General features: G+C 32.6%; 5 protein-coding genes and 1 long non-coding RNA gene across 12 annotated transcripts; 3 read left to right on the top strand and 3 right to left on the bottom strand.

Annotated features, from left to right (window-relative positions):
• Nucleotides 1-35,097: 35,097 nt before the first annotated feature.
• LOC107963915 (lactoylglutathione lyase) lies at nucleotides 35,098-41,291 on the top strand. Of its 2 annotated transcripts, none has more exons than XM_016900464.2 (8): nucleotides 35,098-35,346; nucleotides 35,429-35,490; nucleotides 35,771-35,831; nucleotides 35,982-36,061; nucleotides 36,349-36,419; nucleotides 36,696-36,785; nucleotides 36,899-37,009; nucleotides 41,051-41,291. In XM_016900464.2, the coding sequence occupies exons 1-7, from the start codon at nucleotides 35,251-35,253 to the stop codon at nucleotides 36,985-36,987; spliced, it is 549 nt and encodes a 182-aa protein (XP_016755953.1). In that variant the 5' UTR covers nucleotides 35,098-35,250; the 3' UTR covers nucleotides 36,988-37,009; nucleotides 41,051-41,291. The 2 variants fall into 2 exon arrangements, with proteins under 2 accessions (XP_016755953.1, XP_016755952.1); XM_016900463.2 differs by lacking the exon at nucleotides 41,051-41,291 and adding an exon at nucleotides 37,081-37,322.
• LOC107963916 (lactoylglutathione lyase) lies at nucleotides 38,959-41,291 on the top strand. 2 transcript variants are annotated; one of them, XM_016900466.2, is made up of 8 exons: nucleotides 38,959-39,267; nucleotides 39,350-39,411; nucleotides 39,648-39,708; nucleotides 39,860-39,939; nucleotides 40,388-40,458; nucleotides 40,660-40,749; nucleotides 40,863-40,973; nucleotides 41,051-41,291. In XM_016900466.2, the coding sequence occupies exons 1-7, from the start codon at nucleotides 39,172-39,174 to the stop codon at nucleotides 40,949-40,951; spliced, it is 549 nt and encodes a 182-aa protein (XP_016755955.1). In that variant the 5' UTR covers nucleotides 38,959-39,171; the 3' UTR covers nucleotides 40,952-40,973; nucleotides 41,051-41,291. The 2 variants fall into 2 exon arrangements, with proteins under 2 accessions (XP_016755955.1, XP_016755956.1); XM_016900467.2 differs by having other exon boundaries at nucleotides 39,007-39,267; nucleotides 40,863-40,951.
• Nucleotides 41,292-42,279: 988 nt separating this feature from the next.
• On the top strand, nucleotides 42,280-45,521 carry LOC107963919 (uncharacterized). 4 transcript variants are annotated; one of them, XR_001702075.2, is made up of 4 exons: nucleotides 42,280-43,783; nucleotides 43,866-43,988; nucleotides 44,646-44,715; nucleotides 44,813-45,113. It is a non-coding gene; the product is annotated as an uncharacterized lncRNA (long non-coding RNA). The 4 variants fall into 4 exon arrangements; XR_005921613.1 differs by adding an exon at nucleotides 45,207-45,521 and having other exon boundaries at nucleotides 42,282-43,988; nucleotides 44,813-45,098; XR_005921614.1 differs by adding an exon at nucleotides 45,207-45,517 and having other exon boundaries at nucleotides 42,283-43,988; nucleotides 44,813-45,067.
• A 46-nt stretch (nucleotides 45,522-45,567) lies between these two features.
• On the bottom strand, nucleotides 45,568-48,087 carry LOC107963918 (serine carboxypeptidase-like). The gene is made up of 8 exons (XM_016900470.2): nucleotides 47,713-48,087; nucleotides 47,245-47,413; nucleotides 46,887-47,150; nucleotides 46,657-46,807; nucleotides 46,486-46,574; nucleotides 46,137-46,395; nucleotides 45,919-46,052; nucleotides 45,568-45,831 (listed from the first exon to the last, which is right to left on the bottom strand). Exons 1-8 carry the CDS (start codon nucleotides 48,036-48,038, stop codon nucleotides 45,709-45,711), a joined length of 1,515 nt encoding a protein of 504 aa, XP_016755959.1. The 5' UTR covers nucleotides 48,039-48,087; the 3' UTR covers nucleotides 45,568-45,708.
• Nucleotides 48,088-50,377: 2,290 nt separating this feature from the next.
• Nucleotides 50,378-52,794, bottom strand: LOC107963920 (vacuolar protein sorting-associated protein 24 homolog 1). 2 transcript variants are annotated; one of them, XM_041106642.1, is made up of 6 exons: nucleotides 52,532-52,794; nucleotides 52,362-52,438; nucleotides 51,672-51,774; nucleotides 51,343-51,464; nucleotides 50,839-51,042; nucleotides 50,378-50,750 (listed from the first exon to the last, which is right to left on the bottom strand). In XM_041106642.1, the coding sequence occupies exons 1-6, from the start codon at nucleotides 52,641-52,643 to the stop codon at nucleotides 50,670-50,672; spliced, it is 699 nt and encodes a 232-aa protein (XP_040962576.1). In that variant the 5' UTR covers nucleotides 52,644-52,794; the 3' UTR covers nucleotides 50,378-50,669. The 2 variants fall into 2 exon arrangements, with proteins under 2 accessions (XP_040962576.1, XP_040962577.1); XM_041106643.1 differs by having other exon boundaries at nucleotides 50,854-51,042; nucleotides 52,532-52,793.
• A 2,766-nt stretch (nucleotides 52,795-55,560) lies between these two features.
• On the bottom strand, nucleotides 55,561-57,518 carry LOC107963921 (uncharacterized). The gene is made up of 2 exons (XM_016900474.2): nucleotides 57,138-57,518; nucleotides 55,561-55,825 (listed from the first exon to the last, which is right to left on the bottom strand). The coding sequence occupies exons 1-2, from the start codon at nucleotides 57,303-57,305 to the stop codon at nucleotides 55,778-55,780; spliced, it is 216 nt and encodes a 71-aa protein (XP_016755963.1). The 5' UTR covers nucleotides 57,306-57,518; the 3' UTR covers nucleotides 55,561-55,777.
• Nucleotides 57,519-72,089: the final 14,571 nt, after the last annotated feature.

The raw sequence follows: 72,089 nt of genomic DNA, 5'->3' as shown, positions 1-72,089 counted from the left end.
TCTTTAAAGCCCTAACTACCGCCACGCCACCGCCGTTCAAGCTTCGCCGCCGACTCCGATTCAGGTAAGTTTCGCCCTTTCCTTTTTGCCTTTTCTTTTGCACCAAAAACCAGAGAAGCAAAGAAAAAAAAATAAATAAAACACAAAGAAAATTACCTTCAAAAATTGTTTTTGATTCTTTGTTTGTATTTCAGTAATTTTCCAATACAAGATTTTTTTTAGTACCCCCTGGTGTAGTGAGATTTTCGGTTTTTATAACCGAATTATTTTTCCTTTTTTACATTATTTTTCTTTGTTGTTGCGCCTGCTTCTTGGCTTTGCAGGTGACCGTGGCCGACAGTGGTGGGGATGTCAGACGGTATGGGCGTCGTGGAGGCTGGCGCAGAGCAGAGGCGTGCGAGGGGTTGGGCAGAGGCTGGAGCGGCGCGCCCTAGGCATGCTGCGTTTGGATTTTGGGCTTCCGAGTTTCGGGCCCCGGGCAGATTTTGGGCTTTACAGCTGCCCCTCTTTGCTCGTTGTCGTGTAACGAAAACAGAGCAAAGACCAAGAAAGACCAAATTTGCCCGGGCTTGCCGAGCCTTGGCTTCTTTTGGTGCTTTTCTTCTTCAAGTAGCCTCGTTCTGTTCTGCTGTGTCTCGTTGCTTCAATCCACTTCACTGCGCTCCAGAGAAACAATGACTTAAATCTATTTTGCTGCAACTCCATGGGGATGAGATTTGTTGTTTTCTTCGTCTGCTCCACTACTGCTTAGGGATATAAGACTGAATGTGATCTGCTCCATTACTGCTTAGGGAGATACGATTTGTGCTCTTCACTCTATTCCACTGTTGAATGCAGGGAGATAGAGTTATTGGCTTCAATGTACTCCACTGTAGTCAGGGAGGTAAAATCCGCCATCGTCGATCTGCTTTCTTCGATCTACTTCACCACCAGTATGGGAAGACAAGATCTGTATCTTGGATCCACTTCCTATCAATATAGGAAGATAGGACCTGCTATCTTCGATCTACTTCACGCCAATACATGAAGACAAGATCTGCTTTCTGCGATCTACTTCGCCACCAATATGGGAAGACAAGATCTGCATCGTCGATCCACTTCCTACCAATATAGGAAGACCGGACCTGCTATCTTCGATCTACTTCACGCCAATACATGAAGACAAGATCTGCTTTCTGCGATCTACTTCGCCACCAATATGGGAAGATAAGATCTGCATCGTCGATCCACTTCCTACCAATATAGGAAGACCGGACCTACTATCTTCGATCTACTTCACGCCAATACATGAAGACAAGATCTGCTTTCTGTGATCTACTTCGCCACCAAATGGGAAGACAAGATCTGCATCTTCGATCCACTTCCTACCAATATAGGAAGATAGGATCTGCTACCTTCGATCTACTTCACGCCAATACATGAAGATAAGATCTGCTTTCTGCGATCTACTTCGCCACCAATATGGGAAGACAAGATCTGCAATCTTCAATCTATTTCACTGCCAAATACAGGGAGATAGAGTTATCGGCTTCAATCTACTCTACTGTAGTCACAGAGAGGTAAAATCTGCCATCTTCGATCTGCTTCGCTGCCAAATACAGGAAGGCAAGATCTGCAATCTTCAATCTATTCCACTGCCAGATACAGGGAGATAGAGTTATCGGCTTCAATGTACTCCACTGTAGTCACAGGGAGGTAAAATCTGCCATCTTCGATCTGCTTCGCTGCCAAATACAGGAAGGCAAGATCTGCAATCTTCAATCTATTCCACTGCCAGATACAGGGAGATAGAGTTATCGGCTTCAATGTACTCCACTATTGTCAGGGAGGTAAAATCTGCCATCTTTGATCTGCTTCACTGCCAAATACAGGAAGGCAAGATCTGCAATCTTCAATCTATTCCACTGCCAGATACAGGGAGATAGAGTTATCGGCTTCAATGTACTCCACTATTGTCAGGGAGGTAAAATCTGCCATCTTTGATCTGCTTCACTGCCAAATACAAGAAGGCAAGATCTGCAATATTCAACCAGCTCTGCTACAAACGAGAGAGGCAAGGTTTGTCTTTGATTTTTACTGATCTGTTCTCTAGGGAACATGACCTGTATAATGAACCTAATTATGCCTAATGATTAGGATGGCATGATCAGAATGGATCAAATGTTCCTAACTAGATGTGCGTGAATGACATTTGAATGAATGCAGAATGTCATGAAAATGATTCCTTAATGCTTAGGTTATCATCGTTCAAAAGCTTATTAAGGCTTTATCACTAACGTGTCGCAACGCCTTCTTGACCAGCCGGCATTTCCAAAGAAACACGTAATCTGATTGCCCCCCACTGTGAACATCGTAGTTCAATCCATTGTGACATAAAATTTGTACCATCAATCTCCTACTGTAACCCAATGGTAGAAAGATATGGATTTTTTTTCAATCTTCTCCTATCGCAATTCAAGGGTATGAGATTTAAATCCTTCTGGTCCCTTACATCATTCCCCAGGCGTCGTACCAAAGACTCATGCGCAAACAAGGGCTCTCCTTCCCGAAGTAACCTCTTCCTACTGCCTGAAGATCATCACTTTCTTGTTTATTCAAGCTTTGTCACCAATATGGCGTCTTGTCAATCAACGCATTTGACAACAAAAATCCAAAGAGAAAGTCTAAATTTAGACTATTCCTTCCCAAATTTCCAACCTTTAAATTTGGAGTGTTCTAAACAATTGTCATGCTTCAGGCTCCTATATTATTTAGAAACATTTCAGAGTAATATGCAAAACTTCCTTCGTAAAAGTTTTATTAGTCCATTAATCATTATTCCAATGCAACATGCTTGCAAAAGATCATAACGATAGATAAAATAGAATTGATTTGAGAGCATAGCTCAAAATGAATAAACTATCAAGGATAGCAAGAATAAAAGGGGAATTAATTGGGAACACGTATCTTGAAAAAGAATGAAGTATTCCAAGAAAAAAAAAATAGTATGAGGACAAGATGTCCCAGATATCGTAGCTTGAACTTCTCTGTACCAACTCTTTGAAAGAACATTCTGTGTTTGACATGTGTTTAGGAGATCTACAAGACTTTGTCGATGCCCCAAGATGCTACCTACCCTTTCTTGTTGAATCAGGTATAGCAAGATCATTACATGCACCGATTTGATCAAAATTTGAGCTGCTCTGATCGCCTCATGCCCCAATTTGATCCAAAATTTGAGTCGCCCTTTTTTTTTGGGTTTTCAACTCAAGCCCCTTTGGTCTCAAGGCGCCCTTTGTGGGTTTTCACCTTGGCCTCTCCTTTTTTTACTCATTTTTCTTTTCTTCTTTTTCATTAATTTTCTTTTTTTTAAGTGAAGTATTTGTTCCTTGAATCAAAATTCCCAAGATTAGGCAAGTTCTTGCCATCTATCTTGGTCATACCGACACTCTCCCAGATAAAGCCTTCCACATAAGGTCCTTCTGGCTTGGCATCCACTTTCTTCTGAAGTCCCTTTTGTATGGGAAGGATCTTCTTTGATATCGGGTCCCCCTTGTGGAATTCTCTGGAGCAAACCTTGTTTTAGTGAACTCATACCATTTGCTTTTGGTACATTTGACCATGATAGATATTTTGAACATTCCTCTCCAACCAGGATTGGATCCAAAAACTCAAAGAGAAGGAAATCTCGACCTCAATAGGTGAAACCGCGATAAGCCCAAAAAAAGGGCGTTGCCCTGAGAGAGTTTTTTTTTGGCGATATGGTGTTAATCTTGAACAGACTGCAAACTTCTTATATTTTGCTCTTGTTCAAATTTAGTGCATTGTCAAATATGATTCTTTTCGACTTTTCAAGCTGACGTGATTTTTCAAAAAAAATTACTGTCGACTTCGTGACATTGGCATATGAAACAGCTTCTTCCCGTGAAGATAAACTGATGACCGCCAGACCTTTTTTGGCGAGATCGACCTAACAACCTTCATGCCCCACATGGACTCCATTGATTTTTCGTAAGGTGGAATCTGTTTTCACCTTGTTCTACCCTCCTCAATAAGTACGGAGATAGGCCACAATCTATGTCATCTTCGAAGTCATGAGATTCCTCTAAACACATGTCTCGCTCAAAAGGAGATTCTGAGTCTGTAGCAGTGTCATCATGTCGTTGATATTCAAGGACCTGTTGTTGGTGCAAAAGAATATACAAAGAATGTATGAATTTAAGAATAATTATCTGTACAGTATAATTATGAATGAATGAATGATTTTGGAGAAAGAATGAAAGATTAAAAATAATTATTCATAAAGAATGAAAGAATATTAGCTCAAAAATGATCGCAAAGATGCATTTCATTGAAATAACGACGTTCAGACATGAGCCTATTTCACAAAAAAAATTCATATTGCTTCAGGCTAAAAGCAACAAGTTTGTTCTGAATATTACTCTAAGTAGGCTCTAAATACTACAGAGACTTCTTTTACAGTCTGATTTATTTAGAACACTTCCAAGTTTATGAGGGCAGACATCTAACAAAGTTCCCTCTTCAGTTGTGTCTTCATGCATGTCATTGATGTGAACACTTCCCAATATCTCTTCATACATCGTATTCACCTTATTGTCAATCATGATTGGGTAGCAGATTTTCTGCAGTAGATGAGTCATCCAACTTGACAATACCCATGTTGATGAGTTTTTCAGCTAGTTTTTTGAAGGTGATGCAATTCTCTATTGAGTGCCCTGTAATTCCTACATGGTAGTCACATTGTGTGTTCGCATCATACCACTTTGGATATGGAGGTTGTGGGGGTTTTGAATAGGAAGGGGAAACAACATGCGCATTGAATAAATTTTGATATAGCTCTTCATATGACATCGGAATTGGCGTGAACTGGAGCTTCTCAGTACCTGGTTTCACTCTAGGTTCTTGTCTCAATGAGCCTTATTGGTTAGCGACCATTTTTCTTGGCTGATTCACCGTAATTGGTTTTGAATAACCCTTGCTATATGTACTCGTGTTGTTCACCTCATTGTCTTTGTTCTTTGGGGTTGATCTCTTGATGCCTTCTTCCGCATCTATCTTCCCACTTCTTATTGCATTTTCAATCATTTCACCAGACATCACTACATCTGAGAAGCTCATGGTAGCACTTCCTAACATGTGGTTAATGAACGGTGCTTTCAGAGTGTTGATGAAAAGCATCGTGGTTTCTTTCTCTAAAAGAGGTGGCTGGACCTGTGTCGCGACCTCTCTCCATCTTTGGGCATATTGCCTAAAGCTCTCACTTTGCTTCTTTTCCATGTTCTGCAATGTGATTCTATCGGGTGTCATATCTGTCACATGGTTGTACTGCTTTATGAAAGCCTGTGCTAAGTTCTTCCATGAATGGATGTTGACGCGACTTAACTGGTTGTACCACTTAGCTGCAGACCCGATCAGACTGTCCTGGAAGCAGTGGATCAACAGTTGATCATTGTTGATGTATCCTGTCATTCTTCGACAGAACATAGTTATATGAGCTTCAGGACAACTAGTCCCGTTGTACTTTTCAAACTCCGGCATTTTGAATTTGGGAGGGAGTACTAGATCAGGTACCAAACTCAAGTCCTTGGCGTCGACTCCACAATGGTAGTTGGTGTTCTCCATGGCTCTAAATTTCTCCTCTAGCCATCTACATCGGTCCTCAAGTTGTTTTGACAAGTCCGTTTTCGCTTTCTCCATCTCTGCCATGTTATCGAGATCAGGAAACACGGGGTTGGTAGGATTATCACCGGGATTAGAACCCGAGCCTGTTGGAAAGTTCATCGATGCTGGGGCACCGACCTGGTATTGGGATCTAATGGTAACAGGTGCCCTCTGCGGGTACACCTCTGGTTGCGCTTGGATGTTGGTTGGGGTGAAACCTGGAGGATAGGCAGGGTCATCGTCATCATCCCCAGCATCAACTAAAGGGCCTTTTCCTTTGTCATTCCTTCCAGTCAATAACTGCTTTACTTGGTTCATCACAGTGTTCTGGGATTCTAACATGTCTTGCTGGATTTTTTCCAGTCGTTCGTGCATCTGATCTTGTATCTCTCGTTGCAACTGTTCCAATCTTTCCAACCTTTGATCCATTGCTTTCGTTTGGCGACGAGTACCGTAGTGATATTTGATTAGATTTTTGGTGGTTTCCAGGGTAACTGAAATAATTTTACCTAGTTAGGGTCACTTCGTGAAAGTCTAATGCATATGATGCAATGTAATGCAAATGCATGAAATGAATGCCAAAAGAAACGTTGATTCTTGGTTCAATTCTATTAGAACAACTGGAATAGAAAACAAATCTATTTACATAAAGCAGATATATATACGACTTTGCCGTCATAGGCAGGGACATTCGATCCTCTTCTTCATTCGAGCGTTAAGATAAATCTCCCGAACTCTTCAAAAGGGACATCCCTTCTATCTCTTTTTTCTTCATCTGGGCCGCGACTCGTTACTCACTCATCCTTGTGATGCTCGTTGGCTTCTCTTTAAAAAGTTTAGCGGTTCTCGAATAATCTTTGTCATCTTGAGTCTTCAGGCAACGAGGCAAAGTCGTATAGTCCTCTACTGAACTATCATCCTTCTTTTGTTATATCTTCTCGGACCGTATTAGGACAACCGTATCGTCATCCACTTTATCAAGAAACCCATTTTCTTATGACAAGCTCTCTATTTAGCAATTGAACGTGAATCAACACCTCTTTTTATGATGAAACTGCAATGCAATCATGACAAAAAGAAAACATGTTAGTACAAAGCAAAAGCAAGCAAGAATAAATAGAACACCTATTTGGGTGAATACTAGGGGTTCGAAGTGGTTCTACCTAGGGTGAGCTCCTAAGGTTCACTACATGAGGTTTGGTTCTAAAGTAAGGGTACCTGAACCAGCAGATTCCTCGATCCTCACCCATTATAGGCTCATATGGACCGAGTTCAGTTCAGGGGAATACATTTCCCTATGGCCATGCGGAGATGAAAATCTCACGAAGACATAGGTACAGATGTATCCCGGAAGCGATTCACTATCCCATGCGGAGGTGAAAACCTCACGAAGGCGTAGTTTCTCACTCCCACTTAAAAGGGTATGACCAGCGGTCATGCAATGCAATGTGCAGAGGTATAAAATAAAATACAGAACATGATAAACAAAAAAAAATAACTCAAAACAAAAGAGATGCAATGAGAGGATCGTAAATTTAAATCGAATGCGATGTATGAAGAGATGTTGGGAAGTGTTCACATCAATGACATGCATGAAGACACAATTGAAGAAGGGACTTTGTTAGATATCGACCCTTATAAACTTGGAAGTGTTCTAAATAAATCAGACTGTAAAAGAAGTCTCTGTAGTATTTAGAACCTACTTAGAGTAATATTCAGAATAAACTTGTTGCTTTTAGCCTGAAGCAATATGAACTCTTTTTGTGAAATAGGCTCATGTCTGAACGTCGTTATTTTAATGAAATGCATCTTTGCAATCATTTTTGAGCTAATATTCTTTCATTCTTTATGAATAATTATTTTTAATCTTTCATTCTTTCTTCCAAATCATTCATTCATTCATAATCATACTGTACAGATAATTATTCTTAAATTCGTACATTCTTTTGCACCTATAACGGGTCCCTGAATATCAACGACATGAATGACACTGCTACAAACTCAGAACCTCCTTTTGAGTGAGACATGTGTTTAGAGGAATCTCATGACTTCGAAGAGGACATAGATTGTGGCCTATCTCCGTACTTATTGAGGATGGTAGAACAAGGTGAAAAACAGATTCCACCTTACGAAAAATCAATGGAGTCCATGACTTCCCCTATGTGGGGCATGAAGGTTGTTAGGTCAATCTCGTCAAAAGAGTCTAGCGGTCATCAGTTTATCTTCACGGGAAGAAGCTGCTTCATATGCCAATGTCACAAAGTCGACAGCAATTTTTTTGAAAAAAATCACGTCAGCTTGAAAAGTCGAAAAGGATCATATCTGACAATGCACTAAATTTGAACAAGAGCACAATATCAGAAATTTACAGTCTGTTCAAGAATAACACCATATCGCCAAAAAAACTCTCTCAGGGCAACGCCCTCTTTTTGGGCTTATCGCGGTTTCACCTATTGAGGTCAAGATTTCCTTCTCTTTGAGTTTTTGGATCCAATCCTGGTTGAAGAGGAATGTTCAAAATATCTATCATGGTCAAATGTACCAAAAGAAAATGGTATGAGTTCACCAAAACAAGGTTTGCTCCAGAGAATTCCACAAAGGGGACCCGATATCAAACAAGATCCTTCCCATACAAAGGGGACTTCAGAAGAAAGTGGATGCCAAGCCAGAAGGACCTTATGTGGAAGGCTTTATCTGGGAAAGTGTAGGTATTGACCAAGATAGATGGCAAGAACTTGCCTAATCTTGAGAATTTTGATTCAAGGAACAAATACTTCACTTAAAAAAAGAGAATTAATTAAAAAGAAGAAAAGAAAAATGAGTGAAAAAAGAGAGGCCAAGGTGAAAACCCGCAAAGGGCGCCTTGAGACCAAAGGGGCTTGAGTTGAAAACCCTAAAAAAAGGGCGACTCAAACTTTTGATCAAATTGGGGCATGAGGCGATCAGAGCAGCTCAAATTTTGATCAAATCGGGGCATGTAATGATCTTGCTATACCTGATTCAACAGGAAAGGGTAGGTAGCATCTTGGGGCATCGACAAAGTCTTGTAGATCTCCTAAACACATGTCAAACACAGAATGGTCTTTCAAAGAGTTGGTACAGAGAAGTTCAAGCTACGATATCTGGGGCATCTTGTCCTCATACTATTTTTTTCTTTGAATACTTCATTCTTTTTCAAGATACGTGTTCCCAATTAATTCCCATTTTATTATTGCTATCCTTGATAGTTTATTCATTTTGAGCTATGCTCTCAAATCAATTCTATTTTATCTATCGTTATGATCTTTTGCAAGCATGTTGCATTGGAATAATGATTAATGGACTAATAAAACTTTCACGAAGGAAGTTTTTCATATTACTCTGAAAAGTTTCTAAATAATATAGGAGCCTGAAGCAGGACAATTGTTTAGAACACTCCAAATTTAAAGGTTGGAAATTTGGGAAGGAATAGTCTAAATTTAGACTTTCTCTTTGGATTTTTGTTGTCAAATGCGTTGATTGACAAGACGCCATGTTGGTGACAAAGCTTGAATAAACAAGAAAGTGATGATCTTCAGGCAATAAGAAGAGGTTACCTTGGGAAGGAGAACCCTCGTTTGCGCATGAGTCTTTGGTACGATACCTTGGGAATGATATAAGGAACCAGGAGGATTTAAATCTTATACCCTTGAATGGCGATAGGAGAAGATTGAAAAAAGCCATATCTTTCTACCCTTGGGTTACAGTAGGAGATTGATAGTACAAATTTTATGTCACAATGGATTGAACTACGATGTTCACAGTGGGGGGCAATCAGATTACGTGTTTCTTTGGAAATGCCGGCTGGTCAAGAAGGCGTTGCGACACGTTAGTGATAAAGCCTTAATAAGCTTTTAAGCGATGATAACCTAAGCATTAAGGAATCATTTTCATGACATTCTGCATTCATTCAAATGTCATTCACGCACATCTAGTTAGGAACATTTGATTCATTTTGATCATGTCATCCTAATCATTAGGCATAATTAGGTTCATTATACAGGTCATGTTCCCTAGAGGACAGATCAGTAAAAATTAAAGATAAACCTTGCCTCTCTCGGTCGCAACAGAGCTGGTTGAAGTTATCAGATCTTGCCTTCCTGCATTGACAGCGAAGTAGATCGAATACAAACCTTGCCTCTCTCGTTTGTAGCAGAGCTGGTTGAAGATATCAGATCTTGCTTTCCTGTATTTGGCAGCGAAGCAGATCGAAGATGGCAGATTTTACCTCCCTGACTACAGAGGAGTACATTGAAGCCGATAACTCTATCTCCCTGTATTTGGCAGTGGAATAGATTGAAGATTGCAGATCTTGCCTTCCTGTATTTGGCAGCGAAGCAGATCAAAGATGGCAGATTTTACCTCCCTGACCACAGTGGAGTACATTGAAGCCGATAACTCTATCTCCCTGTATTTGGCAGTGGAATAGATTGAAGATTGCAGATCTTGCCTTCCTATATTTAGCAGCAAAGCAGATCGAAGATGGCAGATTTTACCTCCCTGACTACAGAGGAGTACATTGAAGCCAATAACTCTATCTCCCTGGTTGGCAGTGGAATAGATTGAAGATTGCAGATCTTACCTTCCTATATTTGGCAGCAAAGCAGATCGAAGATGGCAGATTTTACCTCCCTGACTACAGAGGAGTACATTGAAGCCAATAACTCTATCTCCCTGGTTGGCAGTGGAATAGATTGAAGATTGCAGATCTTGCCTTCCTATATTTGGCAGCGAAGCAGATCAAAGATGGCAGATTTTACCTCCCTGACCACAGTGGAGTACATTGAAGTCGATAACTCTATCTCCCTGTATTTGGCAGTGGAATAGATTGAAGATTGCAGATCTTGCCTTCCTATATTTGGCAGCAAAGCAGATCGAAGATGGCAGATTTTACCTCCTTGACTACAGAGGAGTACATTGAAGCCAATAACTCTATCTCCCTGGTTGGCAGTGGAATAGATTGAAGATTGCAGATCTTACCTTCCTATATTTGGCAGCAAAGCAGATCGAAGATGGCAGATTTTACCTCCCTGACTATAGAGGAGTACATTGAAGCCAATAACTCTATCTCCCTGGTTGGCAGTGGAATAGATTGAAGATTGCAGATCTTGCCTTCCTATATTTGGCAGCGAAGCAGATCAAAGATGGTAGATTTTACCTCCCTGACCACAGTGGAGTACATTGAAGCCGATAACTCTATCTCCCTGTATTTGGCAGTGGAATAGATTGAAGATTGCAGATCTTGCCTTCCTGTATTTGGCAGCAAAGCAGGTTGAAGACGGCGGATTTTACCTCCCTGATTACAGTGGCGTACTTTGAAGCTGATAGTTCTATCTCCCGGGGCAAGAAGTAGATCGAAGATAGCAGGTCCTATCTTCCTATATTGGTAGGAAGTGGATCGACGACGCAGATCTGGTCTTCCCATATTGGTGGCGAAGTAGATCGCAGAAAACAGATCTTGTCTTCATGTATTGGCGTGAAGTAGATCGAAGATAGCAGGTCCTATCTTCCTATATTGGTAGGAAGTGGATCGACGACGCAGATCTGGTCTTCCCATATTGGTGGCGAAGTAGATCGCAGAAAACAGATCTTGTCTTCATGTATTGGCGTGAAGTAGATCGAAGATAGCAGGTCCTATCTTCCTATATTGGTAGGAAGTGGATCGACGACGCAGATCTGGTCTTCCCATATTGGTGGCGAAGTAGATCGCAGAAAACAGATCTTGTCTTCATGTATTGGCGTGAAGTAGATCGAAGATAGCAGGTCCTATCTTCCTATATTGGTAGGAAGTGGATCGACGACGCAGATCTTGTCTTTCCATATTTGTGACGAAGTAGATCGCAGAAAACAGATCTTGTCTTCATGTATTGGCGTGAAGTAGATCGAAGATAGCAGGTCCTATCTTCCTATATTGGTAGGAAGTGGATCGACGACGCAGATCTGGTCTTCCCATATTGGTGGCGAAGTAGATCGCAGAAAACAGATCTTGTCTTCATGTATTGGCGTGAAGTAGATCGAAGATAGCAAGTCCTATCTTCCTATATTGGTAGGAAGTGGATCGACGACGCAGATCTTGTCTTCCCATATTGGTGGCGAAGTAGATCGCAGAAAACAGATCTTGTCTTCATGTATTGGCGTGAAGTAGATCGAAGATAGCAGGTCCTATCTTCCTATATTGATAGGAAGTGGATCCAAGATGCAGATCTTGTCTTTCCATATTGGTGGCGAAGTAGATCAAAGAAAGAAGATCTTATCTTCACGTATTGGCGTGAAGTAGATCGAAGATGGCTGGTCCTGTCTTCTTATATTGATAGGAAGTGGATCCAAGATGCAGATCTTGTCTTCATGTATTGGCGTGAAGTAGATCGAAGATAACAGGTCCTGTCTCCCTTTAGTGGTAGGGAGTGGATCGAAGAAAGCAAATCTTGTCTTCATGTATTAGCGTGAAGTAGATCGAAGATAACAGGTCCTGTCTCCCTATAGTGGTAGGGAGTGGATCGAAGAAAGCAAATCTTGTCTTCATGTACTGGCAGTAGAATAGAGCAAAAAAATATGTCTTATCTCCCTAAGCAGTAGTGGAGCAGACTAAAAACACAAATCTCATCCCCATGGAGTCGTAGCAGAGTAGATTGAAGCTACAAGGCGTATCTGAAGTTGCAGTAGAGTGGATCGAAGCAATAAGACGTAGCAGGCTGGAATGAGGCTACTTGAAGAAGAAAAGCACCAAAAGAAGCCAAGGCTCGGCAAGCCCGGGCAAATTTGGTCTTTCTTGGTCTTTGCTCTGTTTTCGTTACACGACAACGAGCAAAGAGGGGCAGCTGTAAAGCCCAAAATCTGCCCGGGCCCATACCAGCAAAATAGACCCAAATAATAAAAACAAAAGTAGCCCATTTTCAGCCAATTTAAACCCAAAAACTACAAGCCCAAATGCCCAATATTAATAAAAACCCTAGAGGCCCGAATGGCCCAAAACTACACCAACTTTCAAACACAAAAAGAAACCCCAGCCGCATGTTGTTGCTGCCACCTCCTGCGCACGCCCACCGCCGCTACTCGCCAATTGCTGGCTTCGAGTGTCCACGCGTCTGACACCATCTGCCGCTGCATGCTCCTCCTCCACTACCAGCACCTCCATGCCCTGCAAGATCAAGACAAAAAAACAGGATAGAATAATAGAAAAAGGATGTAAAAAGGGGTGATAAAACCCGAAATGAAGGACTGAAAGAGATGGGGGAACCTTTGAATATACAAAAATCGTATCAAACGAACATTGGAAATAAAAGAAAAAACACAAAAGGTTGATCTCTTATTCTACTTTCTTTATTTCCATTTCGTTTTTCATCTCTCTAATATTTCCTTTTTATTTTAACACGAATCTATTAAATAAGAGTAGCCATAAAATAAAAAGAAAAGGAAGAGAAGAACCTTACCGGAACCGCCTGTGGTTGCTTCGCGGGAGGTCTCTCCTCCATCGTCGGGGCTAAAAGAGGGGTGAGGGCCCTTTCTTTCGGTTCTTTTCGACTCAAGAAGGCTAGGCCTTCAAACTCTTTTGGACCAAGGCCGAATGGCCTATTCTTGTGCATTGCCGGACACCGAGTATGGTGGTGGTGCGGCGGTCAGACGATGGCAGCGAGGATGGGTCTCGAAACCCTATCTGCAAGGGAGGAAAAATAGAGAAGGGAGAGAGAGAGTAGGAAGACTCTCTGTCTTTTTTTTTTGAAAGAAAATGAAGTTAAAAATGAAAAAATTTGGGGCTTTAATGGCCATGCAAAACACTGCCGTTTTGCACCCTCACACACACACCCCCACGCCCCAAAACGGCGCAGTCTAGGGGGAACCTGTGTGTTTTGAACCTATGGGCTATTCGCTCCCATGGTCCCTTCAATTTTGGGCTTGTTTACCTCGGGCCCCTTTTATTATTTTATCTTTTCATAGATTTAACTGTTTAATTTTCTTTTGTTTTTTGATTAAGCCCTCGGTTCTCTGGTGCTTCGAAATTCGACATACATCTTCAGAGTTGGGGAATAATTGCATGTTTAACCCATGTTCTCTCACGTGTGCCTTATTTTAGGCCCTGCGTCCCTTTTTATTTTTTTTAGATAGGACCCTTGATTTTAATCTTTTCTAATTCGATACTTAATCTTATAACATTAATCTTTTTATATTTTATTGATTTTTCATATACATATACTTTTATTTATTCATTTATCTTAAACAGTTTCACATGTTATTTATTTTAGATTTTATTAATTCTTTAAGCTGACTTATGTATTATGCATTTAAGATTGCTTTACAAATTCGTTTTACCTTAAACTTAGCCCTTTTTTAAGGAACTTGTCTCATTTCTATTTTAATGCTTTCATGTGTTGTTTGTTAACTTTCTACACGTTGTTTACTTTATATGTTTTTATATAAATTATTTATATTAAACTATTACATATTTTATATTCATATATAACTTTTAATTCAAGCTATTCTGTAGGTTATTCATTTTAAATTTTCTTTTATTTTTTGTAATACTTATTTTAAGCCATTTATTTATATATATATGTATATATGTATATATATATTCTTTTTCTTTTATACATCATTCATTTGAAATTATTTTTACCGTAACTACCTTAAGTCGTGTTACTTATCATCCATTTTAAATCCTTTTTATTTATTTAAATGATTCTATTATTATTTATTTTAGGTTTGTTTGCATATGGTTTTTTTTACACTTTTGCATATATATATATTTTTTTGAAGGACAGAAATTATTCATATATATCATCTTTTTAATTTGCCTCGTGTATTACGGATTTTAAAATTCTTTTCTACATTATTTATTTTAAATTCATTTATTATCATTCTAAAGTTTGTTTACATTTTTATTTGTTTTAATTTACTTTATATCTTCCTTATTTTTAAAGATTGTTATATATGATTAAATTCATTGGTTATTTGTCGATGTTATTATTTAAATGATGTATTGTCGTGATGTTTATTTTAATTTGTTTACTTGATAAATCCATGTATATTTGTTTCATGCTCATTGTTATCTTTTTTCATATCATCGCCTCACGAATCAAGCCTCGGTGCATTTATCCAATAAATCGTTTTTTTAAATCCAAACAAATAATCAACGTTGTTTAAATATCAGATTCGTTATTATTCCAAAGCAAAAGTTTCTAAATAAGGCAATATTTCGCGTTTGGAAACTCGAGAAAACGTGCCCTAACGTGCTGGGTTTCGATTTCTCGTTTGACTAAATAGCCAAATATCCTCTTAAAGCTTCAAAGTATGGTTTCATTAAACTATAAGGTGATCTTGGTTCGATGGTTTAGAGTATCGGGTCCTAACGTGCTGGATGTGATATTCCTTAAGAACAAGAGAATCTTATATTTCAATTCACGTTATCAGAGTTTCTTTTAAGGATCGTATTTTTAAATTCTTTTCGAGTTTTTATTTTCGACATCAAGACATTAAGTAATCAACTAGGTACCAATTTTGGGCGTATCGAGGGTGCTAATCCTTCCTCATGCGTAACCGACTCCCGAACTCATTTTTCTAAATTTCGTAGACCAAACTCATTGTTTTAATAAAATTAAAAACAGCTGCTTTTAAAGGTGACCCGATCACACCTCATCAAAAAAAGATTGGTGGCGACTCCCGTTTTCATTTTTTTTTCAAAATCCAAGTCGACCCCGTTTTCATCCGAAAAATGGTGTCAACAGTATGGTATTAAACACATATAACGTATGCATATATAGTAACATAAATACTAATATTATATATATCACTAATACAAAAAATGATGATATAACATAAAAATAAAATAAGATAATGATAATTTTAAAATGAAGTATAAAAAACTATATAAAGGTTATATGTACATAAAAATAGGTATGTATATATATGTAAAGATAAGAAATAGTAACAAAAATAATATAATAATGATAAAAATATAGAAAGTGAATAATATACAAAGGTATTAAAATGAAATAAGAATAAAGCAATAGGTAATAATAAATATAATAATAGAAATATAATATTAAAGGTAATACTAAGTATAATATAGTAATAATAATGTAATAACGATAGTAATGATGACAATACTAATATAAAAAGAATAGATAAAATAATAGTAAAAATAGATTTAAAAATGATAATATACAATATGGTGTTAATTGAATATATAATATAATATTGAAATATATACATCATAACATGATAGGAAAATAATAATATCATTAAAGTAAAAATCAATAATACTATATACATACATACATATACATATTAAGATATATACATAAATATAAGATCTATAATAATAATAAATACAATACATTAAAAATGAGAAAAAGTAAGAAAATGGACTAAACAGAATTAAAATCGAAATTTTTGGGGCGAATTTAGAATAAAAACAGAAGAGGGGGACTCATTCGAACACGCGTGCAAGTAGTGGGGATCAAAAGAGCAATTTTCCAACGCCTTCAAAACGGTGCGCATCAAGGGGAACCAAATTGCGAAGCGCAACAATTAATAGGGCCAATTTGTAAATAAATATGTCTGATTTAAAACATAAAAAATGCGGAGGACTGATTGCGCAAAGAGCCCCTCTCCTAAAAAACACGCGGACCCTAGCTTGACCAGACCCGCACTAAAACGGCGTCGTTTTTAGTTTAAACAGAGGGGGTCCAGTCAAATTTTTTTTTTTAAATCTCATTTGGCACCAACAGAGGAAAAAGAGAAGAAAGAGAAGGGAGAAAAGAGAGAAGGGAGGAAGGAGAGGGGGGAAAAGGGGAGAGCTCCGGCCACGGGTCCGGTCGCCGGACAGTCACCGGCGCCGGCACCGGCCACCGAAAAGGTGATTTTCTAATTTTTTTTGCTTTTTTTTGCTTTTTATATTTTTATTATATTTTTATGTATATTTGCAGTAAAATGGGTTTTATAGCAAAAATGAAATAATAATGAAGAAAGAAATAACCTTTAGTTTTTCTTAGCTTCTGATTCTTTGATTTTGGTATTCGATTTGCTTGTATGCTTTGAACGTTGCTATTGAATTCAAACGATTAATGGACTGCTATTTTTTATTCTGGATTTTTTGATGATCTTTCTTATTTTTTTTATTTTTAAAACTGCCAAGAAAAGAGAAAGAAAGGCCAGCCCCCCCTTTTTTACATTGATTCTCTTTCGGCTTTATAGCCAATTACATGTGATTTCCACTACTTTCTGCTTGTTTTGCTTTTGCTTTGCATGCTTCTCTGTTCCTTTCCTGTCTTCATTTGTTTATTTGCAGGTGTGGAGGTGCAAGTGATGGGAGTGTCAGACAGTATGGGCAGTGCCTGGTCTCGGGCAGAGGAGGAAGTGGTTTGGCAGCTCGCGTGGGGGCTGAGTGGTCGCGCACATGGGGCAACGGCGCCAGAAACCCTAAGGTTTCTGGCTTTCCAAAATTTTTAGGGTTTTGGGCCTGTAAGGGGTTTGGGCTTCTGTGTATTGGTTTTTGGTTTTGTAAGGGTTTAGGGGTTATTAAATGGGTCATCCAGGGTTGGGTTGTAAAAGGGGTAAATGGGTAATTGGGTTTAGATTATTGGGCTCCGGGTATTGTAATGTATTTGGGGTTTTGTGGGTCAGTGTTTAATGGGGTTTGAAATTGGGTTGAGGGATTATAAAACTATAAATGGGTTCTCTGTAATAGTAGCTAAAATTGGCCTGTACACCAATCATGTAACACCCCCTAACCCTTATCCGTCTCCGGAACAGGATTACAGGACATTACCAGTCAATACAGTTCAATTACGGTCATTAACTAAAATAATTGTTTACACTTATCATAAACTTAACATATCGTCCCTTTAATGGGCCATTGAAGCCCAATATGAACAGTAAAATCAATTCAGGACTAATTTAAAATCACTACGAATTTTTCTCAAAATTTTAAGATTTTCCTTATGAAGGGTACTCACACACTCGTGTGGATTGCTCGTGAGATTCACACTACTGTGTCACTAGATCACACAGCCATGGCGAGAGTCATGTAACTCTCTGACTTGAAAATATTAAGGTGCAGTTTTCACACGGCTAGTCCACACCCCCGTGTGCTAGGCCGTGTGGACTCAAAATGAGCCTTAAACAACAAATTTACCAGCCCTGCAATTTAAGATACCAAACATTCCAATAACCATTCATTCAATTACTTTAAACCTTATTCAACCTACTCAAAACATGTCAAATTCGATATTTTATATGCCTATATGATGAATCTTTTTAAGTATTTCACATACATTTTCAAATAGTTCAAATTCATACTAATTAAGCCAATTCCTACCATTTGCCATTACCAAATCTAAAATTTACTTATTTCACTTTTACATTCATAATTCAGAATGACACTCATATGAATAAGATATCCTAGGTACATGCCATTACCAATAAATAATATACCTTTCCACTTAAAGTTCAGAATTGGCCTAGGATGCTGATCCAACGATCTGACTTTAACTTATCATGCATACGGAAACAAACCGTACGCTGAGTATGAACTCAGTGGTATTTCTATAATCCAAACACTTAATAATATGAAAATATAACATTCACTTAAAAATCATATAACAATCACAATTATATAATTGTTCAATATCAGTCAATATTTTTCAATATCAATCAATTTACTAATATCATTCAGTAACAATCAATTATTCAGTAGCAATCAGTTGTTCAGTAATAATTAATTATTTAGTAATAGTCAGTGATTCGGTACCTTTATTTACCCCTATTAACATGACTCGGATATTGACGGATACACGGATCCAACCAACACACCAGTAACGGATACACGGATCCAACCAACACACCAGCACGGCACCCTGTGTCTCATCAGCTTTGCCGAAGTAAACAGTAACAGTAAGGTACTCAATACCTCATCGGATTAAACCGAAATAACAGTAGCAGTACGACACACATGGTGCCTCATCGACTCGAAGTCGAAGTAATAGTACGAAACTTATAGTCCCTCATCGACTCAAGGTCGAAATGTCCCTAAACACTTCCAATCTTATGGCATGCCAACTATATCCGACTTAGCCCGAATACTGTTAATAGGGTTTTCAATTCACTTTCAATTTTTCAACCAATACACATTTCAATTAATCACATATATTCTCAATTCAATACAATTCACTTTACTTTTCAATAACAAATATTCAAATTTCGCAATAATCACATATTCATATTAATTTCATCACATTCCCAATCAATATATTTTTCAAATATAACATACATCCAATATTCAATTTTCATATCAATTACACATATTCATATAAATTCAATTCAATAACTACTAATACTTGCCTTAATTACCTACAATAACATAAAAACCAGAATATAACAATTGATAATTAAAATTCGGATTAAATACCAATTCAATTTAAATTCAATACCAATGCTCAAATATCACATAAATCATAATTTCACAAATACTCAATCCAATATCAAATAAACTACACTTACCTTAATTTTTCTTTCCATAAACATTTAAATTAAAATATAACAATTAATAATTAAATTCGAATTATAGAAATACAAACCATAATTTTCGAGCTAACCCTTGTTAACTTTGTCTTTTCCTTCCTCATAACCCCAATTTTCCCTTTTTCTTTCTTTCCTTCTTTCCTTCTCTGTTTCGTTTGCCTATTATGTTTCTATTTATCTCTTTTTCTATCTTTTATTTCTTTTTATTTCCTTTATTTAATTAGTTTAATATAATAACAAAAATAATAATATAATATAATATTATTTACTTAAAAAATAAGTAAATATGTAATAATTACTAATATATGTATTTCATTTTTCCACATGTCAACATATGCATCATATATTTGTTAACTTTTTGGTTTATTTATAATATAATAATATAATATAATTAATATAATTTACAATAATAATATACTTTATAATTAAATAATATATTTATATATATATTAAAAACATAACAATCTAAGATTTTTATCAGGCATATGCCGCCTCAACTTTAGAAAAAGGCATAATTTCCTATTTGATCCTTTTAACTTTTCTTTAATCTATAATTAAGTTTTCACACTTTATTTAATATACCTAGTTAACCTTAATTTAAGCTAATTCACCTAGCTAAACTCTAATTAACCACTCAATTAACTTCGTAAATATTTTTAATAAATATTTACGAATCCGTTTTTCAAAAACAGAGACCTAAAAATACACTTTTCTAATAACCGTAAAATTCTAGTCGTTACAAATTATTTTATAACATTCCCTATTATGCATATATTAGTTCAATTTCATTTTTCGAATGCTCTAAAGTTTTGCATTTGATTCAATTTAATCTCTAAAATCAAAATCACCGTAACTTTCAATTTTGAGCTTTGATGTAAATATCGATCTCAATCACATCCTTCTATGACCCTCTATTATCTATTATTAAATAAATTTGACATAAATTTCAAATTTTATACACTTTGGTCCTTTTGAACAAAACTAACAATTAAACTTTACAATCTATTTATTTTTCACTTCTAAATTTAAAATCTATCAATTTAACACCAATTTCTTTAAGACTTCATCAATGGAAACTTTTAAAAACCTTAACAGTTTTTCAAATTGGTACATGGGCTAGTTAAATTAAACTCCGATAACCTCAAAAACATAAAAATTACAAGAAAATGACTAGATTGAACTTACCAATAAAGGACCGAAAGTTTGAATACCTAGCTTGGTTTTATCCTTTTGTTTTCTTTTCAAATTTGGTGAAGAAGAAGAAATATGAATGACAACATCCACTTTCTTCACTTTTTTATACTTAAATTATATGTTAATAATCATAATTAATTTAATTAAACTAAATTAATTAATCTAAATCAAAATTAATCAACTTAATGGATTTTAACAATCCTCCACCACTATTTTACCATTTAAGAATGGTCTAATTGCCCATTTGGTCCTTTGATTAATTAAAAAATTATAGCAATAAAATTTTACAACTTTTACAATCTAGTCCTTATACCTTAATTAACTATCAATTTGACAAAATTAAAGGACCAAACTTTAATAAACTTTAATACTATCCTTGTAAATATTATCAAACATTGAAAATGGGATTCTGAAATTGTCGTTGTCGACATCATTAAAAATCAGGCTATTATAGAATCATTTAGTGAAAGTTGTGATAGTGATAGTGAATTTAGCAAACACGATGAAATTAATAGTAAGGAATGTTCATAAGAGTCTATGAATTTAGAACTTGAAACATCATCTCCTCCAAAGAATTGTATTATGATGAATTAAATATTGAAAACATTGTGAGGGGGATATGGGAAGTGAGGATAATTCATATAAAAAGATTGAGAGAAAAGAGACCTTGAACAATAAAAGTCAATTTGATAGTTGAACTTTGGTGAGTGAAAATTCATGAGATAGAATTCAAGAGTTGTCCTCAAGATGAAAAAAAAAAGAATGAAGAGAAAAAAGATATCTATGTTGGATCTAGTACCCTTCATGTAGTATTTTTGTCTATGTACACTTGTATTTTTTAAACAAATTGGTTTAATAAAACATTCGTTGATTAAATTAATATTCTTTGTATATTTTCCTCAACGAGTTTTTACATGCAAAGCAAATATCGGCTCATTGATTATCTAACATTTAAATAATACTAAACGGTATTACGTGGTCGTATTGTAATACGGAAAGACAACTTATATTATTAGATAATTGAACATATCCTTAGTTTAATTGAAAATGAGCTAACCGATTGAAAGACTAATATGTTGGTTTAAATTATAAAGTGTTGTGTCAAAAGTTTAGGAAGCACATATAATTGGACCCAATACATGAGCGGCCAATTTATCCCTCATGTAACATGAAGGGACGACAACTCTAGTCAAATTATGAGGATGTGTCACCCCCTCTTTCTCAATTAGACTGGGAGTATGTTTTCTATTTAAAATAATATTATTTATCAAAGGCTTGTTTAATCAAGATTCTTGTACTTTCCTCTATAAATAGAGAGCACCAATTGACCTAAAAGAATACTTCATACATTATGCACATATTGTTATTCTACCAGAAAGTAGTAGTAATTTATTTACTTAAAATAAATTCTATACAATATTTACCGATTTTACAGAGTGAGAACTTACTTTCCTACTAAAAGCAAGTAAATTGTTTTCTTTTCTCTGTTTTCGTTCGTATTGCTCGAGCCCAAACTCAATGCAATTCGTGGTATGAGAATAATGGAGAAAGTTGTTCGGTTCAAAGAATCTGTCTCGCACAAAGCACAGATACTATTCTAGTCTGGGGTTTATTACTATAAATATCACAAAATTGCTCGGTTTTGAAATTTTTTAAAACATCCGCTATAACTGTAAAAACTATTTTCTTAACTGATTTTTCTAACAACCTATAGATTTAGAGAAGACATTTTCACTCATGACTGATAAAATGTTAGCAAGACCTTCAACTTCTTCCACTCCTATTTCCCTGCCTGACTTCCCTCTCAAATCTCATTCAGCAAAAAAGATTTCATCCCTTTATGAAGTAGAATATCTAGGTGAACGAGATAAAGTTCAACCCACTGATCTTCCTACTGTAAATCCTTATGCTGCATATAGAAAATCTGCCTTTTCTCCTATCAAGTCTATTAGAACCTTGATAAAATGATCTACTAAACAAGTAAGGGAATATATTCCAGCCTCAAGGTTTGATAGTTACCATATTACTGCAGCTTTGCCAGAACAATTTGTTACCCCTAGAAATTCCAGCAGAATTTCCAGCAGAATGGGCTCGTGCGGGATATACTCATATCTATTCTGGAGCTATCCGATTAGCTCTAAATTATCATGGTATAGCTGGAAAGCCTGTAGTGGCAAGAATTGTATTATTAGATTCCAGATATTTAGAATATCAAAATGTTTGTATTGCTACTATTGAAACAATTTTGAACTCAGGCATTATTACAGTTACACTTTTCCCAAACTTCACCATGGCATTGGCAGACCCCAACTTAACTACAGCTTTAAAAGTCCAGATCCAGATTGCGGGGGCACCACAAGTAGCATCAGCTATTGCCATAACTCTTCACTATCAAATTGTCTACAGGATTCAAGACCATGCTTTTAATCTGTCAAGGCATCGAACATATGACTCTCTACTTATCTCAACAAACACAAATGATCAACCTCATTGTGTTCACGTTCCAAGGAAGATTCCTAAGAAGGAACTCATCAAACTTCTCCCAGAAAAATAGATCACCAACTATGAACAACTCATTGAGCATAGCCAACCAATCCAGTCGACTACAAGTAAAATCACATCGAAGGGAGATAGAACAACCGATATCAAGTTTGACCACAGTCATCTTCACAATCTGAAAAATGCTAATATTTTTCCTACACAACTAATGATGCAACCTATTGAAAGCCCTATAAAAGAATGATTAAGAAGATCCAGATTGTTGCTGTACTTTATGTGAACCTGGTCCAGAAAGAAGTCTAATACAAAGTTTTTCTGTAGATGGAAAACCTTTGTATATGTTTAAAGATGACATAACTGGACACTGTCCTTGGGCTCTTAACTGCTCATATGAGCTATGTGCTGATGACAGAATGAGTGCCTGGATTGATAGCATGGATAGAACTGAATCAAAGCTAGGAAAGAAAAACAAAAACAAAAAGTTTACTCAATCTGAGTTTTACAGAAGATGGATGGAAGGAGATCCATACATTGGTCCACTTGGTGAAGATAATGGTAAATTTATTTACCTTGTTGACTACTCATCTCATAAATCTTTACCAGATAAACAGGTTCCTCTAGAACCTTGTAATCTTTCTCCTCCTTCTTCAAAACCATCCTTTCCACCTCCTCCACAAAATTCAAACTTTTCATGAAAACAAAACCCTTTCCCTCAACCCTGCTACAAGAAAATAAACAAGTGGGTTAAGAAAAACCCAGACTTTCTTGCTCCTAATGAACCAGCTTCTACTGTATGCATGACGCAACCGACTGCATCATATGATAAAGAATTTCCTCCTCTTGAAGAGTATTCAGAAAAAAAATTATACCTATGCACCAAAGATTCTTTCAAAGATTCAGACAGATATTTCAAGTGCACCGACAAAAATAAGTGCTGCCGAAGCTACTCTTAATTGGATGAAAATAATGCCTTAAAAAAGATTGATTCAAAGATCTCAGCTGTTGAAGCAAAGGTGGATGATAATACTAAGATGGTCAAATATCTTATTCATTTTTTACAAAAAAGGCTAAATAAAGTAGCAAGAGAACCAGCAGCACCAGGACAAGATTTCTTTTCTAATCTTGCTCAAAGAGAGAAAGAAATAAAAATTTTGAAAGATCAAATCAAAACTCTTTAAGAAACAGGAAAATTTCCTGAACCAGTTCAAAGAGCAGAAACAATTGAGTTGTTCCCTTCTGTCAGACAAAGAAGTTCTCTTCCAATAGAAGGAGTACGAATTACTTTCCCAGAATTTCCATAACATACTAAACCAAGTACGTATGAAATCTTTCTGGAAATAAAGAAGCAGGAAGCTGAAAAGAAAAAGAAAAAAGCCACTGAAGATGTTAAGATAGCCAGTGAAAGTGAAGCTTATCAGACAGAAAAGAAGCTTGGAAAGAGGCCAATCTCAGAAGAATCTCCACAAGTTTCAAAATCTCTGATGATTCAAGATGGACACCAAAATCCTTTAACAGCCTTTTTGAAGGATTATAAAGAGTCCACAATCTCAAGAATCTCAGCTTTACAAAATCAACAACAAGAATCAGATACTGAAACTGATTCATGGGAAAATTCAAGTACGCCAGAAGAATCTGAATCTTCATCAGAAAAACAAACAGAAACAGATGATGAAAATCTCCTAAAATCCTTCCAAACAACTAAAATGGAAGAGCCAAGTGATGAAGAAATGCCAGAATCATCTTCTGCGCCACAGATACATTATACAATACCAAAGACTTCCATTGGAAGAACCACTTTCACTCTTAATGACTTACCACCCTAAAAATAGCCAGACAGAATCCAAGAATTCCATTTCTGGTTAGAAACTCGTAAGCTGACCGAGGATAACAATTACAACATTCTTATGGAATTTGTTTCCAGATTCACTGGAATGTTACGAGATTGGTGGAATGCTATTACCCAGCATGATCAAATGCAGTTTCTAGTTATCCAAGATCTGGCCCAGCCAATTAGAATTATACACCAACATTTTGTAAGAAACCTCGAAGATTTATTGACACTGAAAAAAAGAGAATTCTACAAAAGAAAGTGCTGTTCATATAGCAAAAAGGATTTAGCAAAGCACTTCAAAGTAATAACCAGATTATTTTGTACTTTGGGCTTAAATCCAAATCTCAAGCCAGTTATCCTTTCATCTCTTCCTGATCCACTTCAAGTTGCAGTCAACCAAGCCCTTCAAGACAAAATAAAGATATTTTCCAATTAACAGTTGGAGAACTTCAACAAGAAGTCTTTATTACTTTAGAAGATATCTGCAATAGAAGGATGATATTTAATGATTATCTCCATGGTGACAAGAAGCTTTATAAAGCCTGTGATGATTCTCATCTGAAGTACAAGTGCGCAAAAGATCAGTTATGTGACTGTCGCACCAAGAAAAAGAAACATTTCAAAAAACATTCTTTTTCAAAAAATACTTCAAGATGGAAAGGAAAGAAAAAACCTCAATGGAGATATCTCAAGAAAAAATGAAAAATAACAACAAAATCTGATTGATGTTACATCTGTAATAAAAAAAAGACATTTCTCAAAAAACTGTCCAAAAAATAAAAATAAGTCCAAGAAGGTTGCACAAATGGTTAGACAATCAGGAATCAAATTACGAGAAGAAGATGGTATAGAGTCTATTTGCTTTATTGAAGAAGAACCTTCAGACAAAACAATTTGTACTATTCCTACTTATCTCAGTGAATCCTCAGAGCCAGGATCAGATTATTCAGATATACAGATGATGCCAGCTCAAGTCTAAAAAATTTTGACTGATACAGTCCCAGTTCTTCAAGTACCAGTCAAAATCTATTTAGACAAATATAGTAAACCCATTACTATAATTGCCTTTATAGATACTGGAGCAGCAGAAGCCATTATGAATCCAGATGTTTTACCTTCAGAATAGTGGAAACCTCATGTAAGGTACTTTAACTCTGCTGTTGATCACCCCTTTGCTACCCTTCTGATTAGTAAGCCTATTACTATTCAGTTCTTCCCAGGCTGTTGTATCAGAACTACAGTACTGGGTTCAAAACTCCCAGGAAAAGATATTGTAGTAGGTTTTGACCTCTACATAAAATCCCAACATTTGAGAATACTCCCAGAATGAGTTAGATTCAAAAATATTTTCCAACCCTTTGTGACAATACTAAAACTCTTTGCCATCTAATCAGAAAAAATCCTTCAAACCATTCAGGAATTAAAAACACAATCATATGCAAATTCTCATTTAGAATTCCTGAAAAAATGCCCAAATCCCTTGTGAAAAAATCCAGAATTCTTTATTAACCTGCCATTCAAGAAAAATGAAGATATTAATCCAACAAAGGCCAGTCATCAAGGAATGAATCTAGATCATTTATTGCTAGCAGAACAATAATGCAAAGAACTACAATAGCAAGATCTGATTGAGCCATCAAATTTCCAATGGGCATATGAAGCTTCATATGTGAATAAAAGATCTGAGCAAATCAGAGGAAAGTTAAGATTGGTAATAAATTATCAACCTCTTAACCATTTCCTCCAAGACAACAAGTTACCTCTGCTAAACAGAAATTCACTTTTTTCAAGTCTGGCTAAGGCAAAAATTTTCTTCAAGTTTGATCTCAAAACGGGATTTTGGCAACTAGGAATACATCCTAATGACAGATCAAAAATAGCATTTTATATTCCCAACAGACACTTTCAGTGGAAAGTAATGTCGTTCGGATTAAAAACAGCTCTTTCACTCTTCCAGAAAGTAATGATAAAGATTTTTCAACATTTGATGGAAAATGCTTTGGTCTATATTGATGATATCTTGCTCTACAGCCAAGATGAAGAATCTCATTCTCAACTCCTTGAAGATTTCAAATCCCTTATTTTTAAATATGGGATAATGCTTTCAGAAAAAAAGGTGCAGATAAACAAACCAGAAATTGAGTTTCTAAGAATTGAGCTGAAAAATGGAAGATATTCTCTAGGTCCTCATATTGCCCAAGAACTTCTTAAGTTTCCATCTGAAAACTTGTCCTTCAAACAGGTACAACAATTCTTAGGGATTGTTAATTATCTTAGATATTTTATTCCTAAAGTTTCTAAGTATATTAACCCCCTGACAAAAATGCTGAAGAAAGAACTCCTTTATAGTCATCCTCTCAAACAAGAACTGTTCAAAGATTGAAAGAGCTGACCCAGGATTTGCCTCCACTCCAAATTCCTTCTAACGGAAAAAAGATTTTACAAACAAATGCCAGTGATAAATATTAGAGTGTAATTCTATTTGAAGAAAGAAATGGCAAGAGACATCTCTGTGGATATAAAAGTGGAAGATTTTCAGATGCAGAAATTCATTATCACTCCACTTTCAAAAAAATTCTGGCAGTCAAAAAAGGTATCACAAAATTCAAATTTCATCTTGCGGGATATCATTTTCTTGTTGAAATGGATATGTCATCTTTTCCCCAAATGCTCAAATTCAAACAGAAAATAGTCCCTCATCCTCAACTCTTTCGATGGGCTGAATGGTTTTCCCAGTTTAACTTTGATACCAAGCATATAAAAGGTAAGGAAAATGTCATTGCTGATTTTATTTCTAGGCCTAAAACTAAAGTCTTTGCCTACAGAAGAGTTTTCTGGCCTAGACCCATCATGATGTATAGACCATCCTCCTCATCTTCTTCATTTCCTACTTCTTATCCTGTTGCTCCAAACCTTAATCCAAAATTCCCACTAGAGATAATGACCCTGGTTTAACAAGGAAACTTTCATCCAAAGACCAAAGAAATAATGTTTCAATATCAAATTTATGTCTTTAAAAATTTTGGAGGACTTATCCTTAAACCATGGGGTGTGCATCCTGATTATCCCTTTATTCATCCCATCAAGTTCTAATTTGTGGAACAACCTGATGAATTAAAATGGTTATTGTGGTACCTCACTCATCTTTATCACATAGCCATACAATTCCTCACTTCTGATCTCCGTTATTTTCTGACAAAGGCCATTAGAGGAAATATTGAACCCCAACATCAAAACTTCTTCACTTTTTTATGTTGGTTCCATCCTCTGACACAGTGGTTAAACATAATTAACCAATATTGTCAAGAAAATAAGGGAAACTACATGATCATTATCTTCTATAAACCTTAACATATTGTTCAACGTGGAAGATCAACTCAGTTAGGATCCTTTCCTACTGCCTGGATTCACAAAGTTCTTGATGATGATATTAGAAAATCTAACTACCATTACAGGAATGTACAAAAGTTCCTTTGTTAGCTCAATATAATTATTCCATTTGAGATATCGCCTCCTCCAGATATTGATGCTCCTTGGGACACATGGCCAATAAAGTATAAACCTTATCACAAAGGAATCTTAAAAGCCATTCAAGATTACTATGAGAGCATCACAAATCCTTCAGAATGGTCTCAAGAGTACCCGTGGTATTGTAGTCAAATCAGTCTTTCAAAGATGAATCAAGAACAAGAAAATAATAAAGAAATGGATAAAGACATGACAGCAAATAGTGAAGATTCCATGGACAGTGCCCAATATCCCCACTCAAACGCTAACAGCTGAAAGCAGTCACTCAAAATCAGCTACTTTATGTCTATAATACTGTTTGCTTTATGTAATGATGTCTATAGTACTGTTTGCTTTATGTCTATAGTACTGTTTGCTTTTTGTAATAATGTGTATAGTATTGTCTGCTTTAGTACTATTTGCTATTTTGTTGTATTATCTCTCTTTCAACTATAAAAGGAGATGATATTAGTTTGTAAGTATCATCGAGTTTTCCCCTAATAAAATATCAGAGTGTTTTATTATCCATGGCTTTCTAAATTTTCTATGTTTCTCTAAGACTTCTTCTTCTCAGAAAACTTTAGATGAGTTAACAATGAATTACAATAGAGTATGCTCTGTGCTTGTCATATAATGGATCCTGCACAACAGAAATATTGAAATTCTGATCAATCATAACAATATTGCTGAGGATAACATATGACTCTTGAATTAAGGGTTTGTAGTTAAAAGACAGTGCCTGTTTGAATGACCCAAAAGGAGAGGTCTGTGTTTTGGCGTAGCATACCTGCTACAAATTCTTCTTTCTTGCAATCCCTGTGCTTATCCTCCCCCGTATTTTGATTATTTAATTAATAAAACCACTTTTTGGAGTATTTTATTATACAAGATTCAATTCTTATTTTTATTCAAAAGATTCTTTTTACATATTATTGTTTTAGATTTGGGGGAAGTTGTTCAAATTCCAGATTGCCAATAACTTATTCTTGAAAGGTCAATTAGAGTCATTGATTGAATTTGTCGAGAAATCTTTTTCAAAAAGTTCAATCAAACATTTATCCTTATCTTTATCTTCATCAATTTATCTATTCCATCTTTCACGTTTTTTATCTTATTTAAGTTTTCGTTATCTTTACTGGTTAAATTCGTTTGATTCAGATTGCTTGCAATTTTTTGTTCTTAAATTTCAAGAACTCTTGTTCAAGTCGGTTTTCTTAAAAATAAGTCACTAATCATTCGAGCTTAATTCTATCCTCTTATTCTTTCTTCCATTCGATTTTTGCTATCAAATTCTCATCTTTCTTTGTTTTTTTTTCCAGGTTCGAAACTTTCCTTTGTTTGCTGCCCTTTTTTTTAAAAAAAAAAATTCAACATTATCAAATAATTTTTTTCTTCCTAAATTTAAAATAATTCACCTTAAATATTCTTTTAAATCTTAATCCTTCAAATAGGGAGAAAAAAATTCATACAAAACATATAATTCAATATTTTTTTCTCTTTTCATTAACGGAGTTCAGGATTTAAGGCTCGAGCTCGACCCAACCCAACTATTTTTAAGTTTATAATACTTTTATCTTATCTTATCTTATCTTATCTTATCTTTATATATTTTATAATTTTTAACACATTAAAAAAATAAACCTATACTAAATATATAATATAAATATTAAAATAATGTTAAGATGACTATATAAAAAATTTAATAAATAAAAATATATAAAATTATTAAATATTAAATTAAAATAATATAAATATTTTTAAAAAATTAAAAATAATATGGGCATGTCAAAAATAGGCTTGGGTTAGTCTTTTGCGGGTTTGAAAAAAATTTTAAGCCCGTATTTCAGGTCGAACCAAGCTTAGACAAATATAAAGTATATTAATATTAAGCCTAGGCCCGACCTGGTCTGATCCTTGAACACCTCTAATTATGCAAAATGTGAAGTTTATAGGTTACATGTTTTTTTCCTGACAATTAAATAATGTTTATATGGTAAACTTATTGTAAACTTAAAGAGTAGAAACACCATGGATTAAGGATTTAATTATTAAATTTTGTTTGATTAGTAAGACATAAGAAAGTGAGAGATTATATAAAAAGAATTGATTCGATGTAAGAAAAAGGGGAAATATATATATATTGTAGTTACTTGAATTTTGTATCATTATTTTAAAGATTAAGATTAAAAAAACAATTAAGGTGGGTTAAATTTTAAATTATGACAAGTACACCTGTTCATGGGTCGAGTTATTTGTCCAGGTTCGAAGGTCCGTTCGGAAAATATATTTGTACAAAATTTAAGACCTTTTTATATGAGCCAGGCGTTGAGTAAGATTTTTTTTTGCTTAAGCCTGGCCTAGTCCGAATATTATGTTATAAAACAATATTATATTAATTATATATATTTATATTTGTATTAAATTACTAACCTAATAACAATTAAATCACCTAAAAATTTTAAAAATTTATCCAACTAAATAACCCAACCCTAAATATAAAATTTTATTAATACAATAAAATATTTATTATATTTATAGTGTTTTTTAATATATTTTTAATGTGTTAGAAAATTTTCATTTTAGTATTTTTTAGAGCATTTAGTGAATTCTATTCTTTTTTAAAAAATATTTTTAAATAAAAATTAATCTAACATAAACACATTTTTCAGGCCGAACTAGACTCAAACTTAAAAGGTTGATCTAAATACATTACATTAACTCAACTCAAATCTAACTCAACCCGACCAAATTTATGAGTACAAGATTTACATTTTTTAATGATGTTGATACCTCGTATGATTTTAGTCAATCATGTACAAGCGAGGAGAACAGTAATTAAAGAAGGATAAGTAAAAAAAACCACTACAGTAAATAAAATAAAATAAAATAAAAGTCGTTGTAGGGATAATTTATATGTGCGTATACACTATATAATGAGGGTTGATTAAGAACTTATAAATTATCAAGAGTTTTTTATATATAAAAATAAATATTATTTTAAGTGTAATATTTTTTATATTTTTATGAATTTAGGAACAAATATTCATTATTTTAATTTCAAATAAAATATAATTAAAAAATTAATGAATAACTTGTGACTATCAAAGATCAAAGATAGATAAATAAGAGAACTATGTGTGATGGCCTAATGGTCAAAAATATTTATTATCACAGATGTGGTCTAAATTTGAATCATATTAATTACGTTAGTTATTTAGATTTTACCTTATTATGGTAAGTAAAAAAAATAGATTAGTGGGAGAGTGGCATCAAGCAGTAATTTAATGAAATAAAATAAGACAAAATGAGAGCAAGCCATAATTGACTTTCTCTGTTCTTTTTTTAATTCAAAGTTGGAGACTGGCAGAGAACAGCTATTTGATCAAATAAATATTATTTTCTAAACACTAATTATTTTCCTCTTTTACATTTCCCACATGAAATATAATTAAATTGTTATACTCTAACTGATTATTAATATAGTTAAATTTATTGTATTAAATTTGTTAATATCACATTTTATCATTAAAAAAAGGAGTCAATTATTAAAATAGTCATTTTTATTTTTCTCAGGTTATATTTTAATCACTTATATTTGAAATGTTATGTTTTAGTCACTTACGTTATCATGTTGTAACATTTTAGTCACTAAGTCATTAATTACCATTAATGGTGTATCAGTAAGTTAACGTGGCACATTAAATCATCATTTCAAACAAAAATTTTAGGTTAAATTATATAATTGGTCCCTATATTTTTTCGGTTTGAGTAATCTAATTTCTTACTTTTACATTAAAAGAGATGGAGAATGGAGGAAATTAGAGGGAGAAGCAGAAGAGAATGAAAACTAAAGGAAAAAAGAAAAGAAAAGTTAAAAGAACATAAAATAATAATAATAATAAATTGCTCAAAACAAAAAAAAATATGGGTACCAATTGTATAATTTAACCTAAAATTTTTGTTTGAAATGATGATTTAACGTGCCATGTCAGCTTACCGTTACACCGTTAACGGCTCAGTAGCTAAAATATTACAACACGTTAATGTAAGTAACTAAAATGTAACTTGGGGAAAACAAAAGTGACTATTTTGATAGTTTACCCTAAACAAATCTCATTTGATAGTCATGTAATCAATGAAACAATATTATAATATAAATGAATTTAATAAAACAATATTGAAATGTTAACAATTAAATTTACATTTTTAGGTTCGAAAAGTGGAGAAATTAAATTATTGAAAATAAAAATAAGAGACTAAATTTTAAATATATAAATTTTGGACTCCACAAATAGGATCGATGATTGACCAGTATTCTATAGTGGTATAGTAAAATATTAAAAAATATATATTTAAAAAAGAGACACATATCAATTTTTTAAAGTTGCTTATCGAATACAAAAAATAGATACCAGTGTACCAAATACTCGCCCCTATCATAATACTTGTAAATATATAAATGAAATTCAATAATAAAATAAAGACAAAAATAAAATAAAATAAAAAGTTTAAAACCAATTAAGTATCATAATATAAATATACAATGTAAAAAAGGGCTTAATCATAAACTTTTAAAACAAAAAAGATTTTAAAAAATAATTATTCCAAAATGAAAATATTTGATGTTAAAGTTTTGACTTTTATTTATTACATTTTATATTTAATATATATAAATATTTAATGTTAAAGGTTATCAAAAATTATTTTAATCAAGTTTTTGATAATTAAATTTATTGAGATGTGATGAGTGTTTTCTTGTGTGTCCATTCAGATGGATTAATTTTATATATTTATATGATATAGGCAGGTCTTCATGTATGATGATACGTACTCTACCTTAAGGTTAATATGTGTATACTTGAAGTGAATCTGTATGTTATGCATGTGTGATCTCATACAAAATGCGGATCAAGATCCAACAGTCAAACGAGTCAATGGGTTAATAATAGTTAGTATCGTAACAGAATGAGAATAATGAAACACAATGAATTAAGGGATTTAATTATTAAGGTAGATGCTTGAATTTTGTCTCATTATTTTAAACAGATTTTTTAAAGGAAAAAAACAATTAAGGTGAATTAAATTTTGAGTTAAGATATTTTTGTTTATGAGAGAGAGAAAATAAATTAAAGAAGGATCAGTCAAAAAAGACCGCAAATTTTTTATTTTAAAAATTAGACAGCCAAGAAATATTTCTCAAATTGAATGTATTATTTTTACTTAATTTATTTTAATTCAAATTTGGAGACTGGATTAAATAAATATTATTTTCTAAAACAACAGTACACTAATTGTTTTTTCTCATTCACATCTCCTACATGAAATAAGTTTAAATAAAATCTAAGTTGCTATACTCTTTTTCATATTTAGAATTTAATTTTTTTAAGATTTTTTTTACTTTTTTGAATTAAAAAATTCAAATCTTAATTATTAAAATCGCTATAATTATTATGTTAAATTCATTAAAAAGATATTTTAACATAAAAATATATATTCATTTAATACTCATGTAATCAAAAAAATAACATTATAATAGAATTTTTTTAAAATATTAAAAAAAATGTTTATATTTTTTAAAAAGGTAAACTCATAAATTTATTAATTTATTCAATGAATGGAACCGTACCATTTAAAGAGAAAAAAGAATAGCAAAACTTGTCGTGGATGGTGAAAGATAAGCTCCATCAATATAACAAAGGCTTTAGCCTCAGCATCAATAGAACATTATGATACGCTGACAATTGGCTTTGTCACAACTCAAGCACGACATATCTGGAGTGATTACAAGTACTTAATACGATAAGGAAATTAGCCCTGGATGGTCCAAAGTGGCGAGCAAAAAATAGACAAAAGAATCGAGCATTTACCAAACTAAAGAGGACGAAAACAAAATCATCCCTAAAATCACTTGTAAAATTAAGATTACATGCATAAATAAGACTAAAAAAATATGCTACAAGAATAGATAAAAACTTCTAAAAATAAAGACTTATTAAACAATGAAAGAACAAACAAAAAAAAATAAAACTTAAGACAACACGGGTCCAAATCGACACATGAAATCATTTATTATTTTGAAATATTTTCAAAACGGAGAAGTTGATGACAAGTTATCCACTTTCCAAGAAAAAACTACTGGTGGCCAGTCGAGTATTAGCGAATGACATGCACCATCATCTATTCATTACAACTTGTAAAAACAATAAAGATGCCTACAAAATAGATCTACAAACTGAAAAGAAAGAAAGCGAGTATAGTGAATGAGAAGAAAAAAGAAAAAATGGTTGACGGGAGTGGAAAAAGGAGGGCAATAGCCAACCTGAAAGCTGACACCGTCACTGAACAAAATGAAATTAAACTTAATTTTTAAATGTAGAAAGTAAAGAGATTAAATTATTTATAAAATTTAAATTTCAAATATATATATAAAAATTTAACTAATCAACCAGAGGCGATTCTAAGGGGGTTGGCATGGGTCCGGCCCCCTAAAATGAAAAATTGTCATTTAGGTCTTTTAATTTTAAAAAAAAATAAATTAATAAAAATAAAGTTGCACTTTGACTCCCTTAAAATTATAAAAATTCAATTTAATATTTTAAAAATTATAAAAGTATAAACTATAAAAAATTAAAATTTTATTCTATCCCTAAAATATTGTTCTGTCTTCACTCTTGTAATCAACCATAAAACATTATTACCATTCAACCATATTTTTTTTATAATATTATCAACAATTTGGCGTTTTTCTAGTCCATTATCATTCAAACATTCAAAGTTTTCTATTTTTATAGCATTATAAAATTTACAACAATGTCATCAAACTTTTTGTTTTAGTCAACGGCGGCTAGTTTCCTCTCTCTCTCTCTCTCTCTCTCACTCTCTCTCAGCATCACCCTTTTTTTCACATCTTCAAAGCGTCTATATAAGCATAAGCAATCCTTCACTTTTAACACAACTTCACTGACTTTCCCTCATTTCACTCTTAAACTCTAAACCCCAACTCTCCAGATTTCATATTGCAAACGATGGCGTCATTGGATTCAAAAGAATCACCTGCCAATAACCCAGGCCTTCATTTTCCCCCTGACGAAGCCACCAAAGGCTACATCATGCAGCAAACCGTAAGTTCCTGTTTTGGGTGTTTACAATATGTACATCGCTATGCCTTTCAAGGGAATTAATGTACTGTTTTTCTTTTTGCAGATGTTTCGTATTAAGGATCCAAAACGTACTCTTGAATTTTATAGTCGTGTTTTGGGCATGACGTAAGTTATATGTCTCTCCTTCTTCTTTTTTACTCTTCTTTTTCTTAATTTAAGCCAAAAATTTAAGACGTTTTGCATCATAAAATTAAACAAATATCTTTTAAAGTCAAAATGAAAAGTATTCTGAGTTAAATTATATATTTTTTCTTATTTATCTCTTCTAAGCTTATTTATAAACACTTTTATTATAGAATTTATTTTCAAAATTGATTATTTCTAAAATAAAACGCTTGTATTTGATTTGATTGTTAATGGAATCCATGAATACATCCTTTTTCAGGTTGCTTAACAAAGTGGATGTTCCATATATGAAAATGACATTGTATATGATGGGATATGAGGTAAAACTGATTTAATTATATTGTAAGAAATTGTCTTCTTATTGGTCTCATTTCATTGTGCTATCATCTTTACTTATTGGTTTTGGGTGCCACCATTTGGGTAAATTTAATTATGTTTGATTCTAAATGCATGTGTTTCCTTGGATGTAGGATGTTTCATCAGCACCAAATGACCCAGTTGAGAAAACTATTTGGACATTTGGAAGACCAGCTACTATGGAACTAACACAGTAAGAATACATTATTTTTAGAAAATGAAAAATTAAGCCACCTTTTGATTTGGCAAAGTTATCATTTTTCTGTACATGATTGTTAAAATCGAATCGGTTCAATTGATTCTATCGATAAAATATCGATTGACCGAGTAAAAGAGTTATTGAAAGATCATTTTAAATTGAATTTAAGTTAGTTTAAATATTTAATTTTTTGGTTTTTTTATTATCTTGTAATGGTTGAACTAGTTAAATCAGGAACTAATTTTTACAACATTAATTTAATAGTTTAATGTTTGCTACAGCTTTTGGGGTACCGAAAACGATCCTGAATTCAAAGGATACCACGATGGGAATTCAGAACCTATTGGCTTTGGTATGCATAGTTTTTGCCTCTTTTGCAATGTTATTCTTCCAAGTGTTTACGTTTATAAATTAGAAGTTGAGACATTTTGATGGCATATACCATTCTTTTGTTTTGCCTTATTGAACTCCAAAAGTGATTGCAATAGGAGAAAATATTTATAATATATGTATTAATAGCCGTCCTTAAAATATATGAGAAAACTTTAGAAAAAAAAAACAAGTATAATCATGCCACATACATGGTTGTATCTGATATTCACCTTCGAATTACTGTATTCCTTTCCAGGGCACATTGGCATTACCGTGGATGACATGTACAAGGCATGCGAGAGATTTGAAAGTCTTGGAGTAGAATTTGTCAAAAAACCAAGCGATGGTAAATCATCTCATCTATATTAGCAACCAAAGTTATGTCTGAGATATTTCCTTTTGGATTTTTGTTTTTTAAAATGCATCAATTCATGTCTTATTTGCCAATATGATTTGTAGGTTTTGCATTCATCAAGGATCCTGATGGTTATTGGATCGAAATCTTTGATTTGAAAGGAATTAGACAAATAGTTAACAGTTTAGCTTAAGTTAATGCTTCACCAAGTTCAGGTAACTTTTTATTGCTTATCATCTTTGTACATCATTGTAAATTGATCTGACACATTTCGATATTGATGCAGGAAATTGATCTGACAAACTCAAGTGAAATCTTAATTGAAGCACATTTCATTCTAGTTATGTTTATGTTTTCTTTATGTTTGATGTGTATAACAAGTAAGGTGAAAATAAAGAGTTTTGTAAGAGAAAATTCAACCTTGAAATTTACTAAATTCTATTTATATTACATATAAATTTGTATGCCAATGTATCATGTACGTGCTTTACAAAGTCATGAATGAAGTAGAAAAATAAGTGATGAAAATGCAAAAACTTCCGATAGTTGAATCATTGAATGGGGCAAAGCAAAAGTATTTTCTTTGAAATTATACTCTTGAATAGAAATACAAGACCTTACACCTTCTTATTGGATGTCGGCAATTTTTGGTGTAAAATAAGATAAAAATGACACTTCATATATCAAAACGAGAAAAAAAAATGTTCAAATACCAAAGTGAGAAAATAATATAATTCAAGAATTATATTATGACTTAAACCTTAATTAGTAAGGTGGAGAAACTTGAGCGCTTTTTATGAATTTGTTACCAATATTAGTACTATCATCCAATCTTAGTGCTATCATCTATCAATGGTCAATACTATTAATACTTTAAAAGTTACCATTAAAAACGTTATCAATTTAGACCTACTAATAACATTATAAAAAAGTAAATAATTAAATTAAATTAAATTAAATTAAAGTGAAGGATTAAATTTCAAATTTTAAATAGTTAAGTGGACTAAAACTGGAATTAGATCATAAAACTAAAACATATGAAAACTTCACCATAGAAATTGGTCTACTCTTTGCCCTCGCCTACACCCCCATGAGGAAAGATTGTATAAAACTATTATCCCTATCTCTTTCCAATAAAAGAATGACTCCTGATTTTCAGCCTACAATTGGCAAAGTAGAATTATAAAAAACAACTCTTCAAAATCCATTTTTGTTAGATAATCACTCATCAAATTGAAAACTCAAGTTAGATTATGATTTCAGTCTCGAATTTGATGTTTAATTTGATATTTTAATTAGTTTGTATATCCATGCAATATACAAATTGATAGTGTATATTATTTAAAAATTAAATTAATTAAAAATTTTAATGTATAATATTATTATTGTTATTTTTATGAATAATATAGAACTATCCTTAATTCCTTCCCAAGTCATTAATAGGAGGATAATACGTTTCAACGTATTCAAACCTATATCCTCCTACATTATTAATGTCGATACCAATTAAATTAAGACTCAATCCGAAAAATGTGTTTGTTATTTTATACAGCATGATTACAACAATTAATATAAAGAGATTAAAATTCATATAGTAGAGTATGATGTGACTACTATGAATAATCAATTTGTTTAATGCATTTATTAATTTTTAATTCAAGTGGGAGAGTGGGAGAAGCAGTAATTTAATGAAATAAAATAAAAATCCCTAAAATATCACCATTGAAACATTCAAAGAACAAAAACAACGAAACAAGTTTTTTTTTTTTTTTAAAAAAACAAAAGTCGGACATTTTTATTGAAGTAAGACAACGATATTTTAAAAAAATAAAAAATAACTAAATAAAATATAATTTCTAAAGCTTAAACTTTCCTCTTCTAAAATTCAGAATACTAACAAGAAAAGCTCCCAAACAAGTAAGTTTGTAAAATATATAAAATATGACAAAATGAGAGCAAGCCATAATTGACTGAATTCTTTTTATTATAGTTCAAAGTTGGAGGCTGGCAGAAAACAACAATTTCATTAAATAAATTGTATTTTATAAACATTAATACACTAATTGTTTCCCACGTTACATTAATAAATTTAATCTTCTCCTTTATTAATTTAAAATTTTAATACCTGTTTAATAAAACTATATTCAAATATTCAAACACAAGCGTTATAAAATTTACGAAAATGTGATCAAACCTTTCGTTTTAGTCCTCTCTCTCTCTCTCTCTCACCATCAGCTTAATCACACTTTTTTTTCACATCTTCAAAGCCTCTATATAAGCATAAGCAGTCCTTCACTTTTAACACAACTTCACTAACTTTCCCTTATTTCACTCTTAAACTCTAAACCCCAACTCTCCAGATTCCATATTGCAAACAATGGCGTCATTGGATTCAAAAGAATCACCTGCCAATAACCCAGGCCTTCAGTTTCCCCCTGACGAAGCCACCAAGGGCTACATCATGCAGCAAACCGTAAGTTCCTGTTTTGGGTGTTTACAATATGTACATTGCTATGCCTTTCAAGGGAATTTATGTAATGTTTTTCTTTTTGCAGATGTTTCGTATTAAGGATCCAAAACGAACTCTTGAATTTTATAGTCGTGTTTTGGGCATGACGTAAGTTATATTTTTTTTCTCTCTTAATTTAAGCCTTTTTGCATCATGAAGTTAAATAAATATCTTTTGAAGTCAAAGTTACCTTATCTATTTTTTTCTTTTCGTATTTATCTCTTCTAAGCTTGTTTATAAACACTTTTATTATAAAATCTATTTTCAAAATTGATTATTTCTAAAATCAAACACTTGTATTTGATTTGATTGTTAATGGAATATATGAACACATCCTTTTTCAGGCTGCTTAACAAAGTGGATGTTCCATATATGAAAATGACATTGTATATGATGGGATATGAGGTAAAACTGATATAATTATATTGCAAGAAATTGTCTTCTTATTGGTCTCATTTCATTGTGCTACCATCTTTCACTTATTGATTTTGGGTGCCACCATTTGGGTAAATTTAATTATGTTTGATTCTAAATGCATATGTTTCCTTGGATGTAGGATGTTTCATCAGCACCAAGCGACCCAGTTGAGAAAACTATTTGGACATTTGGAAGACCAGCTACTATGGAACTAACACAGTACGATTACATTGTTTTTTCAAAATGAAAAATTAACCCACCTTTTGGTTCGATAAAGTTATCATTCTTCTATCTTATGGCTTGCTTAACACATGGTTATCAAAATCAAATCAAATCGGTCGATTATACCGATAACATATTGATCGAATCGAGTAAAAAAATTATTAAAATTATTAAAAGATTATTTTAAATTGAATTTAATCTGGTTTAAATGTCTAATTGTTTTAAATTGAATTTAATCTGGTTTAAATGTCTAACTTTTTGCTTTACGATTTTAATGCTATTTTGTAATTGATCTTTCTCTTTTTCTACCAAATTTTTTTTTGGTTTTTTAGTTTTTTTATCTTGTAATCGTTGAACCAATTAAATCAATAACCAATGATTTAACTGATTTAATTATATTTTCGATTTTTACAATATTGAATTAATAGTTTAATGTTTCCTACAGCTTTTGGGGTACCGAAAACGATCCCGAGTTCAAAGGATATCACGATGGGAATTCGGAACCTATTGGATTTGGTATGCATAGTTTTTGCCTCTTTTATGATGTTATTCTTCCAAGTGTTTACGTTTATAAATTAGAAGTTGAGACATTTTGATGGCATATACCATTCTTTTGTTTTGCCTTATTGAACTCCAATAGTGATTGTGATAGGGGAAAATAATCATATGTATTAATAGCTGTATCTGATATTCATCTTCAAATGTATTCCTTTTTAGGGCACATTGGCATTACCGTGGATGACATGTACAAGGCATGCGAGAGATTTGAAAGTCTTGGAGTGGAATTTGTCAAAAAACCAAGTGATGGTAAGTCATCTCACCTATATTAGCAACTAATGTTATGTTTGAAATATTTACTTTCGGATTTTTGTTTTAAAAAATGCATCAATTCATGCCTTATTTGTCAATCCGATTTGTAGGTTTTGCATTCATCAAGGATCCTGATGGTTATTGGATCGAAATCTTTGATTTGAACGGAATTAGACAAATAGTTAATACTTTAGCTTGAGTTAGTACTTCACCAAGTTCAGGTAGCTTTTTATTGCTTATCATCTTTGTACATCATTGCAAATCAATCTAATACATATCAATGTCAATGTCGATGCAGGAAACAATGATATGGCATATGTTGCAGATTCCAGAGTCTACTTCCGTACACTAAATCATGTTTTTTAAAACTTATCGAGGGACAAATTTAAGTGAAATCTTAATTGAAGCACATTTCATTTCAGTTGTGTCTATGTTTTCTCCATGTTTAATATGTATAATAAACAAAGTGAAAATAAAGTATTTTGTAAGAGAAAATTGAATCTTAAAATTTATTAAATTATATATAAATTACATAAAAATTTGTATGCCAATATATCATGTATGTGCTTTACGAAGTCAAGAATGAAGTAAAAAGTAAAACTTCATATGGTTGAATCATTGGCGCAAATATTTTTTAAAATTAAAATATTTATAAAAGTAATATAAAAAAATGCATAATATTAACCCTTATAAGTCAATGTATGTGGGCTAAACTTAACTTCGTTAATTTTTCTCGAATTGTATCTTATTTTGACTTATTTACTATTTTTTCTTGTCGTCCATCTTCTACTTCACTAGTAAATTTTTATTCTAAATATTTATTCATTCGTATTAAATATTCAGAATAAATAAATTTAAAACTTAAACGCATAAAAGTCTTCATGAAGCAAACTTACAACTAGTAATTTTTTTCATAAAAATAGAAATTAATTATGTATGTTTTGGTGTCACGAGAATGTAATATGTCAATTTTCTAACACAAGATTCAAAATAATCACACTAGCATTAATAATTTCTAAATAATAATACTAAATTGCTAACCAATATTCAAGAAATTCAAGATTATATAAATACAAATCAATCCTAATTTCTTAAAGGATTTGTATTAATCAACCTCTAAATTTTTTTACTCAATCAAGGTGTTAGTAATCTCATATAAATTAATATCCCGAAATTATTCAATAAATAAAAAAAATCTTACACAAAAATCTTAATCTATCATAAGAAAAGTCACAATTCTAGTTTTTTTAGATTCAATAAAACTTGAAAAGAAAAGAATAATAGTTACCGAATCAGAGAGACCCGCGTGAAAGTATTGAAAGATTAATCTTACACAAATATGGGTCTAAAATTATACTCAAGCTCTTTATATTTGTAAATGGTTAACCCAATTACATTTCAGGCTCATCCATATTGTTTTTTAAAAAAAAATTAAAATATATATTTATATTACTTTAAATTTAATATGTAATAATTTTACATTTTTTTATTAAAATTATATATATAATTATCTTAGCTTTAAATTTTATGTGTTATAAATTACATAATACATGAAAATAACATAATATAAAATATTTACAAACTTAAAAAATGGGTCAGGCATAGTTGGGCTCGGGCGTTAAATACTCAAGATGAAGTACAGCTCATATTTTAAACAAATTTAATTTTTTTCCTCAAACCCTCCCAAATTTTTGGTGGCCCTTCAAGATTGAACGAATAACTCAACTCATGAACAAATCTAATTACTTAAGTCATAATATAGCCCTTGAATTATATTCATTTTTCGCTTTGGTATTTAATCCTTTTTCACTTTGATAGCTAAACCATAATTTTAATCTTAATTTACCATAAAACAAAAAAATTCTCATTAAGAACATGTGAAGTTACACATTCTCAATAAGACAAAACTGATACTTCAAATATCAAAATGAGAAAAAAAAATTTAGACACCAAAATGAGAAAATGGTATGGTTCAAGAGTCAAATTATGACTTAAACCTTAATTAGTAAGGCGGCGAAACTTGAGCACTTTTTTATGAGTCTGGTAACAATATTAATACTATCATAAATTAACAGTTGATACTATTAACACTTCAAAAGTAACAATTAAAAGTGCTATCAATTTGAACTTACTAATAACATTATAATAGTAGATAATTAAATTATATCAAATTGACTTCAATTACAATATGTAGCACCCCATGCCTGACTATAGTCAGGTCCAAATATAACACACTACATTTGTTGCCAAAATAACTAAGATTGGCTTATCTTGTAAAATTCTAACTCAAGCATCAAATATTATCATATTATATAAACTCTTCATTTCTAAAGCATTCAAATATTTATCATCTGAAGTATAATCGAAACTGGTTCCGATCGGCTGCTCTACGAACTGAATGTTGGATTCTTGTGAAGGGACATTCAAATGTATCGAAGAAAATCATGGAATTCTATTAGATACCTTGTCCCAACCATAGTCATTCCAGAAGTGACAAGTTTTTAGCTAGATGGAAAGGACCAATTTCATAAAACAATGCTGCATTTGGGATGTCCAGTCAGCCAAATCATTACATGCTCCCTTTTGCTGTTCCCAGATTTGAAGAAGTAAAAACATACTGCAAATTTAAATCAGTTCACCAAAAGAATTTAAGAACCTTTTTAGCATACATTGATATGTTCATCAATTTCCTTGAAAAAAAGTACTACTTTGGAAGCAACATAGAAGAACCATGACATATTATACTCAATCTTCACTGCATATATATATGTAAGCTGAATTCTGAAACGAGATCATTTTTCAAAATGAACTTTTGAAGGAAAGTTGAGGACATTTCTTTTTGTGGGAGTGTTCATGATCTTTTGGGAGATTGCAGCAAATCCTGTTTGGTTTATACACAGTTTGATGGAGCTCCACCCCACCCTAGTTGGGGACAGAGTTGCATAAACAGTAACTCAATAATTAAGAAACCCTGCACATCACCTTCTTCACTCTCATTTTCTTACATCTCAAAGCCCCCTTATCAACAAAAGTACCTCCGTTTTTAAAGCAAATTCTTTCATTTTCAGTCATTTCAGTCACAACTCTCAAAACTAAAGTTTGGATCTTTGTAGGATCAAACCCAGTTTGGGTTCTACTCAATGGCATCCATAGCCTTGAAAGAATTAGCTGCCAATAACCCTGGCCTTCATACTTCCCCTTACGAAACCAACAAAGGCTACTTGGTGCTGCAAACTGTAAGTTTCTCTCTCTTTTTTTGGTTATGTTTTTTAAGGAATTTGTGTAATGCCTTTTGTTTTCATTTTCTGTTGGGTTGCAGATGTTTCAAATTAAGGATCCAAAAATCAGTCTTGATTTTTACCCTCGTATATTGGGCATGTCATAAGTTGTAGTACTTCATTTTTCTCTTTTTTATGGGTTTTTTTCCCTAATTTAGCAAAGTCTAGTGGTAGTCGGCTCGTTTTTATCTAATTTGACTTCTTTGTTGGCTGTTTAGAGGTTGTGTCTAAATATCTGAAGTGTTTATACAAATGCAAGTACTACTTTCAACCTTTTTTGATTTGATGGTTAATGGATTCTATGAAAGCTCGTTTTCAGGTTGCTTAAGAGAGTGGATGTTCCTGAATAGAAGTTCACCTTGTATTTTATGAGCTATGAGGTCAAATACTTGATTAGTCTCATTTCTTAGTGGCTCATTGTGCTAGCTAGTCCCATCTTTCAGTTGTTGGTTTAGGTGTCCCCATTTTGGTAATAACAATGATGTTTGGTTCAAAATGCATGTTTTCCTTGGATGTAGGATGTTTCATTAGATTCAAGTGATCCAGTTGATAGAACAGTTAATCATCATTCCTCTGCCTTGCAGTGTGTTTAACACTTGAATGTTTCCTATACAGTAATTGGGATACTGAAAGTGACCAGGAGTTCAAAGGATACCAAACCGGGAATTCAGAACCTTAGGCTCTGGTATGAATAGTTTTTGCCTCTTGTAATATGTGGATTTTGTATTGAAGGGGTTTTTGGGATTTCTTAGGTACTAAAAATGTCCTTTTTCCTTTTTCAGGACATATTGGCATCACCCTGGATGATACAATCAAGGCATGTGAGAGATTCCAACGCCTTGGAGTAGAGTTCAGCAAAAAACAATTATGTAAATCACATGGAGATTATTTAAGACTAGAGCATGCAAATATTTTCTAAAAGTGCTTTTGTTCATGCCTAGTTTATCAATCTCATTTGTACGGTATGCATTCATCAAGGATCCCAATGGTTACTGGACCGAAATCTGTGATATGACTACTATTGGATAAGTAGTTAGGTAATTAGTCTAACTGCTTCACAAGCCTCAGGTAGCTTTTTTAGTATTTATTTTGCAAATCTATCTCAGCTTTGTGAAGCACTTAGGAAAATTGTCTGTAGACCATTGCAAATCTATCTGATCCATACCGTTGATGCAGGAAACAACAATGGCATATGTTGCAGATTTCATTTGCCATTTCGGTTTCAGTGTGGCGGTATGTATTCCTATACATCATTTCTTCTGTTTCCGGAACTCATTGAGGGAAGAACTCAGCCCCACCTCCATGAAATCTTAATTGAACCACATTTCATTCCAGTGTGTCTACGTTTTCTGTATATCTGATATGTATCATCTATGTGATGGTAGAAACTTTCAACCATTGAATCATGGATATAATACTTTTTTGATTTCTACAATTTAATCATGTTCGAAATTTGGTGTAATTTGATTTCTCTACTTTTATAATGTTGTAAATGGGTTCAATTATGTTTATGAATAATTAAATGAGAAGAGGCAAGTTTGATCAGTCAATGCAAACTTTCTTTGTTAATGTTATGTATGCCACAGTGGAGTGGACTGTGAAGAACAATGACACAAGCTGTAACAGTGCATTTAATCCGCAATGATGAAGGAACTGTGTGAATAACTTGTGGGGTTCACTATTTAGGAGCAATCCTCTCAGCTGTTTCAGAGGAGGCTATTTCCCCATGCATCCATTTCTGCAACATCTGTAATGAAGCCTTTGGTTGATCCATTGGAACCATGTGACCAGCATCATGGACCTGCAATGGCCATCATCATTTTCATGGGGAGCAATTAAGAAACATTAGAAAAGCACATGGAGAAAGGGTTGTTTCAGAGTTGCAGACCTTGAGGAAAGTGAGAGGACCATGGGTTTTAAGTTTCCCGGCTTCTACACCATCAACAACAAACGGAACAATAGGGGATGAACCGAAACCTTTCTGCCCGGACCATGTCATTGCATGAACCCACTTTGAATTCCCTAACCCGAGTCCCAAAAAACCATGAGTTTAGAAAGAGTACGATTTGCATCAACTAAACATTTCTAAAGGGAAGAGTGTCTCACCAAGCCAGTTACATATAAGGTCATACTCTCCAGCATATATGAGGACCTTTATGCCATCTTCAAGGAGAGAAGGGATACCAACTTCGAAGTTTCTCATCCAGTCCATAAGCATAGCTTCGTAGACCACGCTGCTGCATGAGACAAAATCGATGTCTCCGACCCCGAGTGCTTCTCTAACTGATTTCAGGTTCAGGAATGTCTCGACGTCCGAGAAATCGTAACACATGTCTCCTTCACACTGCTTTCTAATGTCATAGTACTGAAAACATCGAAGTAAGTGAGAATTGTAAAATCTTGAACAGCTTATGCAATATATAATAACAAAGGATAAAAGTTTGTGCTATCTTACATTTACAGTACCAGCTATCCTCAATATCTGATTGAAGACATTGTTGCAGATTTCGTATGAATCCACACAAGCATCTCCACCATCGGAGCCTGGAATGGTAGTTGAGAACATGAATATCGATTCGCAAAAGGAAAAGGTATGGATATCAATATTAAAGCTAAGAGAAAGTACCACAGCTTTTGATTGCCTGCACACATGATGGAACCAACTTCTTGATATTGACATAATCAGATTGTGAAATCAGACTTGAGTTCAAAGCAAAATCTGGGTATGCTTGATACTGAATTTCGGGGTTCGTTAGGCCATTACCGATGGCGAAACCCTGTTTCAACCATTTAAAGTTAACTGTAATGAGAAGTCCATATTCAAATTGCATAGATGAAGTTTCAAGTGATGTGTACCTTAAGGTTGATATGAATTCCCTGCTTTGCTTTGTTTCCTTGGTGAACTCGAACGGCAAAAGCCGGAATATAATGCCCGGCATACGATTCTCCGGTTATGTAAAAGTCATTCTTAACATACTGAGGATGCTGCTTGAAAAAGGCCTGCAAAAAGTCGTACAAATCGCTGCTGACACCGTTTTCATCATGACGAATGTCGGTATCATCTGAAGTGTAACTGAAACCGGTTCCAATCGGCTGATCTACAAACAGAATGTTCGATGCCTGCCAAGGGACGACAAATATGTGGATCCATAAGAAGGGAAAGGATAAATATCATAAAGAGTATCAAAGAAACTCATGGAATTCTATCAGATACCTTGTCCCAGCCATAGTCATTCCATAAAAGTGACAAGTTTTTAGTTAGATGGAAAGGGCCATTTTCATAAAACAATGCCAATTCACTGCTGCATCCTGGACCTCCGGTCAGCCAAATCACCACAGGGTCCTTCTCGCTGTTCCGAGATTCGAAGAAAAAGTAAAACATCCTGCAAGTTTTTGAAGAACAAGATCAATAATCCGAAACCAGTTTTATGCAAAGAACTAAGACCTGTTTACCATACACTGATATGTCCATCATTTTCAAAACTTGTATATGCCAAGGTACCACTTTGGAAGCAACATATAAGAACCATGACATACATATTCAATGTTCATTGCATATATAAGTTGAATTGTGAAATGAGATCATTGCAGGGCATGTTTGTGCCACAATTTACTATCAACTGAAAGATATAAATGCTTACTAAAGCATACATATATATAACACTAAGAGCTGTTGGCTTACCTTGCAGATTTAGAATGTGGAAGCTTATAGTATCCAGCATGATGAGCAAAATTTTGAATAGAAGGACCAGGAGCATCAATAACTGGGAATTTGAATTGCTTTTCAACAATCTTTGAAGGCTCATTTGTAAGGTCTTCATTGACTCCTTCATTAGCAGCATGTCTTGGGAACAAATTAAGCCCTCGTATGAGCTTTTCTGCTTGTATTTTTGCAGTGGGAGATGAGTGAAGTTGGGTTTTCCATGGTGAAACAGCCTTGGCCAACAATGGTGAAACCAGCAAAAAAAGTGAAAGCAAAATGAGTTTTTCAAAGAAAGTTGAGGCCATTTTTTTTCTCTTTTTTTGTGGGGTCTGAATCCTTTTGGGAGATAGCTGCAAAATCTTGTTTAGTTTATATAGAGTTTGATGGAACCACCTCCACTAGGGGACAAAGTCCATTGATTTTGCATGCTTAAGTCTTGAATAATCTCCATGTGATTTACATTATTGGTTTTTTTTTTTGTTTACTTTAGAAGTCTATATAGCATTAAATGTTGTGAGGAAATTGAAGAATATCTCAAATCTTTGGATCTATTTTTAGTCTTGAAGAATTTATCATATATTTAATATAAGGCTATGATTATGAATAGTATGAAATTAATATTTTACATAAACAGTGACTTAATAATTTGTATTGATATTTTCTCATTAACAAGCAAAGGTAACTATAATAACTCCTATACATAACCACCTTACAGCCTCCACTAACCCCACTTTTTCTCCATTGACTACAATAATAGGATTCAAAGATTTCTACTTTAATCCTTACAATCATGAATTTTATTTTTTTAAATAGCAAATAAACTATATTAATGAAATGAAAAACTGGTCCATCAAGAATTTGGGTTCTATTTGCTACATATCATATGATTTAATTAGTTTACCTCACAAAATTAGCATTTTAGCAACTATTACAAAATGATCCTTTTATTCTTTTTCTAAGGTATAAGAATTTTTATAGTCATTTTAAAAGTAGAAGGACCAAAATACAATATTTTCACCCACAATAACAATAGGGTGTGTAAATAAGTTTATGTTCTTTGCCTTGTAATTGTCAAGTATTGTCCACAAGATTCATTTTTTCATGAATCTAACTAACTATAAAGCTTTCCCTTTTTTTTTCTTTTCATGAACCTAACCTAACTAAAAAGTTTTACCTTTCTTTAATTTACTTTTTTTTTTTTTGGCATTCAATAATGAAACTTGGGCTTTGAAGACAAGGTTAGAACAACAATGTTGCTTACAAGACATCAAAAACATAATAAATAAGAAGAGCTACCCAAAACATGACAACATTTGACTCCACTCAATGTTTGAATCCAACAATGAAAGGAAAGGAACATGGGTGATCTTTCCTAAAGGCATTTACTGGGTCCCAGCTTATATCTGCCCTACCTCACCTTGTCAATAATAACCCATACTTTACTTTTGACAAAATGGGTTTAGCTTCACTAATTTTGGGTTTGCATGAGAAAAGAAGAAAGAAGTGATTAAATTATTAAACAAAAAAAAAAATCTCTCCCATCAATTCAAAATCAAAATCTTAAGCATCAAACTTGACCTGTCTTGATAAGAGAAGTTATACCATTAACATTCACACTAAGCTTTTGTACTCAAGAATGCCATGATAGAACATTAGCACAGTCTTGAATCCTATGGTTAATTGTATTTTTGTCTCCGAAAACTAATAATTCAATCTAAGTTTTATTAGCAAAATTTTAACTAAACCTAACGTCTAACATATACATTTGTTTCTAGTACAAATACTTGTTAAATTAAATAATAAAGAGCTAAATATCCCTTAAATAAAGTCTCAAGTTTGAGTCCAATGGATAAAAAAGACCACAGTAAAACAGTTTGTTCTCTATTTAAGGGTCAGGTTCAACTCCGCTCGAGTTTGAATTTAACTGAAGCTCATTGTGACTACTGGATACTAAGAAACCTCAAGCCAACTTTACATGTATGTGTATTACAGGCAATATGTCTAGAAAGATAATCAACTTTGCTGTTTTGGTCAATAAGAGGCCAAAAAAGGTGATGCAGGTAATGACTGTAATATATGGAAGGACACCTAAATCAGGAAAGAATTGGAAAGGTACTTTGCGGAAGATTTATATGAAAATGTTTCACAGCAAAAACAATGAAGGAACCTGATATTAATTTCTGCTGAGAAATGTTCTGTTTTTTCTCTTTCCCAACATGCAACTTGCAACAACCCTTTAGAGCCATGTGTCCTTTCCAATTTTGACAAATGAGATTACTGGCGAAATCCGAATCTTGGCTATCATCAAAACGTTAATAAGTACTCAACAAACCGGACCACCTGTACCTATAAGCTTACTTCACTCAGCTGTTTCACCAGACATTTTCAAGCCATTTTTGAATCATTAATTTCTTGTTTCTTTGCACACCATGTCCTGCACGCCTCATGTAAGAAAGACCAAAGCCTCATGATACTAAAAGTTCTTCAAGAATTGCAAAATGAAGAGTCTTTGCCAGCCCACGTTTAACAAGTGCAGAAAAAAGCTTTCAACACAATTATATATTTTTTTTTCTGAGGGAACAAACCATAAAATGCTTTCTGTAACTCGATTTTTCAAGATAAATACAACATATTACTACAAGGGTTTACCCGAAATGGTTTATTATTGATCAATGTATATGGTATGTATGCATGTATAAGGAGTTTCAACACATAAATGCTCCTTGTATAATACAGACCTTGCACATAGGAATAAGTACTAAATAACAAGCGTTACACAATGATAGCTTCAATGTGCTGATCAATAGATATCCTGTTTGTAATACGCTACAAAGGTTACTTTATCAAAGTGTTAAATTTCAGTCCGAACCCAGAGGCAGCTCATTAATCAGTCTGATCACCATTTCAAGGCAAAGGCAGAAGGCTTGAATTAAAAGTTATGACCTAACTTTTGCAAGACGAGCCCTTATTTCTTCTAGTTCTTCCTCGTCATCAACTCCTTCGGCTATAGCTTCTTCCTGTAAAGCATTAAAGAAAAGGGGGGAAACAAATCAAACTCTTTAGGTTTAATGAGAAAAGATTAGCTAGAGCTATGTTACAAAGCACCTGTGCCACACGTACCTCCTGCGCTGCAGCTTGAGCTGGCTGCTTCATCTTCTCCTTCCGGACTGCCTCCGGAAGCTGTGCAGCTGTCTCACCAGCAATTGCCGTCAAGACCTTGTCAACTTCTTCTTCCGTCTCCTCCTCTATATCCTCAGAATCCAGCGCATTGTCAAGAGCATCATTGACAAACTCCTCGATAACACCTGCCTACATATTAATAAAAAGTAACTATCTGTTGTCTTGTTCCATATAGCCAGCATATTAAATCACCGTATAAAAGAGAAGGTTTAAGCTATTAGAGAATCCCCTAACTTTTATGTTATAATAAGCAACGGAAACCCCATGTAACCAACAAGGCCAGAGTGGAGAACAAAAGCTCAGACTAACACAAGTTGTAGTCAAGGGCAATATAATATAAAAGGTTGGATACCATTCGCATTAAAAATATACGGAAAAAGGTAATCATTTATCGATATTTTCCTTGGTACTTAAAAGTAGTAAAGAAACCTTGGTCATCTCTTTGCTGAACTCTTGCATTGTGACAGCCACTTCTGGAGCCTTCATAAGGTTATTGACAAGCTTCATAACCTCAGCACTCTTGGACAAATGCCCAACTGTACGGGCAATTGCTGCAACATTTTCGAAAATACAAAAAAAATAATGAGAATCAATCTAAGAAACAAGTAGTTCATCCAAAAATTAGAACACTAAAGTTAAGATTCAAGAATATAAAAAGCAAAACAAGTGACACATGATGATAATACCATTCTTCACCATGATTAAAAGTGCATATAAGCAGAACAGAAAGGTAAGCTCAAATATGTAAAACATCATACCTACACTTTCCCCAAGGTGCATTGATATTGAATTCAATTGTGCCTTATTTTCATATAGACGATTGACTGTTCTTCTGGATCTCACAATTTCCATGGCGAGTGACTGAAATAAACAAAAGAAATGAAAACTATAAGACAAAAATGATTGTTGAACTTTTGAATCAATACTAAGAACTAAATCCCAGAAACTTTTGAATCAATACTAAGAACTAAATCCCAGAACCAACTTTGCTACTAATGAGCATAATTGTTTACAGTTTGCAAACATTCAAGGATGAAAACAATTATAGTTGAGTACGGAAATACTTCTGATAAATTTAGGTCAAAATATGCTCCTAGTCCATGTACTTTGACAAAGTTCGATAATTAGTCCCTGCACTTAAAAGAGTTAGAAATTAATTCTTTCACTTTTTCGATTTAAAAATACTAGTCTAATCATTAATATTATCAGCATATTCCGTCAAAATTTGCCTACTTCAAATGTTTAGGTTGTCCTCATATAAGGGCAGGTAAATTTTGATGGAAATTATGATTTATGCATAGATGTATACACAGACATACACAATTAATGCAGTAAAAGAATACTAGCAAAGAACTTCAATCTTGAATTTTAGCAACCAAATTTAATTCGAAAACAGGATTACAATTTATCAAAAGAAAATTAGAAAAAAGAAAAACTAAATGAAGTACCTTAGCAGAAACCATGTCATTTCTCTTGGCAGCATCTTTAATAGCTTTTTGTACATTTTTCTCTTCTCTTTGAATATCTGAACTATAATAAAAGAATTTACCTAATATTAACCCTAACCGTCAATCCAAAATCGTGAAATCCACGATCCATAAAAAAAGAAGAAACTTGCCTCTGATTTGGCGCTCGATGTTTCGGCATTCCTGGCGAAGGCGACGCTGCCAATCTCTTAACAGCTGTTGTGGATTCGGTTTTGGCTTTATCATATTCATCACCTTCTCCATTTTCTCCCCTTCCAATCAGATCGTGATATCAAACTTCTCAGAAAAAAAAATCTGGGACTTTGGGAATTTTTTAGGGGAAAATTTATCCAAAAGAATTATCTTTTTTCGTTTCTTTTCAGATCGGAATGATTATTATTTCATGACCGGAAAAGATCGTTAACCGGTCAATTTCTTTTGTTTTGTAATTCCTAGATTCCTTTTTTCCTTATATTGGTCAAATTCTAGTTTTGGTTCTTTTACTGGACTTAAATTTCAATTTAATCCCTATTCTTTAATTTCACATAATTAAATCCTATTTTTATAATTAGTTAAAAATGATACATGACTTTTTCTTGAAAGCACTCCTTTCTATATGACAAACAGATAATTTCCATGTTGACATGATGAAATAAAATTGGAAATTCTTTTATAAAAAGTTGTTAGTATTTTAATCGAAATAATTAATAATATTAGTAATTTTATTTAGTTTTATATCATATTTATATCAATCTCAAGTTAAGATCATTACGATTTTTTTTTTTTGGACTAAAATCAATCTGGACTCTAATTGACTCTGATGAACTTTAAAGTTCAGACTTATTTTACCAATAAAATGAAAATTAAACTGATTATGAAAAATCGTAAGGAACTCTTTAGAAAACGTTAGTATTCAAAGTGAGAAAAGGAAACATAAAACTAGAAGAAATTAATGCAAATTGATCTCACACTTCATTTCATCAATTATTACATCTTTTAAAGTCAATCAACTACCAAATACAAACCAAATGCTAACTATTACCACTAACTATCTTGAAAATTACAAGACATAACTTCTACATAAACTAAACATATCAATAAGCACCTAACACATCAGTGCATAAACTGACCAAAGTTCAATCTTTACAAAATGAATTACATTTGTACTAAACTGAACTAGCATGCACCAAAATACATCCAACTGCATAGTTGGCCATCATACAACACTCCTTGGCCTCTGCTGCAAACACCAACAGTGTCCCTTAAGCTCTCTAATTTGATAGCTAAAAGGGGCTTTGTCAGCATATCAGCAAGTTGTTCCTCAAAACTGCAATAAATCAGCTTTACTTCATTTATTTGTTCCACTTCTCTCATAAAATGATATTTGATCTTAAAGTGCTTTGTGTTGACATAGAAGACAGGGTTCTTTGTAATTGCAACTGTAGATTAATTGTCACAAAATATCTCTATTGCTTCTCCTTAAATCAGATTCAAATCCATCAATAATTTCTTTAGCCAAATGGCTTGATTAACAGTTGTTGCTACTGCAATATATTCACTTGGAAAATTATGCTTTTCCAACATACGTAAGGAGCTTTTTCTTGAAGAAAATAGTGTATTTAGTGTAGTTTTTCGTTATTTTTGGTTAAATAAGTAAAAATATACACGATGTATGTCCCTAGTCTGAGGTTCGGTGAACCATATCGAAGTCAACCAACTCCTATTAGTTAATTATTAGATAGGCCCTTTTATTTTTACATTCTTTGCAATTTAGTCCCTAAAATAGAATATCTAATTTCTTGCAACCTGATGTTGTTATGAATTGTGTAGACTAGTTATTGCCCAATCGCCTCTTCTTTTGGGTTCGACCACTTGGAATACTTTGTGTTTCATCGGAACTATAAATATTACAACCGACACTGTAAGCTAGCACTAAAACCAAGCTTTTAAAATTGTTATCTAAATCGTTGTTTTAATGCGCACACGCGCAGTTGGTCAAGTTGTTAGCGCCATTGTCGAGGAAAACGATATAAGATTGAATAATTTTTAGTGTATATTTTTGGATAGAGATAAGCAGCCAAAGTAAGATTTATAAATATGACTTTATTTTCTATTTGTTTCTATTTTGTTCAAATATTGATTAATTTTCTTCAATCTGTTGTGCGTGTAATAAGTGTTATATGACTCGAACTGGTAATAAAATCTTACCATTTGAACCAGAACTGGAACGTATCATTACATGTCTTATGATTAGTTTCATTGCATGTTTAATTGACTACTATAATTAGTAAATCCCACGAGATTGAATATAAATAAATATACTCTAATTTTTTAGGAAATTGAAAGTAATTATTCTAATAACTATAAATAGTTGCATGTTATGAATTTTAATCCAAGTCAATATAATTACAAACAATTACGGTGTACCAACACACCCTTAAATTTATAATAATGTGTTTGTATTTTATTTATATTGATAGTGCATATAATCAATCAAAACTTACTGAACTAGGGATTGTCATCCAAAGTCGAAAATCTGACCAATAAACTAAACTAAATCTTGACCCAACCTAAACAAAATTAACACGAACCCAAACTAACATAAATTTGAAATTGACATGAATCAAGACCCAACCTAACTCAATTATCCAAACCTCTAACATAACCCAAGTTGACATGAACCCACGTTAACATGAAATTGAAATTACCTAAACTCGAATCAACCAAAAACCCAAAACAACTCAAATAGATAACCAAAAATGACTCGAACATAAAGTATCCATGATTTAAACTCTTAATGACCCAACTCGAAAACCCAAACCTTAAACCTAGATGATACAAAATCCAAAATGCCTTGAGCCAAAAACACAACTTGAACCCGAACCTAAAATCAACCCAAACCTAAAATGTTTCCCAAAGCCGAAATTGACTTCAACACAAATGACTCAAGAATTTTAAAATCCAAAGTCAATTTGATCTAATTTAAAACCAGTAGGATCCGCTCAATTCACGTATAATTGATCCTCAAGTTTATAACACTGCTGTTTTAGTCAAAGGTTAGTTCTATCAATTGGGATTTAACCCCCAACCCCACCGTAAAAATAAGACAACCTAAAAAAAGGGGGGCAGGGAGGAATTCAACCTTAATACAATTTGAAGTGGTAAATAGTGGAGTGAAATATGCAGCAGAAACCCAGATTATTTGAACATGTAATATGAACCAAATATTCAAAAGCTACACCAGAAACTTAAAAGAAGCAGAGCACAGAATTTGTTTCTAAACCGAGCAAATAATAACATGACAATTTCCAAAACCAAGTAAATAACAGAAATTGTTGTCCAAGATAAAACCCAGTTGAACTCGTCAACATTTATTATCCAGCTTTGCGGAGAAAAACTCACAAGAACTTCCTGTATGGCCTACCATTATCTTCATCCTGCATATGCTGTTGGAAAAATTACCAAATCACTCAGCAATTCAATTAGAGAAATGTACAAAGGGAAATAAAATTGGAAAGAGTACTATCTCTATTGCACAATGTTCTTGCAAACAACACAGGACAGAAATCAAACAAGAACTTGCAACAAAAAAATGGGAATCAACAGCTGAAATTGTTAAATCAAATCCTCCAAATTAAAAAGAAATTAAGAGTTTCAAAGGAGGGTTTTTTCTATTCCTTGCTTTGTCAACTTTTAACCTGTTTTATTGCTGACTAGTGAATGCCAGAGAATAGTTTGCTTTAGTTTCATATTGATAACTTTCATGGGAAGACTACTATAGGCAATAATAGAATAAAAGTTCTTACATTTTGTCCTTCGCATGTGTTAAACAAAAGAACATGAATATAGATGTATGAAATATGTCCTATTGAAAGAACTTTGCTCTTAATTACCACTAATATGTGCATTTTTGTTATATTCTTGCCTCGCAACATTCGTTCGTTATATGAATGTTGATTTTTCTAGGGCTGGTTAGACCTATGTTACAAGGACTTGAAAAAAGGTAAGTGTAGTGCATTACCAATTTTGTTGCCAAAGCAATACATCTCGGCATAAAAAATTTAGCATAGTAGTTGTTAATATCAAACCAACCCGAAAATTTATTCCACAAAAATTTCATTCAGAAAAAAATCTGATTTTCAAATCCCTTTTTAAAACTACAAAACACTAAGGAAACTAATCAGAACCCAAAAAATAGAACTCGACTAAAACATCAATTATCATGGTCAGGCAGTCAATCTCAACAAGAATCTTATAGCTCCAAAAAAAATTTATAATATATGATCTACCACAGGTATGAAGAAACATGGTGCAGGTAACAAAAAGGAAACTTTTTTTTGCATTATTGTGCACCACCAATTTTGATACCACAGCAATATACATCACGGTATAAGAATGTTAGCTAAAATCAAGCCAACCTAAGGATTTACACCACAAAATGTTTCAGAAGTCAGACCAACAATTTATTTTCACAACCCTTTTTCAAACTAGGAAACCCTAAGGAAATCAATAAGAACTCAATAAACAGAAATCAACTAAAACAACAATAGTCGAAATCAGGCAGTCAATCTCGACAAAGAATCGTGCAGACCCAAATCGATTAATCAAACAACACCCCAAAATCTCCCATTCAACCAATTTAAAAATGCAATTAAAAAAAACAAATTATGATCGCAAAAAAGAAACCGAAGTCTAAAAATCGATAAAATCAAGACTAAGGTATAAAATTAAAGAGAGATGGGGAAAAAGGGAGAATACAAATTCTCGAACAATGCCCTTGTAGACAAGGACGGGGATAGCGATGCCGAATATGCCGACGAGAGCTAAGTTGCGGCGAGTCCAGCGAAAGTTATGCTCCAGATTCTCTCTCGCACTGCTCCAATCTTCAATGAACCTGTTCTTGTTTGCCTCCATTCCTCCCCCCATCTTTGATTCCTTTCCCTTCCTTTCCGCTGTAGTATCCTTAAGCTTTCTCTTTTCTACTGGACCTTAGATGCTATTTATGTTGTGGACTCAGTGTTTACAATAGCCTGTTTGGCTGCATTCTTTATCCTATTCGATAAAAAGTTATCCCTCCAAACCCACGGTTTGATCGGATATTCGAGAGAGTGGAACAAAAATCAAGATTCTTTTGTAACTATTAATTTAACTGTTAAATCATATAATTTAAAATAAAAAATTAAAAAAATTACTGTGAAAATAGATGTTATAAAAATATTAATTTTAAGATTTTCAAAATTTTACTGAAATTAACATTCACCATTTTTTTCAATTTTATTTTATTTTTATTTTTTAATTTTAAAACTTATGCAGCAACATTTTACTTTTCTTTTAAATTTTTATTTTTAAATTATGTCACGTAAGATTTTATATACATTTAATGGTTAAATTAATTACTTCAATAATAGAAACTCCTGATTGTTTTAATATCGATAGTTTGAGGGTGTAATTAGAACATTTTGAAGTTTGGGCCCAACTTAGACTGAGGGTCATAATTTGGGGATATCTGATACAATCAAATGTAATATATAATATCATAATATAAACTAGAAATCCTATTACACATGTATATATGAGCAAAACCCCAAATTTAGAACACAAATATGTGTTTAAAAGTAACATATAATAATTAATGAAATGTATGATTCGAAACTAATTAATCATAATAGTACATAAAATATATACGATATCAAAATATATAATGAAATGGTATTGTCATCAATTGTGTGTTAGTGTAGAGTTTACTTGCGATACCAACTCAATTAACAACATTATTAATACTATAAATTCTATCACACGCGTATGCATGTGGAAACTACGAATTTAGAAAATAGATGTGTGTTTTAGAATAACGTACAATAAATAATGAAACAATAGTTTGAAGCTAATTAATTATACTATATTAAAATAAATTAATTATAACACATGAAATGTATACTATATTAAAATAGAAAGATTAGATTAAATTATGAGCAGGGGCGTAGCCAGGGGGGCTGGCATGAGCCCCGGCCCCCCCTAAAATGGAAAATTTCATTTTAGGCCCTTGAAATTTTTTAAAAATTTTAAATTAGTAAAGGTAAAATTGTACTTTGGCTCCCCCTAAAATTATAAAAATTCAATTTAATCCTTTACAATTTATAAAAATATAAACTATAAAAATTAAAATTTTATCCGGCCCCCCCTAAAAAAATTTCTGGCTTCGCCCCTGATTATGAGTTAAATGAAATTTAAACACAAATACATTAGATAAACAATACTAAATGCACTACAATTATTTTTATCACGGTTTTGTCTTCGATTGTAAGTCAGGAGCTTAAATAATAATATAGATATACAACTGATGGAGATAATAAATTGTGCATACAGGGGCGTAGCCAGGGGGGCTGGCATGGGCCCCCGCCCCCCTTAAAATGAAAAATTTTATTTTAGGCCCTTAAAATTTTTTAAAAATTTTAAATTAGTAAAGGTAAAATTGCACTTTTCCCCCCTAAAATTATAAAAATTCAATTTAATCCTTTACAAATTATAAAAATATAAACTATAAAAAATTAAAATTTCATCCGGCCCCCCCTAAAAAAAATTTCTAGCTTCGCCCCTGTGTGCATATTAAAATAAAAATGCATAAAATATATTAAAAGGAAGCTTTAGTTGAATGGTAAACTTAAGGTTTTACTAATCCAACTAATGTGGGCTGAGTGAGTTGTGCCGCGAGTTAACTGGCACCAACTCAGTTAAGGACATTATTAAAATGCCATTTCATAATTAAAATAAGTTATATTTTTCAAAGGTATTTTACTCTATTTATTTAAAAAAAATTGCATGTGGTTGAATGTAAACCCATGTTAATTGAACTCATAAATCTTCAGTTTACCACTCAACCCACATTAATTAAGTTCTTGACGAAGTTGGTGTTATGATCAATCGGGCACCAACTCTATTAGGAAATTTATGAAAATGTCCTTCCGGAATTAAACAATATATTTCATTATTTATTGTGTTTTGCTTCTTTTTTTTTTTTAACAATCTTATTATAAGTTCTAAACATATCTGTTTTTTTTTGACACAACGTCTAAAACTACACATAGCCCTTCCTCAACCTATAAAGAGGAGAATAATGCGCATTACTTGAACCTACATCCTCCTGAATTGAAAACAACGCCTATGCCAATTGAGTTTGTGTGTTATTTTTAAACATACTTCTGTATACGTAATTTCCACACATATACGCATGTGATAGGTATATTAATATATGTTGTCTATATTTAAAAGTTTAATAATAAAAAAACATATAACATTATTAATTATTAAATTAAAAATTGCATAAATTATTTTTACTAAAGATGTATAAGCCTAAAACGGGCTTGGATTAATTACTTAGGATAGACTTTGATGAAATTTGAGTGTCATAAACACCTTTGCTTGATGAAATATGTTACAAATCCCTTTTACTTGGACCAAATTTGAAATTTAGTTTGGATGGTTAGAAAATTAAAAATTAAAAATGTTTATTTTTTTCTAACCCAATTGTTTATACTTCCATCGTTCAACTTTAAAAGACTATAAAATAATTACATAAAATAATTATTGAAGTGTTAAATTTTAACGACAGGCTTATATGGTAGTTAAAGTATCGCTAATTCATATATAAAATAATATATTTTGGCCACGTAATTGGCCACGTAATTTCCACGTGGTTTAAAAAAACTGTTGTGTGTGTTTATTGATTAAAGGACTTAAAAGTTGAAATTTTCTTTAAGTTTGCTCTATGAACGGAAGTTTAAAATTTCCAGGGAAAAGAAAATTTTCTTTGGGATTTGGGGAAGAATTTTTGTGTGGATTTAGTGAGATTGTGGAAAATTCCTTCATGTAGGCAGCAATCAATCAGTGTGAAGCGTTGTGTATGAAGAAAGATGGGCTTCAAAGAAGAGAGCAGCCAACCTTTAAAAACAGTAAAGAAAGTAACAATGTTATTTTTATTGATATTTGATGGTTTTTGAGCATATTAATGGATTAATTTTGGGCATCAACTCACTGTTAAGTTTTTATTTGTTATTGAATTTGGTTTGATTTGTTCATCATGAAATCTCCCTATTACAGTGAGCTTTTCTGAATAAACCCTACTACAGGGAAAAGAAACTGAAAAAGAAAATTAGGTTTTAAATAGATAACATCCCAGATCACTATTTTGTAATTTTCGAATAATTAAGTGATTGTTTTGTAATTTTCTAAAGTTTAGTAACTAAAATATAAATTTAACAGACATGTAATTCACCGTGAAGTTTTAAAATCATTATGACTAATTAGCCGTATAATTCCCCCATTCTCGTTTCTTATATGAATTGAAGTGCTTCAAATTATACTTAATACAATAAATTTCAATAATTACTAGAGTGTCAATAGACCGGATTAAGCCGAGTAAAAAATTTTTGACCTATATTTTTATCTTAAATTCTCTAATTTTTTAAATAGACCGAATGACCCGGCACATAAATAAATCTAATAATCACCCCAAACTCTTTTTTTTTTTTCTGAAAGTCAAAATCTAATTCTTGAGTGACTTCCAAACAATTTATTTAGGTTTCTAACTCAGTCACATAAAACAAATCGACCCCCAAAAAAGTGTGAGAATACAGTATATCGTAGACCCAACAAGCTTTTTAATCCAAAGATTAATAGGCTTCTATTTTTCGGCCCAGAATAAACCCAAGTTCATGGACTGTTGACTTGTTTATCAGTGACTTGTTCATGGCCAGTTCGTTTTCCTTGGGTAAGCTACCTATTCAGTCATCCGATTTATTCATGTTCTTATTTTGGTAATCCATTTCAAAAATTTGTTATTTTAATCACACTTGTTAGATAAGTTATCAATTTTAATTATTCTACCGTTAAAATGGGTTTGATCACTAGATGGAACGATGACACGGTCTGGTATAATAACAAAATTGTGCTTAATGTTTACCCATTTTATTAATTTAATCTTTATTTTTAAAAAAAATAACAATAAATTTAATCCTTAATATTTACATATTATACCAATTTAATCATGATTCTAAAATTAAAAATTAAAAAATACATGAAAATTTAAAAAAAATTATATTGGAATTTATAAAAGTATATAAAATACTCACAATAATTATAAAAAATAATGATGCAAACCAAAGTACTAGACATATATCTAAAAGCTAATTCCATAAATACTTAGAAATTTTGTGTTTATAATCCCTATCATTGAATGAGTATATACTAGATCTGATCATCAGTCAAGTTGGACCGATTTCGAGTCGGTACAAAAATTTAGACCCATATTTTAGGTTCAGGCTCGGCCTGAACTAAAAACAGGCCTAAAATTCTTGTCAATAACAAAATATTTGTGAAATTTACAATAAAATAGGCCTAATATTTTAGCCATTCTTATCATTAACTTAATAACAAAAGTTTAACGAAATTAAATATTTGTGAAATTTACAATATATAAATACTAAAATCAATTATTTGGATAGATCAGGTCTTTTAAAATCAAACTACAGTCCCATCAACTCGAACCGTTAACGTCTTTCATTGCATATGTCGACTGAATCACTAGTGGAGCGGCAAAATATTTGTGTTTAAGTGTTCAATTGACACAAATTCTAAGTTTGATATCTGGACAACCTCTACCCATTACTCTTATATATATACTTATATATCTATACTATATATTAAGCAGTTGACTAATTTTATAAGGTAAGTTGTATTATTTTGAAGGGGTGTGTGTGTTTTTTTTTTCATTTTATATTTTTTATATAGAAAAAATATACGCATAACAAAATTTGAACTCTAACCCATATAATTTTCAACATTTATATTTTACAACCAAACTTCATTTATCATTTATATCAATTTTATAAATATATTTATTATATAATTTTGTTCTTCACCTACATTATGGGTGTGCCACAACTCGATATAAATATAAATATATATATCATTCATTAATTTAAACATTGCTAGGAATTGGTTTAACATTTCCCAACTAAATTTGCATTTCCAAAAGATAGGCAAGCAAACCCATTACTTCATCCATGATCATCATGTTGTGTGTTTTTAATACAAATTTTGAAATTAAAAAAAATCTAAATGAATAAAAACAAACCAACACGTATATACCCAATAATTAAGTGTGTATGTCATCTACCTAAACTTCCTTATCTTGTCCTTTAAACTCCATATATTTTGGCTTTATTAATTAATCGTTCGTTTAAAAGACTTTCATAAATAAATTATATATATATATTGCATTAGACGTCTCAAAATTATAATCGAGATTTAAATTAATATTCGAATTTTAAAATGTTCTAATTAAAATTTTAAAATGCCAATATCAAATCAATTACGTCTTTCTATTGGCCTAACTATTAACTTAAGCATTAAATGTCAATATGATTCTGACATAAAACATATTCAAAACATGTATACTTACTATATAGATAGCTTAAATTCAACGTATGCTAAGAAACTGAATAGTGCCATTAAAATTTATCGAGATTATTTTTCTAAATATGTTAGATATGAGTTGTTCGTCTAATAAGCTTATATGTTTTTAAAATTTGTTTTGTATATTTTAAGTATAGGTCCGATAGTTCGAAAATTTAATTAAATATTTAAAATTTAAATCATATTTTTGAGATTTCAAAGCTTACTTTTTTGTTATTGTCCAAAAGTGGGTAGGGCACATGACCCCTTCATTTTCTTTAAATATTTTAAAGACAAAGCGTAATATTTTTACCAAATAGACTCAACTATATTTCAAAATTTTAAATTATTTTTTAAAGTTAGTTTTCAATTTTTTTTAATTAAAAGTGGTATTTAAATAATTAATTTTATTATATTTTATCACAGAAAACAATATTAATAAATGAAGTTGTAACACGTGATACGTCTTATATTTTTTGATAAAATGATATATATCTAATAATCTGTATACCTATTTTAAAGAAACCATTGAAAACCAATCTAAATATTCAAATAAGGAAATAATTTACTAATAAAAACTTTGTTCATCGTTTGTTGAGTCGAAACTGTAAAATCATTGTTCATCATATTCCCAGGTCTCAAAATACTATTGCTGATCATATGATCAAGTGTATGACGACAAATTATATAAATATTCATTGGTTTAACCCCACAATTCGTTAGAAACTTCGTGACGGATTATATTCTTTGAGAAACTAGTGTATTATTTAATTTTCCCTTTAAGCTGTACTTTATCTAAAAAAATTCCTTTAAAAATAATAAGCAATTTTCTATCCTATTTATTGAAGACTTTTTGTTTGATTTTTTTATATATAAAAATTATACATATGGGATTTAGACATTCCACATGCTAGCCTTCAAATTTTTTAAATTTATTCCTCTCACGTAGAAAATGTTTGAATACATCATAAATGGAATGGCATAATTTATTTATATACACACTGTATATAAATTTCGTCAAATTCTGGTTTTGGGTCCTAGTATTATGCTTAAATTTGTGATTTAGTCTTTATATTTTAATTTGATCATAATTTATTTCTTTTACTTTTTCTTAAACCCGTTCCTTTTACTTTTATAATGTCATTAGTTTAGCCAAATAGATAACATTATTAACCACCCTTTTAACTCATAATATCGACATTAGTTATCAAGTGATCGACTCATGCCAAAATGAAGTATAAAGATTAAATCTCAAATTTAAATATAATAGAGGAACCAAAACTGGAATTTAACCTTTAACGTGAATTTTTCCATACTTTTTAATAAAATTGAGTTTTTGACTTTTAACAAGGATGAGTTTAAATGTGAAAAAAGGGTTAACTTAATTAATCAACCTAAACCTAAAACTTGTATTTATTATAACATACAAATTGAATTGTTCGAGGTAGATTTCAATCGATTTGTTTATAGTAGTTTCAAGGTATTTTGAAGATGGTTCACATAAAAATTAAGGCTGCCTTTGGTTCACCGTTTACCACTAGTGAGGTGCAGTTGGGCTACCAACCTCACTGGCAACCTGTTTGGTTGAGCATTTCAGTGCAACCAAAATCAATTTTCACCACACTGATATCCCAAAAACCAACTGGAGCTGAAAGCAGTAGTAAGTTCACTGGTGCAGCAAAGGTATTACTTTTATTTATTAATTTACCATTCTATCCTTGAAAGTTTCTTTATCAATCTTATTTTTTTTCAAATTTGGCAGCCAAATTCTGCTGATAACGGGGAAGAAATACCTCTGCTGCAAGTTGTGTCAACTCCTCCTCAATCGATGACCGATAAACCTATGATTGTAAGTGTTAAGCTGAAATTTATAAGTGTTAAGCTGAAATTTATCCCTTTGGTTTCTTCTTGATGCTTTCTGTGCGTCATTTCTTTTCATCCTTTCATTTCTTTACCCTTTTTTATGTTTTTATTTCTACTGGAATGTTGGGGGTCTATACCTAACATTGAGATTTCTACTTGTATGGGTTGCAAGCTGAGATTTCTACTTGTATGGGTCTGTACTTAACATTGAGATTTCTACTTGTATAGGTACCAAACCCCCCTTGTCTCCCAATCTGCTTTCCCCCTATGGCTTATGCCTTTAAGTAAATGTAACACTCCTAACCCGTAACCGACATCGGATTAAGGTTACGAGGCATTATCAGACAGACAGAACATTTTGGACCAATTCAGAATCACAGATATTATTCATCATTAATATAGAAGCATTCTTCGTCAATGCACTCATCAATGTGGTCTACGAGACCTAAAACATACATTTAAGGAAAGGTCGGAACTAAATCGAACTTATTCAGAATTTTCAGAACTTAACCAATTCTTTCAAACTGATAAAGTCACACGCCTGTGTGACTAGGGCGTGTGGTACGCACGGGCACTAGACATGTCCATGTGAACCAGTTGTGCCAAAAATAGGTCCTATACTGACTTTTTCACACGGCCATTAGGCACGCCCATGTACTATGGCCGTGTGGTACTTAGCTAGCTATTGACTTTAGCCCACGGCCATATGACACACCCATGTCAAGGCCGTGTGATTTTTGGGAGAATACTACTTTTCTTACATGGCCACAAGGCACGCCCGTGTCCTATGACCGTGTGGCATAATGCAGGTTTGGTTTAAGCCAATTTGCCACTTCTCTTTGGGCCAAATCTACAAGCAATGATATACAACATTTATACCATACTTTCTAACCAACTTCATGCTCAAAACATGCTTCATTATAACAAAAACATATTAGCTCATAAAACACTACAACCATGCATCATTTGGTACCATTAACCAAATACCAAAACTATATACAACATTTTATCTGCTAGCCAACTCCCATGGCATAACATATACACATCAAAATTTATAAACATTGTCCTTCTAGCCTATACATGCCATACTTAAAAAATATTTACACTTTCAAAAGTACCAAAATGAGATCAATAGTGTGGTGACGATCCTCGACTATCCCCGAGCCTTAGGTAGCTACAACAACTATAAAACAAACAGTAAACACACAGAGTAAGCTACAAAGAGCTTAGTAAGCCAAATACAATTTGTTTAATTACTAAAGCATATAAGTACAATTCAATCATAAAGATTCATAACCATTTCATTGGATAATTCATACTTAACCATGCACCTTTGTTTGCATAAATGTCATGCTTCATTTCCAATTCCATATATATATATTTCACAGAGACAGAGTTTTTCATATTCAGAAATTTAGTACGATACAAACGTACCTGCATAGATTATTCATTTCATATACTCAATCTCAGATTTCATACACTATCATCAGTCGAGTCAGAAACGATACAGATGCTCATAAACAAGTATAATGCCGACGTCCCGGACGTGGTCTTACATGTAATTCAATATCGATGCCTCTGTCTAAAGGTGTTCATGGGTCGGGCTGGGCCGGGTTCGGGCCGGGCCAAAAAATGGGCCTAAAATTTTGTCCAACCCGACCCGAATAAAAATACTAAAACTCGGGCCCGGCCCGGCCCGCCCGTATTAATTTTTATATTATTTTTAAATATATATAATACATCAAAAATACAAAAAATATCAAAATAAATATTTCCCAACAAATTAAAATAAATTTTAAAAAATATGTAGACTTAAATAACACTAAGATAAATGGAACTTAACAAGCAAATGCTTCTAAAATAATAAAAAAATTAACAAATGCCTTTAAAATAATAAGAAAATTAACAATAAAATAAATTTTATACAATATCCAAACAATAACAACAAAATAATAGCAACATAATAGTAAAATGGTAGCAAAATAGGGAGAAAACAATAAGAAAATAACATTCAAAAATAAAAAAAATATGCAGATTTTTTTTGTCCTTTAGTGATTCGGGCTGGGCCCGGGCTAAAAATACCTTACTCGAGGCCCGGCCCATTTTTTAAACAGGAGAAATAGAAAATAAAACGGAAAATAAAATAGAAAAATTCACCTTAAGGCTTTGATGTCGGTATTTTGGCTGCTGAATTGGTATTATTCTTGTATTTCTTTCTATATATTTTCGATCTGTTTATGTATATATTGAAATCTAATCCTTGTATTGATGAAAATCCAACCCTTTTACAATTTTGATTCGGGTTTTTATACCCCTTTTTCATCTATTTTTCTATTGTTTCTGTCTTGTCTTCCTTACTGATTGCAGGGGATAGGCACGGGCGGTGGAGGTGACCGGTGGTGCAGGGAATGGTGCTGGTGGCTGGTGTCAGGGACAAGTGGGGGTAGGTTCGGTGCCACAGTCAGTGCAAGTGGCTAGGGTTAGGTATTTTCTATTTTGGGTTTGAGGTTTCAAGTGGGTTTGGGCTAGTGTTGGGTTTTAAGTGTTTAGGTTAGTTTGGGTTTTGATATAAATAGGTTTAAATGGGTCTGATGGGTTAAGGTTTGGGTAGTGGGTCTAGTTGTAACTGGGTTTTGGGTATTTGTATTAGGGTCCGGGCAATTTAAATGGGTCATTTGGTTATTGGGCCATTCGGGTTTGATTGTAAACAGGCCAAAATTGGCCTACAACAAGAATGAAGATATGCCTCCTAATGAGGTACCATCAAACCCTTCTCATGAAACTCCTAATCGAAGAATAGAAACACTTGGGGTTGTACACGGTAAAGGAAAAAAATCAAGTTCAAGTAGAAAATCATCAAGAAATTCATTAGCTACTCATATTGAGAAATTGTGTGAGAGCATGGCTAGTCCAAGGAAGTCAGTGAATGAAATTATTTTTCCTCACTCTCAATATAATGCAATGGATGCTTTGCGTGATTTGGGAGATGAAATTCCAAAAAAAGATAAACTGTACTATTTTGCCATCAAAATGTTCCAAATACTGGTGAAACGAGAAGTGTTTTTGAACTTAGATCAAGATGTTAGGGTTTGGTTGCTTCGACGTGAGTATGCTGAACAAAATCCAATTGCATCATTTTCATCATTGGTAGCAACATCCTCATTTCCCTTCTAACCGTACCATCCATCACCTCCACCATAAGCTCCTTAGAATTATTATTGTAATATAACTATACTACTTTTTTATATGTAAAACTAATGTATTATCTACTTTTTTATACACAAAACTAATGTATGATCAACTTTGTTATATGTAAACCTAATGTATGATCTACTTTTTTTATATGTAAAACTAATGTATGATATTTTTTATGTTTGGTATTTTTATGCTATGCTTTTATTCAACTTTTTGTGTTGTATAGAATGTCACAAGTTATTAATTTATTTTCATTTGATTACTTTTTCAGGTTATGAATGAATTTAACAATATGTATAATAGTTTTTATATTAATTATGATATCCCTGAATTAAGTGAAGAAGCTCAACGAAGAATAGCCACAATTGTTATACAAGTTGAGCATAATAATTATCATGAAGAGGAAGAACAAGTGTTAAGCAGTGTACTGGTACACCATGAAACTTATTTCACTATGCAACCGTGTATGGATTCAAATTATACAGGTCAAATGTGGGTGGACGAAGTATTAAATGGGCATGGTGATTGTTGCATGAATAGTTTTAGGATGCCAAAAAATATATTTCACAGCTTGTTGCATGATTTGCAAACAAATTATGGCTTAAAGCATGGGAAGGTATCTGCGATGGAGAAGTTAGCATTATCATTGTATATTCATGGAAATAGAGAATCAAATTCAAATGCAGCAGAGAGATTTCAACGATCTGGGGAAACTGTTAGTCGAATTTTTACTGATATGTTGCATATATTTGCTCGAATGGGAATAGACACGATTAAACCCACTGAAGGTCAATTCGAGGAAGTACCGAACCATATTCGACATGATACAAGATATTGGCCTCACTTTAAGGTAAAATTTACACAATCTTTATATTTTTAAAATATAAATTACTTCTAACTTTTATCTCATTACTTGTATTTATTTTATAGGATTGTATTGGGGCCATAGATGGAACACACATAAAAGCATGCATTTCGCCTTCTTGTCAAATACCTTATATCAGACAGAAAAGTGAACCAACTCAAAATATTATGGCAGTTTGTGACTTCAACATATGCTTTATTTTTACATTTCCTGGTTGGGAAGGAACAATACATGACAGTAGAATTTTTTTGCAAGCACTTAGAAAACAAGAGTTAAAGTTTCCACACCCTCCACCAGGTTGAACTTTAATTTTTTAATTAATCTTTACATAAAAACAATATTAAATTTTTTAATTTATTTTTAAACTTGATATTATGTTTTACTTTTTTGTAGGAAAATATTATCTTGTAGATTTAGGATATCCACAAATGGCAGGTTTTCTAGGTCCATATAGGGGGGAACGATATCATTTACCTGACTTTCGTCGAGGTAATCATCGAGCATATGGAAAAAAAGAAATCTTTAATCATGCCCATTCTTTGTTACGCTCTGTGATTGAACGAACATTTGGAGTGTGGAAAAAAATAGCCAATATTAAGAGATATTCCAAGCTATTCATTCGACAAGCAAGTTTTAATAGTTATTGCAACAATGGTTTTGCGTAATTACATTCGAATACATGCTTAGTCAAATGATGAGGATTTTTGACAATTTGAGAATATACCCGATATGCCAATCTCTTCAGGCCATTTTGATAGAGGTGAATCGAGTTCTTCTAACAGTGAAAGTGACCTTGAAATTGCAACGTTAAAGGAAACCATTGCAAATAGTTTAATGAATCAATATTTGTAAAAACAATTTTGTATCATAACCTAATTTCTAGTAATAATGAAACTTGTTATGTCTTATGTTACTATATTTTTTTTTATTAAAAATCATTTGTTTAGATACTTCAAAATTTGATCCAAGTATAATGTTACTATTTGCGAAAATAATATTTATCATTGTTATAAAAGAATATTTAACTATAAAAAATTAAAAATAATTATCATTTTATCTAATAAATAATTTAAATTGATTATATAATTCATTAAAATATTTATAATAAAATATTGGAAGATAAATTTTAATATTTTATTAAATGAATTTATAAATTCACATATTTTAATAATTTTATATAAGTAAAATAATTTAAAAACTTCTATTATATATCAATTCTAATCTGATGTCCTTAATAGTCATTTTTTATTTTCACCTCACCGCTACAGTTGCGTTTGAATCCAAACATACACTTCACCATTGTTTCTAATCTCACCGCTACAATATTCAATCTCACCGCTACAATAACTGATCTCACCGCTACTGCTATTTTTAACCTCACTGGAGGTAAGCACAATGCCCATCCAAACATCTAAACTAAGCCTAAGTGCCTAGAGCTACAAAAGAGATTATCTTTCAAGAAAGGATAGATTTATGGAACTTTGGACAGCTCTGAATTTTCTTGAAATGCCCGTCTTTATATTTTGATGGTACTTTTTATTAGGGGATGAAGGCTTGACATGAGTTATTTAGGGAATGATGTTCTATCTTACGTGACGAGATCGGATCGTATTAGGAACTTCGGTGTTGTATTATAAAAAGAATCATGATATGCACGGTAAAAATATTGATACATTTAATACGACTTTGATTGGTTGTCGGACAAATCTCTGTTAGCAGAGGTGATTTTCCGTTGACTTTTAAGTTTTTTCTTTTTCTTTTTTTGTTCGTCGGTGATTAAAGAGGTCCCATAACATGCATTGAAATCACATAGCTATTTTTCTTGTCAAAATTTTCATGCTATTATAGTCCTAGAGGCATTCTCATGCAGTCATATACGTGTTTAGAATATGTCCCTGGAAAATTATTGAAAAACAAATATAAATCAAACACTAAAGTATTAATCATTGCAGAGTTTAAATATTATCATGTATTTTATTTTTTTACTACGTCCTAAAGAAGGTAGGTGTCTTCCTTCAAACCCTGTCTAAACTTTCCTTATATAGAACTTAAAATGTCTAATTTTGCTAGTGGTCCCTGTCCTTATTTTTTTTTTGAAATTTAATTACTGTGCTACAATTTATAAACACTGAATCCTTATACTAATTTAAAAATATTATTGGAAGTGCTAATTTTATGTTTGAGAGGCTGACATAGGAGGGTCAAAGAAGCAGCCAAAATTAGTAGAAATTACAAGGATTTAATTTCAAAAACTCGTAAAATACAAGTACCACTTACAGAATTAGACAATGTTTTATATATAATGAACCTTTTCCCTTGACCTAATATTTGAAGATATCAGAACTTATAATATGTCAGGTTATTGAAATTTGCTTATCACTGCATGTAACTTTCATTTATTTTGAAATGATGTAAAAGGAAATCCTAGACAATTATTTACTCCTTGAAGAAATTGCATATATATATATACATGATTAGACTGTCATTTAACTGTTAAAGTAGTGATAATTATATAAATAGATGACCTCTGATTATATCTTATGTTGATGCTTCCAAGCAACCATTGTGTTTTACTTTTTGGGGTTACATCAATTTCCATCATTATTTTATTAATCACTTATTGTGTTTATTTTAGTGAATGATTTTATTTAACAGTCATTGGTTTATTTATTGACTTAAAATTCAAGCTATCCTTATATAAAAAAGTAATTCAACTTTAATACCGATCCCAATTGTATCAAATTACTCACCTAAATTACTCACAATATAACCAATAAATATTTCTAAATAATACCTACAGTGTGACAAAATAACCACAAAAATATAATAAAACTGTCGACAAAAACACTCAAAAACTACACGCCACAAACAACCTATTTATAGACTGATACAAGAGTTCCTCTAACAAAATTTTGATAAGCTTTAAACTCCTATTTAAAACCTAAAATTATCCCGTTAATTATCCTGAGTATTTATCACATTACAACCTTCATAAACCAATCTCCAAAACTCTCTCAATAGATAAGGATAAATATTTTATTTACTTTAAACTTCTCATTATGATCAGTTAAAGAACTTAAGAGTTCTAGTTGAATTTCAACTATTGTCTTGTCAAACATGTCACTACAAAGGCCGAAAGCAAAAATCGTCCTTGAGGCTGAAACCTCTCACATAGCCCAAGTAGAAAAGTTGTCTTGTTCTAACAGAACATGGAACGAGCAGGTAAAAATCCTTCAACAAATGTATTCTGTGTGTTTTAGATATACTTCATGTCATAGTTGAACATGCATTTATCACCTACGCTAATAACTAGATAAATAAAATGACTTAATTAA

The sequence above is a fragment of the Gossypium hirsutum genome, chromosome A03, assembly GCF_007990345.1.
Source record: "Gossypium hirsutum isolate 1008001.06 chromosome A03, Gossypium_hirsutum_v2.1, whole genome shotgun sequence".
NCBI classification, from domain to species: domain Eukaryota; kingdom Viridiplantae; phylum Streptophyta; class Magnoliopsida; order Malvales; family Malvaceae; genus Gossypium; species Gossypium hirsutum.
This window is presented reverse-complemented; position numbering and strand designations above follow the sequence as displayed.

Coding starts and splice junctions, on each gene's coding strand:
- LOC107963915 (XM_016900464.2), top strand. CDS start 35,251: ATGGCGTCATTGGATTCAAAAGAATCACCTGCCAATAACCCAGGCCTT. Junction 35,347..35,428: donor GCTACATCATGCAGCAAACC/GTAAGTTCCTGT, acceptor TTCTTTTTGCAG/ATGTTTCGTATTAAGGATCC. Junction 36,786..36,898: donor TGTCAAAAAACCAAGCGATG/GTAAATCATCTC, acceptor TATGATTTGTAG/GTTTTGCATTCATCAAGGAT.
- LOC107963916 (XM_016900466.2), top strand. CDS start 39,172: ATGGCGTCATTGGATTCAAAAGAATCACCTGCCAATAACCCAGGCCTT. Junction 39,709..39,859: donor TGTATATGATGGGATATGAG/GTAAAACTGATA, acceptor CCTTGGATGTAG/GATGTTTCATCAGCACCAAG. Junction 39,940..40,387: donor GCTACTATGGAACTAACACA/GTACGATTACAT, acceptor TGTTTCCTACAG/CTTTTGGGGTACCGAAAACG.
- LOC107963918 (XM_016900470.2), bottom strand. CDS start 48,038: ATGGCCTCAACTTTCTTTGAAAAACTCATTTTGCTTTCACTTTTTTTG. Junction 47,414..47,712: donor CCACATTCTAAATCTGCAAG/GTAAGCCAACAG, acceptor AAAAACTTGCAG/GATGTTTTACTTTTTCTTCG. Junction 46,396..46,485: donor GGATAGCTGGTACTGTAAAT/GTAAGATAGCAC, acceptor CGATGTTTTCAG/TACTATGACATTAGAAAGCA.
- LOC107963920 (XM_041106642.1), bottom strand. CDS start 52,643: ATGGAGAAGGTGATGAATATGATAAAGCCAAAACCGAATCCACAACAG. Junction 52,439..52,531: donor CATCGAGCGCCAAATCAGAG/GCAAGTTTCTTC, acceptor ATTATAGTTCAG/ATATTCAAAGAGAAGAGAAA. Junction 51,775..52,361: donor ATGACATGGTTTCTGCTAAG/GTACTTCATTTA, acceptor TGTTTATTTCAG/TCACTCGCCATGGAAATTGT.
- LOC107963921 (XM_016900474.2), bottom strand. CDS start 57,305: ATGGGGGGAGGAATGGAGGCAAACAAGAACAGGTTCATTGAAGATTGG. Junction 55,826..57,137: donor AGGGCATTGTTCGAGAATTT/GTATTCTCCCTT, acceptor TTTTTCCAACAG/CATATGCAGGATGAAGATAA.